At 44.3% G+C, this 69288-nt stretch overlaps 3 protein-coding genes across 4 annotated transcripts; 2 read left to right on the top strand and 1 right to left on the bottom strand.

Moving 5' to 3' along the window:
* Positions 1 to 9222: 9222 nt before the first annotated feature.
* On the bottom strand, positions 9223 to 36907 carry LOC136520592 (uncharacterized). 2 transcript variants are annotated; one of them, XM_066514147.1, is made up of 2 exons: positions 36430 to 36907; positions 9223 to 9846 (listed from the first exon to the last, which is right to left on the bottom strand). In XM_066514147.1, exons 1-2 carry the CDS (start codon positions 36886 to 36888, stop codon positions 9223 to 9225), a joined length of 1083 nt encoding a protein of 360 aa, XP_066370244.1. In that variant the 5' UTR covers positions 36889 to 36907. The 2 variants fall into 2 exon arrangements, 1 of the variants encoding a protein (XP_066370244.1); XR_010775301.1 differs by lacking the exon at positions 9223 to 9846 and adding an exon at positions 35436 to 36278 and having other exon boundaries at positions 36430 to 36566.
* Positions 31966 to 35238, top strand: LOC136520583 (G-type lectin S-receptor-like serine/threonine-protein kinase SD2-5). Its single transcript, XM_066514136.1, has 2 exons — positions 31966 to 32203; positions 32302 to 35238. The coding sequence occupies exon 2, from the start codon at positions 32348 to 32350 to the stop codon at positions 34862 to 34864; it is 2517 nt and encodes an 838-aa protein (XP_066370233.1). The 5' UTR covers positions 31966 to 32203; positions 32302 to 32347; the 3' UTR covers positions 34865 to 35238.
* Positions 36908 to 56525: 19618 nt separating the features above from the next.
* LOC136538308 (F-box/LRR-repeat protein At3g48880-like) lies at positions 56526 to 57648 on the top strand. Its single transcript, XM_066530295.1, has 2 exons — positions 56526 to 56950; positions 57051 to 57648. The coding sequence occupies exons 1-2, from the start codon at positions 56622 to 56624 to the stop codon at positions 57550 to 57552; spliced, it is 831 nt and encodes a 276-aa protein (XP_066386392.1). The 5' UTR covers positions 56526 to 56621; the 3' UTR covers positions 57553 to 57648.
* Positions 57649 to 69288: the final 11640 nt, after the last annotated feature.

Genomic DNA, 69288 nt, shown 5'->3' with positions numbered 1-69288 from the left:
GCTTTCTGCCATTCTCAGAACAACAGCATACACGTCAGCTTCAAGTCTGGACACTATTATCTTCGAACGAGGCATCATATAAGGGCTCAACTTGTATTTGCTTGGGATCACGATCCTCTTAGGACGATGAACAGCCAGCTTTGCACTAGAAGAGTACCAAGGACCTTGATTTGAAAACAACTTAGAGTCGTCTGATAAACCATTGCTTCCCATACTTTTTATAGAAACAGAACTCCCACCGCGATGGGATGGAAGAGGTGTAGGTGCCTGCAAAATCAAGAAAAAACATAAAGTTGTTCGAAAATCATAAAGTAAAATTGAAATAACAGGGCTCATACTATTTCATTCTATTCTCCAACTACCTAACAAACAAACATGGCTGAGAGGTATAAGAAGGGGCAGCAGAAATGATTCCATTGCCTTTATTCTCAATATATACAGCACTAGTACTGCTAAGGTACACTAGAGTATGGACAGTACTACAACTACTTGTACTAGCTATTTCATGGCTGAGAGTAGCCCCCAACTACTAACAATTGTCCTTCCACTATCATGGCTGTAGCAAAAGCAAATCAGTCGATTATCTCACAAGACAATTGTTCCAAAATGATTAAACTAGAAATGCCAATTTACAATGTCATAGTGTTCTCTAGAAGGGATGATTGCAGCTAGAGGAACAGGAGCAGTTGAATCTTCAGCAGTCTCAGAATAATCAATAAAAGGTAAAGACTCCATATGAAAAAGGTCCTAATAAAAAATACTACCATATTAGTTATAGAAAAGAGAGAAAAGAGAACACAAGATATGTCACAATACAAAATTGATCCAATCTAATAAATAAGCTTACAGTTTCAACATTGTCATTTCTTTCGATCTCAACAGTTTCCTGATTGCTCACATTACCGCCTCCACCAAATGGATTAGACCTCATCCGGTCAACAAATGTCCAACCCTCTAATGCAGGGCAAAATTGGAAGTAGAAGCTGCTCTCAGATTGAACCTATCAAAAAGTGAAAGTAAATCAGGTGCTAGTACAATGAATAAGACAAACATATTGGAACCACAATTTTACAAAGAATAAGTTACAAACATATATTAGCAAGTAAATCAGGCGCAAACATATAAAAAAGTAAATTAGGTGCACTTAAGGTCAAACATACATTTACATGGACACCTCCATGGCATATATTAGCACCATGATTCTGATCTGAAGTAGAAGTTACTTTCAGCTGCAACAACACATACTAAATAAGTACAAAAATGTATATACACACAATATGATGATTTAGCAAGGGAAGAATAAACCATTGCTTTCCCTGCTTAATTAAATATTAAATTAGTAAAGAAAGTTGAAACTTACAGGTGACAAGAACAGATATTGCACATGTCAAATATCATAATTGAGTATTTCCAATGTGCAATTTACTGCTAATAAATGTACAATCTAAAAATAGGCACTAACCTATATGATCCAAAGCAGGAGCTGTATTTTTAGCCAGTTGAGTTTCTTTTGAATGGCATAGAATAGTTTTTGGCTCTGAAACATGCAAATTAGGACTAGAAGTAGTTTGGACATTCTTCACTGCACAAAGACCATGATCACTCTGCTTCAGAGAACCAATAGGATTCCTTCTACTAGATGCTTCTCTTGCACGGAGACCATGCTCAAACATGTGTCTTGTTTGTATCATAGATTTGTTAAACATTGTTTCATGAGCAGGACAAACATGGAGCCTTCTCAACCATAACCGTCGAGTGTCCAGCAGCTCCACTAGTTCTTTCACCTACCTGAATAATGACAAATAGATGGAATAAGTTGCATGGGCAAAATAAAAAAGGGGGACTATTGTTCATAAGTGCACGGGCAAAAAGCACAATATAAAAACAATATGAGTCTGCTCCAAAACATAGATTGGAATGAAGGATCATGGTAATAACAAAAAACAATGCAAGTATGTTACCTTTGTTGAATCAAGAGGTATGTCCACTGTCACACCACGATCATTGTAGAAGCCAGTTGGTTCATGAGGAAGAGGTGGCATCCGAGAATTAGAAGCAGCAAGTACACTTCCTTCCTATAGAATAGGTAGCAATAGGAAGATCGGTCAAATAATAGTTAAAGAAAACAGGTGGAAGATTAGAACTAGCTAGAAGCTTGGTTTGCATTTGCTAAAAGATAACAAAAAACTATGGCCCTAAAGCTCTGAATTGACAGTACTGTAAGTGTTAGATGGAGCACATCAAGGGCCAATAGAGTCGCAAACTCATGATACAAGAGCACAAGCAGCACATGCCAATTTCCCAAGGAGAAAGAACTTTGGCAAAGACCTAATGCTACAAACAGCCCTCAATTCCCTTGTGCCATTAATAACTCACCACCAAAAACAATATGCAGTCAGCCCTCAATTCCCTTGTGCCATTAGCGTATTGTATCTTATGAAATATTGATGCCAACAACCCTTTGTGTAAATTCCCCCATAAAATAAGTTTTCACACATGCACTACAATGAGTAGGTCCCTAATATAACCCCACAAATCTATTGCTGCCAACCACACACCCTTGAACCCAAGCATCAAATTCCATGTTTAAGCATCATTACTCCCTTGAAAATCTCAAAACAACAAATACACAGCCATGAGGAATTGGACTTGTCTAGCACTCAATAGCTAGCAGCTGACCCCTACTAGTCACTGGAATGGAGACTTTTACCATACTGATCATTGAAGAATAGACATTTAAAGATATCAAAAAAACACAAACCCAAAAAAACCCAATACCAAATGGCAGAAAAATGCTGCAACCTATGCCTATAAAGTATTTTGTAGCACTATCTACAAAAAGCAGTGAGGTGCAAACACAGGAAAAAAAGGAACAGGGAAACACATAAACTCACTTTTAGTTCAAGCTTCTGTCGTATACTTGCAGCATTAGAAATTATGACTGGGGCTTCTTCAACAACTACATGATTGTCCTTTGTACCTCCTGTTCCAGTATGATCCAGCACACTTGCCTAAAATACAAAAATACATTATTTAGGGAAATAATTTTAAACTGAAATCACTATTCTAAACACAATAACATAATCAACAAAAGAAAAAATTTGAATAGAGATGATCCATCAATTTAGAAAATACAAAACTAAAGGAAAATGAATAAGATGTAGGAACATTGACCTTAGCATCATCATCATTTCTGCAATTGAGAGGGGATTTTCCAAGACGTTGACATAGTCCATATCGAGTCCTAGAAGCTACACTATCAGGACTGGAAGTTTGTGATACATAGTTTTTCCTCTTCCTCTTCCTTCTACATGAATCTACAGCTGAATCTACACCTAAAAATATTCATAAGAGTATGAACAAGACAAACAAAGTTAACTCAATCCTGAAACAAAGGTACATATCACTTCATGTACCTTGAACTGATGAGTTATTGGAAGGAATAATTTTAGTTGGCTGAGAAACACCACAATTGTCACTACCAAAAATATTGTATGCACTATCTGAATCAACTTTTGTAGTCATAGAAACTTCTTCATCATTAATTTTAGTAGCAACAGCCATTATGGGATCCACATCTTCCACATTAACTGCAGTAGCAGTGGTATCGAAAACATCTTCCACAATGGTATGAGTTGAACCAGCAGGCATTGGGGCTTCATATTCATGAGCCATTGCATCATTATCTTTGTCACTAACATTGGCTAGAGAAGGGATTTCAGTAGCAGAATTCTCATGCAATGGATCATCATCAACTACATGACCATGATGCTTTTTCATGTACTGGAACATTGAGATGACAAGTTTGCCAGGGCTCCTGAAACCATGTGTTATGTGATGTTCTTGAAAAATGCCACACAAAGCTTCATTGTCCTATCATGTCAAATTAATAGTACCATATGAATCATATGAAGCATATTTTCTGATCATTGAACCTCTCCAACACAGAATTCTTGGCAAATTTGGGGGAATCTGGTGATGAGATCCGAAGTTCAGGAAGTCTAGATAGTAAGCCTACAAGAAATTACAAAGTGGTCAGTAAATACATTACATATAGATGACAAAAGGAATTGATAGGAAAACAAGCAATGGAAAAAAGACATGTTGCCTACCAACTTCTTGCCAAAGGTCTTGATGAGGGGTAAAGAAGTCTCGTTGATTTCTTTAACAAAATTGACCTTTGCAGACTCATCTTTCTGTTGCCTGATGTCTTCACCATCAATTGGAATCCCTAAGAATAGGTGAACTGATTTTACAGAAAAAGGGACTACTTTGCATCCAACAAGTATATCACAATAGTTGACATCGACTTGATCCACAATCCATTGGACAAAGTTTTTAGGCACTGAACATCCATCATACTCAAGCAAGATCCCAAATACATGATCCCTAATGATCTTTTTCTTACGCCCATCCAATTCTCTTATTTTTTGTCCAAAATACTTGTTATTGCACCTGCTTCCTGCTTTAGCAGATGAACTCTTACCAGTAGTTGATTTTTCTTTACCAGTGCCTTTAACATCTCTAGTATTCTAAAAAAATGATGAAAAAATAAGTTTCCAGTTATGAAACTAATCATCAGTTCACTAAACATGGTGTCAAAAAAAGCATATGCTACTGAATTTACCTTTGCAGCACGTTTCTGAACTCTAGAACGTCGTGATTTTCCTTTCTTATGAATAGACATAGAGAATTAAAAATACAATATCAATAGTTAGTTCATAAGAAACATAGTGGCATGGACTGATTCGAGTAACTTAACTGCTGAAGAATAAGAACAGAAAAGGTTGATATGTGCAAATGAGAGACAGACTAATGTCCAACTCCTATAACTATGACATAGTGAAGGTAATAGTCCAAAGAGATATACAAATATGCATAGTTCAGTAATAAAAGTTTCAGAACATACTCCAAAAAACACTCCTTTCAAATACTTGAAAGCCTAGACTGCTACAGCAGGATCAATATCATCATATAAGGAGTTTGGATCCTAAAAAGGAAACAAGATATATCATATTATATACATAGGTGTATAAACAAACAAAATCAAGTAAACTTACTACCTCGCCAATATTCAATAAATCAGAATTGTTGTCTTCTTCAGAGTTCATATCAAACTCATCATCACTCTCACCATTTACAGATTGAGCATCAAAACCAAATTCATCATCATCCATGGCTATATAACAAAAAAAAGTTTAATCAACTACTATTTTCTTAAAAAAATATGCATACCTATCCTTCAGAAACTCACGGAGGCTATCAATGTACTCAAAAAGAAGTATATAATCCAACAAGCACTTCAAAAGACATGACAACAGATAGATACTGGACCATGAACACAAGCAACCATTTTCAAAGATGTTGGATCATTGAGATGACTGCTAAACTTTATCTATATAACACCTAACCTGATCTATTGTTTTCCTAAACGGTAAACGGTCTTTACATGGTCGCCCTTCGTTTAGCGTTTAGGTTGTTTACACGGTGTTTAAACGAAGTTAAACGGTCTAAACGGTTTTGTACTTTTAAAAGAAATACATATAATTATATATGTGCATGTAAAAATCAAATATTCTAGCATTTATACATATTTATTCGAGTAAAAATCAATTATTTTGGTATGTATATATATTTATGCATGTGAAAAAGAACCAAATATAGATATTTATGCATGTAACATATCAAGTGTACACATTTATAAATATAATAAACTTAAGTATACAAATTTATCTATACAAAACTTAACTAGATTTACCTCGTATTCGCCTAAACAGCCATTTAAACAGCTGTTTAGCCCATTTAATACAGTTTATCTCCGTTCCATTTAGGCCGTTTTTCTTGTTTTTTTGACCGTTTAAACGGTCAACCGTTTAATTTTCGTTTACCCCCTAAACAAAATAGTTTATCACCATTTACCATTTAGTGGCCATTTAATCGACCGTTTAGGCCGTTTAGATGAACACTGACCTGATCACTACATCATTCAGATGCCTTTAACTATTTGAGGTATTGGAACACCATGGTACATCTAGTTGAGATACTACCAGATCATGAGAAGTACAGTATTTATTTTTTAGAAAAAACACAAATGAGCAGTTGGGCACTATTGTGTTAAGTTCTATGTGCTCAATACAACCCCAGATCAAATCAGCAAGCACTACTACAAACCTCAGCTAGTGTAAATGAGCAATGCAACAACAGTGGGTTTTTGTTGTTAAATGCTGGAATCACAAACTAATAGAGAGATTCAGACTAGAAAAGAACAAAACAAATTGATAGAGAGATTTCAACATATCTCTGACTCTTAATATTTGAGTTCTCTAGTTTCAGTTTCGGTTAAATGCTGGCAGGAGACAACAGTTAGGTTCTAGTATCAGTTCAATGCTGCTTGGAGACTACAGTCAGTAACCAGTTCACTCAACTCCTAACATGTTCAGACAACAGGCAGTGGCTAAAAGCATGAAACCTATAGCAGTAGCAACAGAAATATGCACAGTTTAGTCAAACTATGCAGCGGCCACCCCCGACCATGCAGCGGCCGCCTCGATAAGTTAGCGCCGCACCATCGCCACCCCCCTCTCCCCCTAGCCTCTGCCCCACCTCGACAACAAGGGGACTAAAAGTTGGTCATCTACGGCAGCACAAACACGCGCAATTGATGAGTTACTACAAACACAACAGCAGTACACACCACATCTCCGCGGCATCGACTTGCTTCCGGCAATGACCATTGCCAACCCTGCCCCATCTCAAGCAAATTAAAACACCACTGCCTATAAATGGAGTGACAAGCATCACCTAGCAATGGAGTGGCAAGATTCAGTTAAAAACAGAAAGCAAATTAAAAGAAAACTCAAGCAAACACAGCCAAAAATCTAAAAATTCAGAAACTAACATATATATGATAACAAAGATTCAGTTAAAAACACATGAGTTTCAGTTTAAAATAGACTAGCATCCTGAACGCCTAAGTTGACAAATGACGCACCGTAGCAGGGCTAAGGGTATACATTTATTGTGAAGAAAAGATAACAATCTTTCCTCCTTGTGGAATAGCACAAACTAAAGCGGCATTCCCCTATTCTCATTTGGGATCAGATCGAATAAATGGAAACAAAATGGGTAAATTATACAGAATCAGAGCTTGATTCATAAAATAATACAAGCAGAATTCAATCAACCCCTAGACGGCTACAACACAAACAGAGCAATCAGCCAGAGTCTTACAAAATGCATGAACTAATTTAACTTGGTAGATGGGCCTAAACATTGACATGGCATTCATGGCAATATAGGAGCATATAGTAATACTGATGGGCCGAGACTATACAAATGCATGAAGAAAACCCATCCTCGCACAAGCTTGCCGGCCACAGTCTAAATTCCCAATCTCAGTTTGTCTAGAATTTACTGTATTCAGGATCACCAAATTCCCTAAAATATTTTTGGACGGAAAAGTCAAAACAGAAAATCCAATTTTAGAGATACCAACAAGGATGCCCATTCCTGGGTTCTACTGGTTGCCTAAACACAACCATAAACGACGGAGTTGCCAGCTTGAGTTGAGGAAAGAAATGATCACCTCTACCTAAACTCATGTCTACTACTAGTGTCTGACAATGACACACTAGTAAACCACATACAGAGAACACGCAAGCCTGAACCTAAAGTCTGACCCATTCATTTTGAAACGAACCCTGTATGATCTACAGGCAAAACAATATGCAGATGGAACGGCAACGACATCCCAGAGCACAAGGTACAGCTCACAAAGCCGGACCTGTTGGCGGCGGAGCAAATACAAGAGGCAGTCGCCTGCCTCCCACGCGCGGCTGGAAACCGCGCTAGCCACCAACGCGCTGCCGCTGGGCCTCAGGAAACTGATGACAAGCAGAGATCTAAACAAAGAGGAGCGGCGGCCCCGGTCTCAACAACGCTCACATTAGCACCCGGTCGCTCATCGTCTCCTGTGGACGCGAAGAAGAGACAACACCCATGGCCTGTGCACGCGTGGCCGACGCGGACGAGGGTGCCGCGTCGTCGTCGTCGGTGCTGGTCCCCCCATCTTCTACCCAATCGAACCCCGCCGCCCGCTTACATTCCAAAATCCCCCACCCAAATCTCCATCCCTCTGAACTCAACAAAGTACTCCACACATTACGAAACGGGAATTGATTACACACCTTTGGCAGCACTCTGCGCTAGGGGAGCACGAGTTCATCGGACCAAATCGCCACAGCGCCAATGAAATCGCCTTGGGCGCGTGTCGCGGGGCAAAACGTCAAGGGGAAGGAAGACGAAGGGGAAATGAAACGCTAAAAAAAGGAGAGGCGCGATTCCCAATTTTTCAACAATACCGAAAAAGTGGGCCCTCCAAATCAGAGAAAGAAGCGGCGGTGGCAAGGACACACGATGCCCATCCAACGAACAGAAAAAACATGTGCCAACACAACCAAAAACACTTGAGTCTGATATAGCATTTCTGTATTTTTTGTTTTTGTTTCGTGAATTGACAACAAAGTGTTGTTATGAGTTTCAAGAAAAAAACAAAGTGTTGTTATGTGCTCGGATAGAAGATGCTTTAGCTTCCAAAAAAGTGTATTTAATTTACGTTGCATATATATACTAATTATTAGCTCATCAAACACCTCGCTCGTAATTAAAACCACAGCTTAATTTTTATTTTTTGAGGAAACCACAGGCTTAATTTGAAAGAAAGAAAGAAAGAAATAGCTGGGGGCCCGAGGCAGAGCATGTTGGGCTGGACCATTGTTAAATCTTGACAGGCCCTGATGGCCGCTACGAATAGAAATGGGCCGGACCACCCGGCCATGTTTAGACAAACTAGCAAGCGACGTGCTCACCAAAATAATTTTTTCTTTTGTATATAGTAAGTATCCTCTCCTTTATTTTTGAGAAAAAATCAGATATTATGGTTGTGCTTTTTATAACCAGGTCTGTTTGCCGTTACCATGGCTACAATCGAATGGAAGTATTTTTATCTTTCATTCACAGTTCCAAATTTCATTCCAATCAAATGAAATGATCCGTAGCGGCATATAATATAATTCTGTATTTGCTATCTGTAACAATTTTTAAGTTACTGTTGCAAAACATGTACTGTATATATTTTTCTTTATAACTGAAAATCTCTGCATCGCCCACCCAGTGTCTTTTTCTACATCAGTTGCCATTGTTTCCCCAATAGGTCTGGCCGACTCACGCGCCGTCGGCTACCGAGTCATCCACCTCCGCCCCTTCAACCGCGTTGGCCGGCTCGTCGTCGGCCACCTCGCCACCAGCTCCCGGCGCCGACATCCAGCCCGTGGCCGCGCTCCCTTTCCCCTTGGGGTTGAGCAGCGACGCCCACATCGCGAGCTGCTCCTGCCTGGTGGTCGTCGTCGACCCGTCGCCCTCGTACGACGGCCGCTGGCGGCGTTCCCGCTCCGGCCGCTCCCGCACGACCTCCTCCCCCTCGCTGCCCTCCACGGCGCCTGCGCCGCCCGCAAGGTCGCCGGCCCCGACCCACGGCACCGGCCTGTGCGTCCAGTACGCCGCCGCCGCCGGCAGGTGGTGGTGCACGCCCGCGAACGGCAGCCACTTCCCGGCCCTGGTGGCCGCCGCCGCCGCTGCCCCGCGCCGCTGATGATCTCGATGCCCAGCCGGCGCCAGCGCCAGCGCCGACGTCGTCGTCCCGGACGATGCCGCCGAGGCCTGCCATCCCATCGGCCGCGCGGCGGAGGCGCCGTGGAGCACGGCGAGGAGGTGGAACGCCGTCGCGACGGCGATTGCGGCGAAGGGGCGAGGCATGTTTGGTGCAAATCGCAGTGGTGGAGCGGAGCACTGACCAAATGACGGAGCTTTATAAGGATTTTATACTTGAGATGGTTGGATCCAAATGGTGAAAGCTTGGGAACAAGTGAAACAGGTCGTGCACAAGGTAGGAGAAGGTGGTGGAAATGCATGTGTTATAATTGCCTCCCAGCTACTACCGTCTTACCCATACCGGCGTTGACTGCCTGCCGCGCATGCTGCCGGAGAGGAACGTGGTTAGGTTGGTCATGTAATGCGTCCATTTTGTGATTTTTTTTTATCTGTTGCTCTGTTCGTTGTAAATTATAAGTTACTTTAATTTTTATACTAAGTCAAACAATTTCCTATAACCAAGCTAAAAATGCACTGGCATCAAAACACCACTTCACTTTAAAACATGCTTATAGAAAAAATATACACAAATATCAAAACACCACTCTAGAGCGAGACTTTTATAACAAGAGCATGTTAGACACAACTTCTTGCGGCTCCGGCTCCTCCAATAATTACAGCAGCACTGTTCACAGAAGCTTTTTGTTTCTCTCCCAACAACATGAACGTGGAGCGAACGGGCCTCTACTTGAGTTGGTTAGATGGCTCTAGTAGCACCACTTATGTCCTAGGTTCGACTCCGTGTGAAAACGAATTTCATGCTAGGATTGATTATACTGAGGAGCTCTGCTCCATGATCTTTCTTTCAAAACAACATGAACATGGAGCCGCTAGAAGCCACGATTTGTGGTTCCTTCGATTTCGGCTTCTCCAGTACTGTAATGAGGAGCCACACCACCAGTTTACACCTATATATCTACACCAGAAGGTTCCACTACAATAAATGTAACCTTCTACAGTGAATATACAACAGAGCTATTTATTATTAAATCATTCGGTTTGACAAATTTTGTAGGAACTAGTTTAGGTTAATGACGAAAATATATCATGCACCAATGATGTCAACCCAAAATCATCATAACCTACTTAGTTGTGATATTTATCATGACTTTTACGTATTTATCCATCATAATTGTATCATCTAAAATATACACTCCCTCTGTCCACAAAAGAATGTAATTCTGTTTTTTGAGGAGTCAAAGAGTTTAAACTTTGACTAAATTTATATAAAAAAATACTAACATTCATAATACAAAATACATACCATTAGAGTAGTTATATAATATATTTTCATAATAAATTTATTTGGAGACATAAATGCTAATACTATTTACTATAAATTATGATGGATCCCACAATTACATTCTTTTATAGTCGGAGGGAGTACTTTGGTATTGTGAGATGTGTCCTAATGTATTCTATATTCACAAATGTCACACCTCATTATTTCTATCTCGATGCGTGCTCTAACACTACTAGAGTAATAGATTATCATTTTTATAATTTTCTCACTATATTTTATGTATTCATGTGTCACATCTCAAAATCTTTAATTTTTATGTGAATAGATGACATAAATAAACCATTGTATTTTTCTCAAGTATTTAACAATTTTGTTCAAGATTTGGTTAAAGAAATGAATTTTATTTGATAAAATGTTATTCTATAGTTTAGATGTAACGACACAAAACAAAAAAAATTTGAAAAATCAAGTCATTATTTATATAAATGTTATAAAGACCTTTTTTTGCCCTTCTCGTGTTGATGCATACAAGCTTCTATGAGCATATAATAAAATGTTCCAAAACCCAAAATGTTTATAAATAAGTCCCTAAATCTCACATCCAAGTTTCTCGGGCATCAATATATTTTAGTAAATTTTCTAGAATTTGTAGATTAAGATTGTATATAGTTTGACTAATTTTGAACTCCCTAAAAGTTAAATTTTTTAACTCATCGTAGCCATTGGGCCGAATCTTCTCACCTTGCTTTCGTAGGTCTACTCGGCTGCAAGCCGCCCCCTCTCCCTCTCTATTTCACATGCGAAAATAGCGATTAACGCAAACCATTTGAACGAGGAAAATCTCTTTTGACCGCCTGCAAAAGAACTGTGTAGTGGTGATTTATCCAATTTATTTTTTCCAACGAACCTTTCCAAAATTGTATCTCATCCATTTAAATTTTGATTGACCCGATTCTTCTTTGTAAATTCAGATAATTTTTTTGGGCCGGGTTGCGTACTTAAATATATTATTAGAGACCTAAATCGGACTAGGTGGGAATTTTACGGATCACCTACGTACTGTAATTATGAGCTGCTGTTAGATTGATCTCTAACCTAACTGGACCCAACGGCCTAGTTGGGCCTTTGATTTGCGTCCTGATCGGGGGCGCCCAGCCCACCATGACTGGAGGGCCCCTGTCACCCTGCGCTATAAAAAGAGGTGGGGATCGGTGGCTCTAATCACGAGGTTGACCTGAGACGACCTCCCCACCGACAAACCCTAAACCCGATCTAAGTGAGGGGCGCAGCCAATGACGGGAAGTACCTCCACCGCTGCACTGCGCTGCCGTCAATCTTCACCGCTGGCATCGCATCTCCGACCCGTCTTCCCCGACCGTCGCTGCCCGTGCGTAGACTACATCAACGAACCCGATGGCGGCCTCCGAACCCTCCCCCTCTGCCGTGTCAGGTTCGGTACCTTCCCCCTTCCCTCTCTGTCTCTTTAGTTTTACAAGCACTAGGATGTACAACGTCTATTTTATCCCGAATAGAATCAGTCTATGGCTAGATCTATGATCCTAGTGTTCCTACGGTTCTAACATTGGTACCAGAGCCTCGTTTAAGTATAGATCTAGCTTATCAGTTTAGATCCTTTCGGATCTAAGAAAAGAAGGGGTCTCGGAAGAAAGCCGAACTCTAACCCTAACTGGGTTAAAGAAATGAGGGTTTCGGTTGAACCCTAACCCTAACTGGGGATTAAAAGAAGAGGGTTTCGGCCTTAAGAATGTAAGAGCCGAACCCTAAACCCGTAAAAGTCTTCAACGGGGAAGAAAAACAGTAAAACCCTAACCCTAACTTTGATCCCTAATCCCCAAATCGGTTGAATCCGAACAAATGAAGAAAATCCGAAGGGGGAAGAAGGGGAAAAGGGTGGCCTACCTCATCGCTGTGCAGCACTGCTATCACGTTGGCGCGCGGGGAAAAGAAGACCGAGCCGGGGGCGCAGCTCGCCGGATTCCGGCCAAAGGGGCGCCGCAGCCAGGCTGCTCGACGGCAGCACGCTCACATGCTAGGGAGCGCGCACGCCGACGAGGGGACCGGCGACGGCGCCAGCGCTCCACCGATTCGTCGCTTGAGTCACTCGGTGGTTGATGTTGCTTCGCTGAGGAAAGAAAGAAGAGAGAGTGGCGAAGAGAGAGAGAGAGCAAAGAGCAGAATGAACGCTAGGGTTTCAAGGCACCACTGCGGTCGGCGTTTTGATCCTGCGATGCGCACAGACGGCCGTCAGATCGGCGTGAACGGCCGAGATGGATCAGGCCATTTCGCGGCCCAGGTGGACGCGCGCGGAAGCATGGCTTTGGTGGCCCAGGCCCAGGTTGCGGCCTGGGTGCGGCCGAGCGTCGCGTAGAGGTGGTGGGCCAGGCTGTTTTACCGGTCGGGCCGAATGGTCAGTGTTGTTTGAGTCAATTTTATTTTTTCCTTTTCCAGTAATTTTTTTTTATTTCCTAGAAAATGGAAATTGGCTCAAAAGAAAATAGAAAAGGAGGATTTTCCTGTGGGTAAAATTCAAGAAAATGAGTTCATTTTTTCCGCTGCGTATTTAAAGATGTTATTTTCATTATTAAATTTGAACCAACGGGAGAATTTAATTTTGAAAAAATTGACATGTTTTAATTGATCATAATATTGTTATTATTCTGACCAACATTGATTAATGGCAATATTATGATGTTTTGTCTTGCATCAATTCTATTTTCTGCCCAATGGTGATGTAGAATTAATGTAGAGAACAATTGTATGTTTTAATTTTGATCAACATTGGAAATAAGGCATGCAATTGTTATTTCTATTATTTATGTTCTCACTATATATATATGAATTGTGTTTTCAGGAGGATATAACTTGATGAGTTGTATCAAAGAAATCCCCACTCTCAAAGGTGATAAATACATTGAGTGCAAGAAAAAGATCGACCTAGCCTTCATCTTGGCTGAGGTGGACTGGGTAGTCACCACACCGTGTCCCACAGAGCCTGTGGCACCGGTGTGGGAGACAAACGAGGCTGATGCCGCCTGGGTAACCAGAGAGAGGGATTTTGCATCCCAAAGAATGTCCTATGATCTTGAGCATAGGAAGTGGGTCACTGCCAATAAGAAGTGTTTGGCTGTGATAAAGAACACGATTAAGCCTGCAATTATGGGCTCAAACCCAGAGTGTGACACCGTCACCGAGTACCTTGAAAGAATAAAGAGTCAGTTCATTGGCTCTTCAAAAACATATGATACCCAGCTGATAAAGTAGCTGGTGACAGAGAGGTACTCTGGTAATGGTGGCATTAGAGAGCACATACTGAGGATGAGCAACTTGGCATCCAAACTAAAACCAATGGATCTGGCTCTCAAGGATGAGTTCCTTATCCATCTGATTTTTGCTTCCTTGCCAAAAGAGTTTGACACTTTTATTGTCAACTACAACATATAACCCGAGAAATAGGACATAGAGAGGTTCATGGCTATGTGTGTGTAAGAGGAGGAGAGAATGAAAGCTGCCAATGATGGCTCTATTAATTATCTAAAAGATAATAAGAAAAAGAATCATAATACTAACTTCTCCTCAAAGTCAAAGGGAAAGGGCCCCATGTTGCATCAGCCTCAGCAAAATAAGTTCACAGTAGAGAAAGATCAATATCTCCACTGCAAGAAGATGGGACATTATAAGAAAGATTGTCCCAATTACCTAAAGATGATCATGGCAAAGAAAGGTGAGAATATTATTACGTTCATAAATAAATCCCTGTATGTACAGTATTCGAAATCTACTTAGTGGACTGACTCAGATGCAACTGTTCATGTTGCTAATTCTTTACAGGGATTCCGTTCGACGAGGACTACGCAAAGAAGCGAAAGACACGTTAAAGTCGCAAATGGAGTCCAAGCAGAAGTTGAAGCCATTGGCGATCTTTCTCTAGAGCTTGCTGATGGTTTCAAACTTATACTTAGAGATGTTCTTTATGTTCCCTTGTTATAGAGGAACTTGATTAGTGTTTCATGTTTGGACAACGATGGTTATGATTGCCATTTTGAAAATGGCAAATGTAAGATAACATTTAATGATGCATGTGTTGGTCTTGCTATCTTACAAAATGAGCTTTATTTGTTATCACTACGTGATGATGAGAATGTTGTATGCGATGATGGCAACGTTGCGTGTGACAATGTGAATGTATCCTCGTCTGTAGATGTAAACAGAAAACGAAAGAGAGCTCACGATGCATTGTCAAAATTATGGCACTATCGTTTAGGCCATATTTCGAGGGGGAGAATAGAAAGACTAGGTAAGAATGATATTCTTCCTCCATTAGAGCTCTCAGATTTAGAACAATGCAGAGATTGCATAAAAGGAAAGTATGTAAAGAAAATTAAGAAAGATGTCAAACGAAGCACGGGAATTCTACAGATTATTCACACAGACATTTGTGGTCCTTTTCCTATAAAGAGTGTTGTTGATGCAAAAGTGGATCTGCAAACACAAAGGGCTAATACCCGAATCGATATCCAAAGCGTGCCAGTCGATTTGACCTGCTAATCGACAAGGATGAAGATACGAACACTTTGGTCCTGACAACAGCGATACGCCCGGAAGTCACGGCCAAGAGGTGCTCACGCGGAACTCGAGAATCGCCGAAGGTCGCACTGAAACGATGCAGCTCGCCGAATCAATGAGAACTCGTAAAAAAGGAAAAAAATATGCAAATTGACGAAGTCACCGAAAAGTAAGTAGATGCAAATAGGAGTAAAAATTGGTTTTGATATTGATTGATATATCTATTATATTGCCCCTTACTCCATATTTATACCCTGATCTAAACAGACACAACCAAACACAACTAGGACACCAATCCCATATCTAAGGAAACACGTGACTCTTACATGAATCATACCCTAACAAATATAGAAAAGGAAATCAACTCCTATCTATTTCCCTGTCCGCCTCAATTACGATGGAAATCTCACCGTCCTCCTTCCCATCGGCATACTCCCTATTTCATCGGCAGTAGTCTTCAAGTCTTCCTTCATCGGCATACTCCCTGTTTCATCGGCAGTAGTCTTCAAGCCTCCCTTCATCGGCATACTCCATGTTTCATCGGCAGTAGTCCTCAAGCCTCCCTTCATCGGCATCGACAATAACACCTCCAACCTCATCGGCAACGCCCGAGTCCAAATCAACCTTTCCATCGACCATCACCAGCTATCGGCAACCATCTTTACAAACTGGCTTTCATCGGCTATCAAAGTATTCAATAACTTTCCCCTTGCCGATTAGTCCACTCCGATTATTTTGACACGTGCAAAAAACGGTGTCAACACATGCCCCCCAATTTCGGAGTATAAAACCATTAATGCTCCGAAATTTACTCCAGATAACGCTTGCCTTTGCCCGATTACCGTAACTCATTCTCCAAGCCAAAACTTGATTTGTTATCAAATCCAATCAAATCTAATCTTGATTCACGCACTTCAGTAAATATCGCACAATCGCCAACCACTCTTGCCTTGATTATGGTTAAGATACCGAAACAATAACCCATCGGCAAGATCTTAACATGATAATGCTGCCATTTTCAGAATTAAAATATCATGTATCGATATCCCCTCCAAGTCATGATTACTTGTCATCAACTCATCTGTACAATCCCCTGATTATCGCGCGAACAGTTACCATATCCCTCTGAACCGCCTTGACCTATATGCACGCGACATAGAGATAAGTCCAAAATACCCTTATTCTGGGTGGCTTATAAATAGATTTCTTTGGAACCCTCATTTTCTACCTTCAGCCTCCAATCCTTGGCATTCTCTCTCTCCGGCGGCGACTCCGACGAACAACCGCGCGACCTCAACCAACAAGAACCCTTCTCCGGCGCTAACTTCAAGTTTCCGGCTCGTACCTCCACCTTCTTCAAGACAATGGCCATCAACTTCGACGTCCCCGCGGTTCGCTCCACTTCCATTACCTTTTACTTTGATCTTTTTGCAAATTCATTCAGTTGGTGATTTTTCCTTTCTTCTGTCTTCTGGATTCCATAACCTTAGGAACTGCGCAACAAATTAGTTATCCCAACCGATCAGCCGCACGTCCAATGCCTTGGACAAATGGGCAACCCAGATCCAACCGATCTGATCAATGCAGAGGTTAACAGAATCCCCTTTAGAGCCCAAAATTTCTCTCTGAATTTGTGGAAAGACACATTCCGATCTTGGCCCAAAACCACCAAAGGGTGGAAAGATTGGTACTTGAGGGTTAATAGATCGATGCAAGTATACTGGGCAGAACGAAGGTTAGACCAATGCATTAGGCTCTCTATTGCCGATATGCAGAAAAATGAATCAATGATCATTGCAGCTGCTTATTTCTGGTCAGACACGACCAATACTTTTATGTTTGGACATGGCCCAGCTACTCCTACCCTTGCCGATATCCACATGCTTACTGGCTTGGACATCTCAACTGCCGATGAAGGCTCCATCTATGGTAGAAAGTCTGAATATAGGGTGAATACCCGCAACATCGGCGGTTGGACAGGATATATTCAAGAATACCAGAAAACCGGGACACTTAGCCAGAGGGAACATGCCACATTCCTGAATATGTGGTTAGAAAAATTTATCTTCTGTGGTCGATCAGTAGGACCAACCAACGCCTTCCTCCCTGCAGCTGAACTTTTGGCTAATGGCGTAAGGTTTCCTCTTGGCCGATACCTTCTGAGCTCCACTTATCATCTTCTTCATCAAGTGTCTCAGAAACTTTTGCTTGGCGAACCCATCGGCAACCTGGGAGGCCCGTGGTGGTTTATCAACATGTGGCTGAATGCCCATATGCACAAACGTTTGCAATGGGACTTTTTTGCTCAACAATTCCCACGAGAAATTGCTGAAGACTATGTGCTTGGGGATGATGAATCGGCAACACGCTCACCCCTCAATTTTGGTGAAGCCATAATTGTTCTTCCTGGAACAGAAGCCAACGAAGACCAAATCGGCAGATTCTTTCAAAGCTTCTACAATGGTCTTTCTCGTGATCATAGGGCCTGGGTGCCTTATATTGACGAAGAAAACAGATTCCCCCTTCTTTTCAACTTTGCCGATGACACTCTGAATCAAGATAATGAGCTCATGATGGCTATCATCACTCCCAGGGCAATTCCAGTAAACACATTCGGCAGCGGGAAAAACACCAACATTACATATGAATTTTACAACCCATCGGCAGTATCCCGCCAATTGGCTTTTGGGCAACTGCCAATCAAACTCTGCTTTGCCGATGTGATCAAACCCAGGGAAACAATCACCTGCGGAACAGATTGGAACAAGGTAGTACAACTCTCCCCCGATGCCGATACTACAGATGTTGATATATCCACCTGGACACCAATATCTTTCATCACCGAGTCATATAAGCAATGGTGGCAAGAGTGGAAAGAACAACTGTTCGCAACTTCTGCTCACACATATCGGCACATGATCGACCCTGAATATGCCATCCCTGACGACGCGGTAAGTTTCCTTTAACTCCCTTCTGCTTTTCCCTTCATATATCAGTAACTGATTCTCTTGTAACAGGTTAACAACCCAGCACCATCGGTGAGCAAAAGTGGGAAACCCTTCAATCTCCGGCCTGTTTCCCCAACATCGCCGATCGGCTACAACGCTCCCACCTTAGCCGCTTTGACCCACCAGAAGATTCGTACCAAGACCATCACTTCTAAGTCCAAATTGGCTACATCCAGGGCTACTCCATCGGCCGCTGCTACAACCTTGGTCAAAGCATTTAAGGTAACAACCTTGTTTATTTTCACTTATGCCGATCACAAACTGTATTAACCTTAATCATTAGGGGGTAAGAGCTGCTACTGGATCGTCATCGGCAATTCCGCCGATATCAAGCACCACTTCTTTCGATGAACCTTCAGAGGTAGCTTCTTGACTTTACATTTTATCTGTTAAATATCATATCTTACACTTGTTTTGCAGCAACAATTGGGTACATCGGCAAACGTACCAGATGTCCAAGCTTCACAACCAACAAGTGTCGATGCCCCCCAGCCAATCGTTGCCGAAGCCCAAGCAAAGCGCAAAGCTTTAACAGATACTGAAGCACAGCCAAAACGACAAAGGTCTATGCCGATCCCTACATCTGCCCCAATGTCATCGGTCATCATACCTCAAGAGCCCACCACCGATGAAGTCACAGAGGATATCCCATCGGCAAACTCAGCCGATCCCCCACACGACATACTCCAGGTTGCTTCCTCCAGTCAAGCACAGGAAATTGCCTTGAAACAGGTAAACCGATCAACCTAGCTGATTTTACAATACTCATACTTACCCCTAACTGATCTCCTTTTCTCTCTCTCAGGAACAAGATTCCCCGAACAGCCTATTTTCCTTTGCCATTGACATTTCTGACGACGATGGAGAGGAAACAAGTTCTTCCCTTGCACTGGGAACAATATCGGCAGAGACTAAATCCAAGTTGGAAACCCTCCTGAACTTGCTACAGCAAGGTACCGCCCAACTGGTAGATGACTCGGACCCCGCAAAGGCAATTTTCAAAACAATTCGTGGCCAGGTCCCTGCCGATGTTGAAGAAGTACTCTTCCCAGCAGCTCACTTAGAAAGCCGCCAACTGCAATATCAACGGGCTGCTCAGCGCATTGCCGATAGAGCAGCTCAAGCCCAACTCAAAGAAGAGATGCTACAACTGAAACAAATCGCTGATGAGAAGCACAAGGGCATCGTCAACTTGCAGACTTCGGGTGCTGCACTTAAGCAGAAAATCTTGGATCTATCAGCAAGGAAGATAGCTCTATTGGCTGAATTGAAAGAAATCGATGCAGCCTTAACTCATGCTCAACAAGAAGAAAGCCAGCTACCCAATGCCGTCAAAGCCCTTCAGCAAGAAAGAGATATCCAAGCTCGCAAAGCTTTAGCCATGAAGAAAAAACTCAAGCCTGTGGAGGGTGCTGCCGATGACGATATCAAAGAAATGGAGGAAGCCGACCAGATTCGCCTGCGTGCGATATTAGCTATCCAATCCTTGTTGAACGTGTAATCTTATTTATTGTATCGGCACTTTATGAGACATTGACATCCTTGCATAATTCTAGCCGATAGTACTGTTATCGGCACTTATACTTTTATGCATCTATCCAGATACTAGGGTAATATTTCTTTAAATATTTTCCATTTAACGCTCTGGGAAACACAACCCCTTCGAGGGTTTCTAAAATATATGCATTACCAGGAACAGACTGATTTATCCGATATGGACCTTCCCAATTAGGAGACCACTTTCCAAACTTTGAACTTTTAGTCCCAATCGGTAAAATCAATTTCCAGACCAGATCTCCATCGGCAAACTCTTTTACTTTCACCTTCTTGTCATACCATCTAGCTACTCTTTTCTTATTTTCTTCGATACTAACTAAAGCCCTTAACCGATGACCCGCCACATCTTCCAACTCATCCTTCATAAGAGTATTATAATCATCGGCTGTCAGCTGATTTTGAGAACGTATTCGTCTAGAGCCAACCTTAATTTCCCAAGGCAATACTGCATCGTGTCCATATACTAACTGATAAGGCGTTACTTTGGTTGCACCATGACATGACATCCGATATGACCACAAGGCTTCATTTAATACTGTATGCCACCTCCTAGGATTTTCTTCAATTTTGCGCTTAATGAGTTTGATGATCCCTTTGTTAGAAGCCTCAGCTTGACCATTAGCTTGAGCATAATATGGAGAAGAATTTAAAATTTTAATTCCCATACCTACTGCAAACTCATCAAATTCTCCTGATGTAAACATAGTGCCCTGATCGGTAGTGATAGTCTGAGGAATACCAAATCGGTAAACAATATGCTCTTTCACAAAATCAATCATATTGACCGATGTCACCTTTTTTAAAGGAATTGCCTCAACCCACTTTGTGAAATAATCGGTAGCAACCAGAATAAATTTATGTCCTTTACTCGATGGCGGATAAATCTGACCAATGAGATCAATAGCCCATCCCCGGAACGGCCATGGTTTGATTATAGGATTCATAGCCGATGCAGGCGCTCTTTAAATATTACCAAACTTTTGACACCCCTGGCATCCCTTAAAATATTTAAAACAATCTTCAAGAATAGTCGGCCAATAGTACCCATTCCTTCTGATCATCCATTTCATCTTGAAAGCCGATTGATGTGCCCCACATACTCCTTCATGAATTTCACCCATCAAGCTTTTCGATTCATCATTGCTAACACATCTAAGTAAAACTCCATCTATAGTTCGATAATATAATTCATCATCGAGGAGCACATATTTGGTAGCTTGGAACCTTATACGTCTCTCAACCTTTCTATATGGATCCTTTAAATAATCGACAATCTCTTTCCTCCAGTCATCGGTATCAACTGCCGATGTTAGCACTTCCTGAATAGGCTGATACCCTGAAGCATGCTGAGCTAGTCGATTAGCTTCCTCATTATGCAATCGAGAGATATGTTCAAGACGAAAATCTCTAAATCCTTTCAACAATTGCAAACATCTTTCATAATACGAAATCAAAGCTTCACTTCGGCATTCATAAATTCCAGCCAATTGATTTATAACTAGCATAGAATCACCAAAGATTTCAACAACATCGGCACGTATCTCCTTTAGCAATTCTAACCCTTTTATCAAGGCTTGGTATTCAGCTTGATTGTTTGTCGCTGTAGCAACAACCGGCAATGAAAACTCATACTTCCTTCCTTGAGGTGAAATTAACACAATGCCGATACCTGCTCCTTCACCACATGTGGACCCATCGAAGAAAAGTGTCCAGGGAGCAATCCCCAGAGAGTCCACTGTATTACAATGCTGAGTGACAAAATCAGCCATCACTTGCCCTTTAACTGCCTTAGTTGATTTGTAGCGTAGTTCAAATTCTGATAATGCTAAAATCCATTTGCCGATTCTACCACTTAATATCGGCATCGACAGCATATACTTGACCACATCGTCTTTGCATATGACCGTACATTCGGCAGATAACAAATAATGCCTTAATTTGACACAAGAAAAGTATAAACACAGACACAATTTTTCGATGGCCGAATACCTCGTCTCAGCATCCACTAATCTTCTGCTCAAATAATAAATAACACGTTCTTTCCCTTCAAATTCTTGAATAAGAGCTGAACCGATAACTGTATCATCAGCTGACAAATATAACCTGAAAGGCTTCCCATGTTGAGGTGGAACTAGCACTGGAGGATTTGATAAATATTTCTTAATTTCATCAAGGGCTAATTGCTGTTCAACTCCCCATACAAATTCCTGATCAGCTTTCAATTTAAGTAGTGGGCTGAAAGCCTTGATCTTACCCGACATATTAGATATGAATCTTCTAATGAAATTAATCTTACCGATCAAAGATTGCAATTCAGTCTTATTGGCAGGAGCAATCACCTTGTTAATTGCATTAATAGACTTCCTACTGATTTCAATGCCCCGCTGATGCACCATAAAACCCAAGAATTGTCCTGCCGATACACCGAATGCACATTTATTAGGATTCATCTTCAATCCATGCTTCCTTGTGCACTCCAGTATCTTTCGCAGATCGGCTAAATGTGCTGTGATATCTCCAGACTTAATCACTACATCATCAATGTAGATCTCCACTAATGTGCCGATGTACTCATGAAAAATAAAGTTCATAGCCCTTTGATAAGTAGCACCGGCATTTTTCAAACCAAACGTCATGACTATCCACTCGAACAACCCCACATGACCTGGACATCTGAAAGCAGTCTTGGGAATATCTTCCTCAGCCATGAATATTTGATTGTAACCTGCATTACCATCCATGAAGCTGATAATTTGATGTCCAGCCGCAGCATCAATCAACAAATCAGCAATCGGCATTGGATAGCCATCCATCGGTGTGGCTTTGTTGAGATTCCTGAAATCAATACAGACACGAAGTTTTCCATTTTTCTTATAAACAGGAACCACATTAGAGATCCACTCTGCGTATCGACATTGCCGAATAAACTTTGCTTCAATTAATTTAGTTATTTCGGCCTTAATGTCAGGAAGTACATTAGGGTTGCATCGGCGCGCTGGCTGCTGATGTGGCCGAAATCCAGATTTGATAGGTAACCGATGTTCAACTATCGATCGGTCTAATCCAGGCATCTCAGTATAATCCCAGGCAAAACAATCTTTATACTCTTTTAACAAATCTGTTATTCGCTGCTTACACTTGGAATCTAACTTAGCACTAATAAAAGTAGGTCTTGACCTATCACCATCACCGATATCTACTTCTACTAAATCATCTGCCGATGTGAACCCTTGACCTAATTTTCCATCATCGGCAAACCTATCCATTAAAACTCCTCTTCAGAACCGACTGCTTGGATCGGTGGAATTTCATAATCAGCAACTCTAAGGAACTCTTTTTCCTAAGCTTCTCCTGATATGCATTTAGTTCGCTCATAAGTATCTGATTCTGCCGATGCGATGATATAAGAAGAATCACCAGGGACGACCTCAATCTTATCCCCAATCCACTGTACGAGGCATTGATGCATTGTAGAAGGAACACAACCATTAGCATGAATCCAATCCCTCCCTAGAAGCAGATTATATGCACCCTTGCCGTTGATAACAAAGAATGTCGTTGGCAAGGTTTTGCTGCCGATGGTCAATTCAACGCACACTGCCCCTTTAGCCGGTGACACATTGCCTTCAAAATCTTTCAACATCATATCGGTTTTGGTCAAGTCTTGATCTCCCTTACCAAGTTTCCGATACATCACGTAAGGCATAATATTAATCGCAGCCCCTCCATCAATAAGTACCTTAGACACAGGCTGCCCATCAACTCTGCCCTTCACAAATAAAGCCTTAAGATGCTGTCTCTCGTCATCGGTAGGTTTCTCAAAAACAGCCATCATTGGATCTAGTGTTAACTGAGCTACTTGATCAGAGAGAACAACTTCTTCCTCATTATCAGATAGTGCCAAAAACTCCATCGGCAACATGAATACCATATTAACATCTGCCGATGGACCCTTATTTTTGTGTTTTACCTGCCACTGCTGATGACCAGGCCTTTCATTGGAGGAATTTTCCTCTTGGTATAAATCCTCCTGACGCTCACGTTGCATCCTCCTCCTCTACGTCTTTGTCAGACCCTCTGGGCACCATCGAGGAAACTTGGTTTTCCAAACCGGCTGATAACAAGTCCTAGTTGGTTCTACACGACGTATATTAGGGTCCCTGTAGAATATTTCCTCATCGGGAACTCTTGCGTTTGCCATCTCCTCAAGCTCCTCTTGATTCCTTGGAAAATATCCAGCGCGTTTACCAAGCCTCTCATGTACACTAAGTCTGCCCCCCAGCCGATCATGCACTGATGCTCTGCCTCTGATCGGCTCATTGATAGACAAACCCTGATTACCAAGTTGAAACCTCCTTTCTGAGCGATTGACTCCGTAATAACCATTACACTCAGGGCAATTTTCAACAGTTGGCAATTTAATACCTTCTTCCCAGCAATGGATGAAAAACGGACATCTCCAATGATCTTTATGTCGATTCCATTCTTCCTGACGTCTCATTTCTTGCTGTTGTCGATATCGGTCATTACGTTGACGCCAACCCTCCTGCTGCCTTCGATGAGTAATCACAATGCCAGGTCGAGGAGGATTTTTGGAACTACTGCTTTCTCCTAGCAAACCCTTACTCTTTGCATCATCGGTAGTTATCCGATGTTGGGGGTCCACTGACGCGTTTTTCTCAGCAGCCTCTGACGTCAATACCTTGGTCTTTCCTTTGGCATCCAACATATTTGCTGGAAAAGGGTGTTGATCAATTTTCATCGGCTTCTGGGCCTTGGAAGTACCAAACTTAATTCTCCCAGATTCAATAGCCGATTGTAACTGTTGCCTGAATACCTTGCACTCATTTGTACTGTGTGAAGTTGCATTGTGCCATTTGCAGTACAAAATCTTCTTCAACTCTTCTACCGATGGGATCACATGATTAGGTGACAGCTTAATTTGGCCCTCTTGAAGCAGAAGATCAAATATTTTATCGGCCTTGGTGATATCAAAGGTAAACTTTTCTGGCTCTTTTTGACCAAAGGGACATGATATCGGCTTTTTATTCTTAACCCACTCAGCTAAGCCGATAACTGGTTCTTCATCAGAGTCAGAATCTCCTACTTCTTCAACAAATGATACCTTTTTACTCCAGTTCTTTTTAGGTTCAAAAACCCTAGTATCTTGATCAGAGATCCTTTGCACAAGATGACTGAGGCTTTCAAACTCCTGAGAAGCATATCTGTCTTTAAGATGTGGCAATAACCCTTGGAAAGCCAGATCGGCAAGCTGCCGATCATCCAGCACCAGGCTGTAGCACTTATTTTTTACATCTCGTAGCCTTTGTACAAAGCTCTCTACCGATTCATCATTACGCTGTCTCAATTTTACTAAATCGGTAAGCTTCTTTTCATGGATTCCAGCAAAGAAATACTTATGGAATTGTTTTTCTAGATCAACCCAAGTAATAATAGAATTTGGTGGTAATGAAATGAACCATGTAAATGCTGATCCAGACAAAGATGATGAAAATAATCGAACTCTTAATTCATCTCTGTTAGCTGCCTCTCCACATTGAATAATGAAGCGATTGACATGTTCCATTGTTGATGTATCATCTTGCCCAGAGAATTTAGTGAAATCCGGTACCTTGTACCGATTTGGGAGAGGAATTAAATCATATGCAGGAGGGTATGGAGTCCGATAAGAATAAGTATTGACCTTGGGCTTTATCCCAAACTGATCCTTCACAATTTCTGCTATCTTATCGGCCCAAAAAGCATCAGCCTCCTGCTGATGAACTGGTTGAATTTCTACAGGAGGTGCCTGCTGACATCCCTCCACATATCTTTGTAGCCCACGATCTCCAGCAATCGGCATATTTGCCGTTACTTGTGGCCCATTAGCCTGTTGGAAAGGATTCATCGGCTGGGCTGCCGATGCTTGATTCTGGAAACCAGCTTGCATATGACCTTGTTGAATCCCTGCAACCTGCTGATTTCGCTGAACTGTATGTTGAATAGGTAACTGTCCTGACCAATCATTATTAGAACTCATCGGTACAAAACTTACCGATGGCTGGTAATTTGCTGATATTGTTGGATAATTATAACTGGTTTGAGGCATGAACTGAACCCCAGTTTGACTCATAGCAGGGGCTTTCTGCTGCATCGGCAGTAAGCTCACCGATGGACTTGAATTGAATGTTTGAACCATAGGCATCTGGAAACCTCCTGGAGTTGGTTGCACAGAAGTAGTTGCGGCATATTGAGGCACTTGAGCCATCGGCGAAACGGCCGATGGTATAGGCGCTCTTCCTACTGCATCAAACACTTGAGGTAATCTAGGATTGAAAGCAGATGACTCTGGAGGCATGCCATATCCCCACCAATTAGTAGGAATCTGGCTATTCTGAGACACAGGGCCTGACATAGCTGATGCCGATAGATCTGTATTAAGCTGAACTCGCCCTCCTGGTAGTACCTGATCTGATTGTATCGGTGTAGATTGAATATTAGGTGAGCCTACCAATACTGGAGGGGAAGTAACTTCTGTACCCACAACGGCCGAAGGAGCCGATGGAGTTTTGACAGATGTCGGCTCTGGTTGATGATAGGCAGGCCCAACGTAATGTGGTGCCGCTTGTCCTTCTTTGAGAGTTCGAACCACAGCATTATGAACAGTATTGGACAGCACATTGGAATGATTAATCAAAGCATGATTTACTGCAGAATTAACCATCTCTTGAAGTTTACCAGGATTGGAGTCAAAGGTAACCTGCCGAGGCAACGGCAAATCTTGCTTCTGGATGACTTGTCCACTCTTGTTCAAGCTAAACGATCTCAGACAAAGCTGCTTGTATTCTTCTACAGCCTTTTCCATAGCCTGCCTCTGTTCTTCCTTGAGATCTTCTTCTGATACTGCGATAATGTTCCCTGAATCGATCTCGGGATTGAACATATTGATTGATTGGTCCCACCGGGCATGCCAAAAGATGTGTTGATGCAAAAGTGGATCTGCAAACACAAAGGGCTAATACCCGAATCGATATCCAAAGCGTGCCAGTCGATTTGACCTGCTAATCGACAAGGATGAAGATACGAACACTTTGGTCCTGACAACAGCGATACGCCCGGAAGTCACGGCCAAGAGGTGCTCACGCGGAACTCGAGAATCGCCGAAGGTCGCACTGAAACGATGCAGCTCGCCGAATCAATGAGAACTCGTAAAAAAGGAAAAAAATATGCAAATTGACGAAGTCGCCGAAAAGTAAGTAGATGCAAATAGGAGTAAAAATTGGTTTTGATATTGATTGATATATCTATTACATTGCCCCTTACTCCATATTTATACCCTGATCTAAACAGACACAACCAAACACAACTAGGACACCAATCCCATATCTAAGGAAACACGTGACTCTTACATGAATCATACCCTAACAAATATAGAAAAGGAAATCAACTCCTATCTATTTCCCTGTCCGCCTCAATTACGATGGAAATCTCACCGTCCTCCTTCCCATCGGCATACTCCCTATTTCATCGGCAGTAGTCTTCAAGTCTTCCTTCATCGGCATACTCCCTGTTTCATCGACAGTAGTCTTCAAGCCTCCCTTCATCGGCATACTCCATGTTTCATCGGCAGTAGTCCTCAAGCCTCCCTTCATCGGCATCGACAATAACACCTCCAACCTCATCGGCAACGCCCGAGTCCAAATCAACCTTTCCATCGACCATCACCAGCTATCGGCAACCATCTTTACAAACTGGCTTTCATCGGCTATCAAAGTATTCAATAACTTTCCCCTTGCCGATTAGTCCACTCCGATTATTTTGACACGTGCAAAAAACGGTGTCAACAAGTGTGAATGGTTATGATTCATTTATAACATTCACAGATGATTACTCCCGTTATGGCTATATTTATCCAATCAAAGAAAGAACAGAAGCATTGGATAAATTTAAGATATTTAAGGCAGAAGTTAAAAACCAACGCAACTTAAAGATTAAGATAGTCAGGTCCGACCGTGAAGGGGAGTACTATGGTCAGTATATCCCATATGGCCAAGTTCCTAGACCTTTTGCAAGGTTTTTATAGGAGAATGGCATAGTTGCCTAGTATTCAACATCGGGCGAACCTCAACAGAATAGAGTAGCTGAAAGACGCAATCGTATCCTGATGGATATGATGTGTAGTATGATAAGTTACTCCACCTTACCTTTGAGTCTATGGATGGAGGCGTTAAAAACCACCATTCATATTCTCAATAGAGTACCAAGTAAGTCGGTGCCCAAAACACCATATGAGTTGTGAACAGGAAGAGTACCCTTACTAAACCACTTGCGTGTGTGGGGGAGCCCTGCTGAGGCTAAAGTATTTAACCCAAATATTAGGAAGCTAGATCCCAAAATAGTAAGTTGCCATTTCATTGGCTACCTAGAAAAGTCAAAAGGTTTTCGTTTCTAGTGTCCAGATAGACATATAAAGTTTGTGGAAACGAGACACGCTGTCTTCCTAGAGGATGAAATGATGAGGGGGAGCATGATAGCTCGAGAAATTGACCTTGAAGAGAAGCGGGTGTATGCACCCACTCCGATGATTCATGAGCCATTTTTCTCACTACCTGATGTTGCTGCACTGATAGTGCAAGACACTGTGGTGTCAGCACCTGTTGTTATCCCGCCTGTGGCAACAATGAATGATGATGAGGAACCTGTTCTTCAGGATCCTATAGAACCTATTGCCACAAATGAGGGAGAGCAACAACAGCCTTAAATAGAAGATGTGCCAAATGTGGAGGCCCCTAGAAGGTCTCAAAGAGTTAGAAAATCAGCTATTTCTACTGATTATGAAGTGTACAACACTAAGGAATTTCAAATGGAGGATGATCCCACCTCATTTGAAGAAGCCATGAGAAGTGATCATTTATCAAAGTGGCATGAGGCTATGGAAGATGAAATAAAATCAATGAATGCCAATAAAGTTTGGGATTTAGAGATAATTCCTAAAGGAGCCAAAGCAGTAGGCTGTAAATGGGTCTACAAGACAAAGCTTGACTCTCAAGGGAATATAGAGAGATATAAAGCCCGACTTGTGGCAAAAGGCTTTACGCAAAGAGAAGGGATTGATTACAATGAGACATTTTCTCCAGTCTCATGTAAGGATTCCTTCAGAATCATAATGGCATTAGTGGCACATTACGATCTACAATTACATCAGATGGATGTAAAGACGGCATTTCTCAATGGAGACTTGAAGGAAAATGTTTACATGGCACAACCGAATGGTTTTGTCATAGAAGGAAAAGAACGAATGGGATGCCGCCTAAAGAAATCCATTTATGGATTAAAACAAGCTTCAAGACAGTGGTACTTGAAGTTTGATCAGACAATAAAGAATTTTGAGTTTAAAGAAAATGTAGAGGACAATTGTGTCTATACAAAGTTTAAGAATGGGAAGTTCATCTTCCTTGTCCTATATGTAGATGATATCTTACTTGCTAGTAGTGATGTCAGTCTACTACGGGAGACAAAGAAGTTTTTGTCCTCAAAATTTGATATGAAAGATCTTGGTGAAGCTTCGTTCGTTCTAAGGATCGAGATTCACCGAGATAGAAGTAAAGGGGTATTAGGACTGTCACAAAAGGCATACATAGAAAAGATCTTAAAGAAATTCAGTATGCACAAATGTAGTCCCTCACCTACACCTATAGTCAAGGGTGATAGATATGGGGATTTTCAATGCCCCAGGAACCAATATAAGATCGATCAAATGAAAGTGGTTTCATATGCTTCAGCTGTCGGAAGCTTGTAATATGCTTAAGTATGTACGCGCCCTGACTTGGCATTTGTTACCGGGTTACTTGGCAGATTCCAGAGCAATCCTGGAATAGAACACTGGAAATTGGTAAAGAAAGTCTTGCGTTATTTGCAAGGAATAAAAGGCCTCATGATGACGTATAGAAGATCTGATTCACTCCATATAGTGAGGTATTCAGATTCTGATTATGCGGGAGATGATAGAAAATCCACGTCTGGATATGTATTCACTCTCGCAGGGGGGGCTATTTCATAGAAAAGCTCAAAACAAACTATCACTACATCGTCTACAATGTATGCCGAGTTTATAGCGTGTTATGAGGCAATGGGGCAGGTGAACTGGCTAAAGAAGTTCATACCCGGTTTGAAGGTGGTTGACGACATCTATAGACCACTAAAGTTATACTACGATAATAATCCGGCAGTACAGTATGCTCACAACAATAAGTCAAGTGGTGCTGTCAAACACATTGATATAAAGTATTATGTTGTGAAAGATAAAGTCTGGGATCAAGTCATAAGTCTTGAGCATATAAGTACAGTAAAGATGCTCGCAGATCTGCTTACAAAAGGCTTACCACCCAACGTGTTCAGAGAACATGTAGCCGGCATGGGTTTAAGGGAAAGCCTATAATTCCTGGACAAAAGAAGGCCCAAAGATAAGTATTTATTTCAGAACAGAGTAGTATGTTGTAGCTATTAAATCTATCGGCAATGGACCGTGACGATGAGACATGCTCTATGCGCTAATCTGTAATGGAATGAACAAAAGTAAAGAATATAAAAGTGAAAGATGAAAAGAGATCAAGGGGGAGATTGTTAGATTGATCTCTAACCTAACTGGACCCAACGGCCCAGTTGGGCCTTTGATTTGTGCCCTGATCGGGGGCGCCTAGCCCACCATGGCTGGAGGGCCCCTGTCACCCTGCGCTATAAAAAGAGGTGGGGGCCCGGCGGCTCTAATCACGAGGTTGACCTGAGACGACCTCCCCACCGACAAACCCTAAACCCGATCTAAGTGAGGGACGCAGCCAGTGACGGGAAGTACCTCCACCGCTGCACTGCGCCGCCGTCGATCTTCACCGCCGGCACCGCATCTCTGACCCGTCTTCCCCGACCGTCGCTGCCCATGCGCAGACTACATCAACGAACCCGATGGCGGCCTTCGAACCCTCCCACTCTGCCGTGTCAGGTTCGGTACCTTCCCCCTTCCCTCTCTGTCTCTTTAGTTTTACAAGCACTAGGATGTACAGCGTCTATTTTATCCCGAATAGAATCAGTCTATGGCTAGATCTATGATCCTAGTGTTCCTACGGTTCTAACAGCTGCATGTCAATTTGTCATGTCAACTGTGCTATGACATAGTTGCTTTGGACCAGGATTAAGATTAAGAAACTTAATTATATATATAAGGTTTAGAGATCTAGATAGTTCACTTTCATAGTTTGAGACCTAAACAAAATGATGTAGTAATTATTAGTAGTTTAAAGACCAACTTTCTAATTGTTAATCTGATAGAATAGAACCCACACACGAGACGCCAGCTAGGATCGGAGGGGCGGGCAAACCTTGGCCTGCGCGCACGTTTCACAAATCAGAATTGCATTCCTTAAAAAAAATTCACAACTGCATCTGCTCACCGCCAGTCAGTGTCCGGCATGGCAGCATCATCGCCTGTCCACTGTTCCCTGACTAGCACGGCACCTTTTTGCATCCGCAATATTCACCCTGGTCGTGTGTTGGTTTCAGCCAGTCTAAATCCAGCCAATCGTATTTTTCTCTCACAACAAACTAGCACCAGTCAGCCCAAACCAGCTTCGAAACCGACCAACAACTGGCCAATTGTGTCCCGTTGGTCCTTGAGGTTGAGGCTGAGGTGGAGATACGTCTGGCATAACAGGTGAACAATGCCGCATCGCCGAGTAGAGAGCTCATCGGCCGTGTCAAAGGAGTCCTGAAAAGTAGTCGAAGACTAAGGAGTCAACAGATTGGACTTTCGAACAAAGGGCCGGCCGGACGCCACACATCCAAAAGCAATAATTGATCTGATGCAGTTTATTGCTATTGGAATTGAAAACACGCAGAAAACGATGCCCATGAATCCGATATATATAGCTCTGGGATTTTCTTCAGTTTCTCCTATAAACTGCTCTTCGTCCAAATAAAGCGTGTCCACATAACCAACTATTAGACTGCTTAGATCACCAAGCAACCACTCTACCCGTCTGGTCATGTCTCAAAAAGCATCAATATTTCTTTGAGGACTTCAATTAGGAGAGAAGTATTGATCTTCAACATGGTACACGCATATCTCCTTCTACCGATGTTGTTTCATGGCTTTCCCCTAATTTCTTCCCCTTGCATGCTTCTTATACCTTTCCAAATTCTGCTGTTCAGTTATCCTATATGGTAAGGATTACTTTGGTGCCCGGACTGTGATTCTATGCAAATAACTCAGACAGAAAAGGGCAAGGCTGGGACAAAATGGAATCATCTCTCCAGCAGGCAGCAAAGGTTCCTCTTCCTTCGTCTTCATCGTAACCGTAAGTATAAAAAGGTCACCATGCAACATCTTCACACGTCGATAGCCATTCTTATATTGCTTGGCTTCCTTTTCCACCTCAACGCTGTTGCCGGGCTCTCTACTGTGTCTTCCCCAATCTCTTGGAAAGTTTCAAATATGACAAGCGAAATAGTCATGGACAACGGATCTTTTATCCTTCCTGTTCTTGAACATAGCATCATGTCATATACAACTTATTTTGGCTTCTACAGCATAGATGGTAAATCCTTCATTCTCTCTATTGTGATTGATGGACCCCAAGCTCCAGTGATCTGGTCTGCCAACCCTGACGATGCTGTAAACAGTGGCGCCATCTTAAACTTCACCAGAGAAGGGAGCTTGCTCCTTCAGAATGACGATGGTACCACGGTGTGGTCCACCGCCACAAACAGCAAGTCAGTTGCAGGTATGGTCCTCGACGTGTACGGGAACCTAGTGATCTTCGATCAGGATAACACCTCTGTCTGGCAGTCGTTTGACCACCCAACTGACACCTTGGTAATCGGGCAGTCACTTTGCATGGGAATGAACCTCAGTATCAGAACCTCATACACAAAATGGTCATCTGCCAGGATTTATTTTTCTGCAGAGTGGAATGGGCTGCAGTACTCTTTCAAACCAGCAGCCTTTACAAAGTTGTTTGAATCTGGTACTACACAATCAACTTGTTATGCATTTGCCAATGGTAGCTTTGGGTTTCCAGATGATATATTCTTCCTACCCTCTGCAAGATCATTACAATTCATGAGGTTGGAGTCTGATGGGCATTTAAGGCTCTACGAAATGCAAGGAATCGTCCAAGACCCTCTAATGCTACTTGATGTATTAAGCACAAAAATGAAGTTTTGTGATTATCCAATGGCATGCGGGGATTATGGTGTTTGCAGCAAGGGACAATGTTCCTGTCCTAATTTGAATGATTTTAGGTTCCAAAATGAACGGCTGCCAAGTGCTGGATGCATACCCTTAAGAAGCCCCTCCTGCGACCATGTGCAAGGCAACAGGCTAATACTACTCAACAATGTTTCGTACTTCAGTAACAGCATGTTCTTGTCATTTGCCACTTCAACTTCTCAAGATGTGTGCAGACAATCTTGCTTAATTGATTGCTCTTGCAAAGCAGTTCTTTTCCAAACTAACAACAATTTCAGTGATTTCCTTCCAAAAAACAACAATGTCAGTGATAGTGGTTACTGCTTGTTGTTATCAGAGCAAATGTTAATTTTGTTTGCAGAGGATTCATCAAATCATTTTTCAGCATTTCTCAAGATAGAAGGCAATCGGTCAGATAAAAGGAGGATCAGTATTGTTGTGGGCTCAATTGCAGGATTTTGTCTAATATCTATCTTAGTTTGTGCAGTGGTATGGAAAAACTGCAAGAAAGACGAGGAACCACTCTTTGATGGCATACCCGGGATACCAAAACGTTTCTCCTTTGATGAGTTAAAAGTTGCTACTAGCCACTTCTCTATAAAGCTTGGTGCTGGTGGCTTTGGGTCTGTATTCAAAGGTAAGATAGGAAAGGAAACTATCGCTGTCAAACGCTTGGAGGGTGTCGAGCAAGGAATGGAAGAGTTCTTAGCAGAGGTCAAAACAATTGGTCGAATCCATCACTTCAATCTCGTAAGGTTGGTGGGCTTCTGTGCTGAAAAATCACATAGGCTTCTTGTGTATGAGTACTTATCCAATGGCTCTCTGGACAAATGGATCTTTCAACAAAGTCCAGTCTTCACTCTTTCTTGGAAAACTAGACGCCATATCATTTTGGCTATTGCTAGGGGTTTGTCTTATCTCCATGAGGAATGTGAGGAAAAGATTGCCCATTTGGACATCAAGCCACAGAACATTCTTTTGGATGACACATTCAATGCAAAGGTCTCAGACTTTGGACTTTCGAAAATGATAAACAGGGACCAGAGCAAAGTCATGACTCGAATGCGAGGAACACGTGGATACCTAGCACCTGAATGGCTGGGCTCAAAAATCACAGAGAAAGCTGACATTTACAGCTTCGGGATTGTGATGATCGAAATAATTTGTGGCCGAGAAAATTTGGACGAATCACAGCCCGATGAGAGCATCCATTTGATAAGCCTGCTTCAAGAGAAGGCAAGGTCTGGTCAGTTGTCTGATTTGGTGGACAGTAGCAGCAATGACATGAAATTCCATTTGGAGGAGGTCATGGAAGCGATGAAGGTTGCAATGTGGTGCTTGCAGGTTGATAGCAGCAGAAGGCCCTTGCTGTCAACAGTGGCCAAGGTGTTAGAAGGAGTGATGAGCATGGAAACCACACCTGACTGCACTTTTGTCCCTAGTTTTGCATCAAACAAAACCAATCTGGCGGGATCAACTTCTTCCTATGTGCCATCTGAGTCACATTTATCCGGGCCTAGGTGATACAATGTCTGGTTACCATTGTCTCGGCTGGTCAGTTTATGCATATCTTAATGTACATCTCAAGAAATTAAGAACTGATCATATATGGATATGGCACTACTATCTACATTATTCTCTTTCATACCCATAGTATCAGGTGAGACTTCATGCTTCGCCAAGAGGTCAATGGTTTCATCAGTATAATATGTACCCTTGTTGTAATGACTAATCTGTGCTACTGCACGAGCTCTGTTTAGGCAGAGGCATGAAGCTGCAATGCCACACCTAGCACCTAGATGTTTTGTTTACCATAATTTTACATAGAGATGTTTTGAGCCCGATATATGTATAAAAGTCAGGCAAATTAGACAAGGATAAAGATGAACTATGATCATATATATTACTCGTGAATGCATGATAATATAATTTATTCTTATATGCTGAAATTTCTTTTATTTAACATGATATTACTCTCAGCAACCACAGAAAGCACAAACACCTAGCAAGATCTAGGTATCGCCTAGGCACCTCTAGGCGCACCAGAGTCCGTCTGCCTGCCTAGCGCCTAATGCTTTTTGAAAAACTGCACACTTTGCAACTTTAAGAGATAATAAGTATTAAAAATTTATGTATAAATTTGGACCAGCGACAAATCAAGATTCCTTACCTTTGCTGCTTTCTCTCATGTGCTCGTATTCTAACCCAATACTCAGATAGATACTTTCTTATGTATCAAATTGTGATAGACTTACCAATTATCCAATACTTTTCCATCCCAATTAATAGTTGTTCATTTTGCACTTTCATGTGTGCTAGGCATAGTAGTTAAAACTCCCTCTCATGTGATCACATTCTAACACAATACTGATAAATACTTTCTTTTTTTCCTTACAATGTTGTGATAGGCTTTACTTACAATTATTTATCTACTTTTTTTTTATCCTCGTTCACATTTTTACCCATTCGTATCGCATTTACGCGCGTGTTTAACTTTGTATTCAGGTAATACTCTCTTTTGTGTTTGTGCTCTAATAAAATATTCATATAGATATTTCCTTATATTTATCCTCTTATGATAGACTTTATCTACCAATTAAGTTATATAGTTATCCATCACATTCATATTCCACATTATCATCGCATCTTCATGTGTAATTGGTGTGTTATAGATGAGACCTTGGATTTAGGTATGTATTCAGCTTGGAAATCAACATGCTCATCTTTATGCAGCATATATAGTCTGCATTGAGTCCAATTAGTTGCTTGCATTACAATTGCGTTGCATTAGGGGTTATATTTATGTAGCATACCGTTAATCTGAACAAGGCTATGCAATTTGCTGGTGTTTGGTTCGCAACGTATACTATTATGCATGTGACTGGTTGTTTGGATAGCGAGCTGTAAACTGTTATCCATATGATTGTTTGCCCCCAACCTGCAATTGATAGTTTGATCAGAGAACGCAGTTGCCGCAGTTGATAATTTTGGAAGCCATTGGCACATAGGATCAGAGAATTCAGTTGTTGTAAGTTGTAACTGATGATTTAGTCAAAACAATACTACAAGGGATCAAGTTTCTGATATACCTGCGCTGGGGCAGAGCAACTTGAGGATCTCGATGCTCTCGTTGCAGTTGCAGACCACTTCGCGGCATTCGGCGTCCCACAGCATTGGCACCGAGGCCCTGTCCTCAAACCCGCCGCTCCGCAGCGCGAACACCTCCCGGATTCCCGGGGCTTCCAGTCGCCGTAGAGCCGGTCAGGCCTGTCGGGCGTGAAGAAGCTGCTATGCCGAAGAAGCAGGAAGGGGCACAGAAGGCGCCCGTCGCGGGGTCGGACATCGACGGCTGCCGCATTAGGAGCTCTGCTATGCCGCGGCCCAGCCGTGGCGCATGGCGAGGATGAGCTATGCGAGGAGCAGCGTGAGCCCCCACAGCAACCGGGAGACGGCCGCGGTGACCGGTGAGGGGTCCTGTGAGGCCGTGATGCAGCGGGCGAGGAAGGGAGGAGGTGGCGGCCGGCGGCGTCGTAGGAGATGTGGCCCATGTCCAATGACTTCGGCACGGGCGTGCAGCGTGGGTGCGGGTGCGGGTGCGGGTGCGGGTGGATGGGGACATTTTAAGTAGGAACAAGTTTATATAAATTTGCAACATATATTTTTATAACAGTAATAAAGCTAAATTTTGCTTGAGTGTTTAGTTTTTTTTAGCAAAAGCTTGTGTGTTTAGTGGCCAAACATAACGACACGGCTTGGGCCCGGTCAAAGCACGGCCTGTTAAGGTCGGGCCAGGCACGATACGTCGTGCTGCTAGGCCGGGCCGTGCCTGATAGGGTCACGGGCCTAAGCAATGGCCTAGGGTTCAGGCACAGTGCTATGGGCCGTGCTGGCGGGAAAGCACGACACGACCAACGTGCCAGGTCAACCCGAGGTCCACTAAATGTCACCAGAGACTAAAGAAAAGGAGGGAATTAATGGGGAGGCAGCGTGAGTTGTTGGAGATGGTAACCGAAATCTGAGACAATCAAAACGAAGCCTCAAAGGCATAATTCCAATGTGGCCACAAAAGTTTTCTAATAGAGGCGTGCCGAGATGACACACAACTTGGAGTTCTAGCACTAGTGTTGCTTTTGGTGTTAACCTAGAGTTTATTGGTGAGGTTTGCTCACCTCTTTGCTACTGGTGTTTGCACGCGCGAAGCTTGTATATTTTGAGGCTTGTAAGTCTTGCAAGATCTCTCCAACCAAGTTTGTGGAGTGACCGCTGGTGGTGTACGAGGAAGAAGAGGCCCTCGACATTTTGACTGAAGCTCTGTACCAAGTGAATATGGCAGATAGCAGTTCGAGAGAGGTTTTGGTGGGACTCACTTGTACGCGGAAAAGTCACCTTAACTATTTGTCCACGGAATTACCTGATTGAAAACTTGGTCATGTCAGCAAGACCTAGTCGAAGGCGCAAGCTTTCCCATACCTCGATAAAAAAACTTCACTTTAAAATTAGCAGTAATCGGCTCCCTGTTGAATTCCCTTGAATCAACGCCACTGGTTCGAGCTTGGAGCACAGATGTGGTGCTCGACGGCACCTAGTTGTACCAACCAACAGAGCATGCAAGGCAGCAACAGCTAGCAAGCTAAGCGCTCGGTACATGCATGTTCTCTACGTCTTGGGCCTGTGTCTTTGCTTCTTCCCCCGCCATGAGAGTCGATGCACCATTCTCCTTAAGGGCTCGTTCGTTTAGGGCTATTCCTGGCATGAATCAATCCTGGTGAGAGTTAGCTATATAATTTGCTGAAGCATTCCTGGCAGGATTGGTTCCAGGGGGTGATTCCCTGGGAACCGAACAGGGCCTAAGGCCTTTTCGTTTGCGGAGGATCCAATCCAGGAGCAAACTCATTCTGGGCTAGGAATGAGTGAATGCGTCACTGTCACTCATTCCAGCTCAGGATTAATTCCAGAGGGTCGGAGGTCCGGTTTCGTTCCGGGTCACGTAGACAAGAAAAAGAGAAGCAAGTTTTTGTTCTGGGTCCGTTTTCATTCCGGGTCGGCATAAAACGAACGCACATTTTAATTCTCATCCGGATTAAAAATAGGCCGCAACAATCCACCCGGAATGTGCCAATCCGATGAAAACGAACAAGGCCTAAGGGTCCCTTCGGTTTTCTTGAAATGGACCAGGAACAATTCTATCTTCTCAAGATTAGTACAAATTTGTGCAACAATTCAACCAGGAATTATTCCATGACCCTATTCCTGAACCGAACAAGCCCTAACACAACGAGACACACAAGAGGATATATGGAGCAAGAACTTAACACCGACTCCTTCAGAAGAAGACGAACTAAACACAGGAACGCTACCCTTTCAGAACGCTACGGCACAGCAAAGCTGAAAGAAAACTGCCCGTCTTCCCGTGTACCGCGAAAAAAGTGATGCATGCGACTAGCAGAGCCTGATGTCATCATCGCATCCGCATCGGCCAACGGCCAACCATTATTTCCCGCATTTCCTCCCCGTCCAAAAAAAAAAAAGTGGGAGCACATCATTTTACCTTTGGCTCCAAGTGACACTGTGTGACAGCTTACTACTCATCCCGCCATTAATATTATTATCCGTCCACACAACTAGTAACACTAATGCCAAACAAATTAAAGAAGCTTTATTTGCTGGAGACGACGAAGCAAATCGATTCTGTCCAGTCTCGAACGACGACAGAGAGGGAGGGGGAGAACATAGGAAGAATCACGTTGAGCTGCCTGATATCCGACGATGAAGATTTGATGGCAACAGGCTGATCTCCCGCTTTTGATTCGCTAATAAGCACGCAATGCAGATCAGTGTCGCCACACGTCTCACTCTTCTTTTGCACTACAAAGCTAGCTACTCATGGAACGGTGGATCTGCGTCTCTCTCTCTCCGATCCAAAAGATATATATATATACTTCTTTTTTATTCATTTTCAAGAGGCCGTTGTTTCGGGTTTCAATTCTCAGTTGATGATGACGACATTTATAGCACGCCTTCATTTTACAGTAGCCACCAACTCTACCAAGTAGCATAATACACCTTTCTCATACGCAGGGGCGGAGCCTGGAATTGATTACAGGGGGGCATGTATTTGAGTAGAAACCGCACCATGGTTGTAGTCACGTATATAATGGAATATGTTTCACAAATCCTAACAAAAAAAATTACATATCTATTAATGCATCTGAATATCTGATCCAACTTTGTGTGAGGTGTCGCCTGCCCTAAGCACGGTTTGTGTGAGGTGAATATTCTAGCCAATTTGGACTGTTGATTAAATGATTAGATAAGAGAATACTACTGGATGATTAGGGATTACCTGCTGCTGCTAGTGGCCTGCAGACAATTTGGACGAGAAACGACGGTGACGCCGGCGGCGGCGCGGCGTGGCGTCTCACATCCGGCCTCCCAATTCGGTTGTACCGGCGTCCGGCGAACTGGCAAAGCAGAAGAGAGAAGACGAACAGACTAGAACAGTATATAGCCAACGCTACACGAGGAAAAGGAAGACTTGGATGCTTCGTATTCACAACCTAATGCAGATAGCAGCCGGATAAGCTTAAATGGCCGGGCTGCTTCTTATTGGGCCTCTAAGACACTTCACGTTTGTGCTGAATGGAAGGGGCTAAGCAGCTAGTATTATACATGTATATACTAACTATATACAGTATATACTAAGGGATTAGTAGCACGTCAGGGGCGATCATACGGTCATACTGATAGTGATATACGCACTGAGAACTCGAAAAGGAGTATGGCTCGGGTGATCCGCTTGATCAGCCTTCAATGGACAAGATGAGTTCAAATCACCGCGGTGCCATGCACCCCCGCTAGGGTTTGGATGGTAGGCAATGGCAAACGTTTCAAACAGAGAATCCGGTCCATAAGCGAGGGACTCAGCTCATCCTCGCCCTAGCCGATTCGAATTCTCCCCTGTATGCCGTGTCTCCACTCGTCACCCTCTAGCAGCCATGTGTCCAGGGTCATTGGGTCGTTTTTATCCACACTACATCATACCATGCAGGTTTGTCTTCCCTCGGATGTCGTTCTCGACCGAGGTTGTGCTTGTTAGGATTCCAGATTCTCTTCAAAAATGTTTCTCTGATAAATCAGAATTACTTTGTGGAACTGTTTGACTAGCTTGTGCCTTGGAACAAGAGCCACAAACAGAAGAAACCATTTTTAGGTGTTTTCTCTAGACCGGTACAAAAACGAGAATCGGTTCCAAGTAATTCTTCCTGAAATGTTTCTCTTTTTGTGGCGTTTGGCGTGATTATGGTGGTTCTACTGAGATATACAACTTTGATGTAAAGTTTGTCTTCATCCTACTTCGTTTGAAAATTTATGAATTTTACTATGCTACATCTATTTTCAGATATGGCTCTAAATCTAGTCGTCTCTATAAATTGATTTCTAGAGACGACTCTAGATCTAGCCGCCTCTAGAAATCTATTTCTACAGGTTTGTTTCGGAAATCATTTATGGACACGGTTTTATATTGAGCTATCTCTATTTTAAAAAAGGAGACACCTTTATAAAATGGTTTTTGTAGTAGTGTTGGCTAGTTCATGGTACTTGGCTACTCGCCGGTGCATGTCATAACTATAGAAATGAAGAGAGCATATTGACGGGGCTTACTAGCGCCCGGACCTCCGGAGTAGATGAGCATGTCCTGACACCTCGCTCATGCTGTTGCCCCTGTCCGCCTGCTCGCACACGTTTGTCCCCCCCCCCCCCCGGTCCGCCTCGCCCCGCCCCACACGCACACTCCGGCTGCGCTAGCCACTCCTTCCTCATGACCCCCTCCTCTCTCTCTCTCACTCCGCGCGGGCCCAGTCCGGATGAGGACGAGCAAGCCCAGTCCACAAAACCCGAGGCGCGCCATGCGCCCCATCTGCTGGCCCCTGGCTTGCCGCGCCCCTTCCCCCAGCGCCCTAGCCATGCCCCCATGACTCTATGAACATACCTTCGAAACACGAAACACTTGCAACATGAAACACTTGAACGCAACATAAGTCTGAAGCAGATGAAATATTTGGAACATACACTTGCAACATATGTGTGAAACATATGCAACATCTAGATAAAACACTTGCAACATGAAAACACTTACTGCAACATAAGAATGAAACAGTTGAAACATACTTTTGTAACATATGTGTGAAACATATGCAACATCAGAAAAAAAAAACTTGCAACATACGTCTAAAACAGATGAAACACTTTGAACAAACACTTGCAATATGCCTCTAAAACACTTGCAGCATATGCAACATCCCAATCTACTTTTGCAACATCCATATGAAACACTTGAAATATACCTCTAAAACATCTGACGTACGTTTGCAACATGTGCTTTCAGCGCAACATCTCTTGTTGCTTGGGAATGGAGGTTCGTCGACACATGGAGTTCATCGGTGTAGAGCTCGTCAGTGGCGCGGACTCGCTGCTCCGGTGGAGAAGACCGCCCCAGGTCCTGTGGAGAAGGTTGCGGCGGATCCGCGCGCTAGAGGTCGCAGCGGGCAGAAGGCGCAGTGGAGAAGAAGGAAGACATGCTTCCATGCTCTTGCGCAGAGGCGGAGATGCCGGCCGGCGGAGCGGAGGCACGATGGAGAGGGAGGCGTGGTGGAGAGGAAAGCGCGGTGGAGAGCGTGGTTGCCGAGGCGGCACAGCGGAGCACAGTGGAGAGCGCGGTTGTGGTGAGCTGTCATGGCCCTGCGGTGAGGTGTTTTTTCTTTTTTTTAGAACAGTTGGGGGCGAGGATGAGTGGATGAGCAGTCGTTGGGCTGCGTCACAGCCGACCATCGGCACCGTCCGGGCGGACGGACGCCCTATACTCAACATTACCGTAGCTTAATTGATGTGGTATCACACACACTTATATGCTTGTTCATCAATCAATAATCATTCAATCAAAACCAAAAATAGTGTCCATCAACTCTACTCAGCTAAAGTAGCCGCCCAAGAGCCCTAAAAAGCCCATGCGCATAGGCAATAGCCACTCGACACGGCTCAATGCATGTGGAAATTGGATTGTCTTCTATATATCCTCACAACTGTTATACATAATAGCCACGTCACGTACTTAAGTTTAAGTGGATTTAAGCTTACGAGATTAATAATCTTTTATTCGACCTACGGAGTAATATTTATTAAAGTGGTCTATCGACTGAGCATGAAAATAATCTAGGCCCAGTTATTGCAATTGGAGTCCAAATCCAAATTGGAGAGAAGTAGAAACCGCTAACCCATGTCGCTGCTGCCACGCATAGCTTGAGTTTTTGTCTTCGCCCATGATTTACAAGCTGCATTCGCCGCGGCTGCCGTCGTCACGAGGTTCGTCTATTTTTTTTTATCCTTAGGTTCGTCTATTGCCGCTGCTATTAATTAGCACGTCGCTAGGAAGGTTTTTTTTGGGGGTAAAAACTCGTCAGTACGAGGCGTGAAGTCGTTCTTGTTGGTTGCTCCTCCCGGGCTCTGCTGCCCTTATTATTCCTGTTTTTGAGGCAAGCAGGACACGGGGTACCCTACAAAAGGTTAAGAAACAAAAACACAGTAAGAAATAACGATGAGCTAGAAAATTTTAGTATCTTCAATTAACCTTGTATAGAGTGTTTATTGAACACTGGTTTTGGTTGAACAAATCAGCTATGGAATTCGAAATTGTGCGACAGATAAGTTAGCCCTACGTGCAAATAAGCTGTACGTACGTCCCCGTTTCTAGTAAATATCTAATCTGTTGGACGGTATGACGTTGACTCAACATCTCAGCCTGTCTTGGCCGAATTTTTTACAATTTAATCTTTTTTTAATAAAATTTACGCTTGGCCCTATGAGAAACCTAAACTCATCTTTGGACCCTGTAAGTCGGCGCCAGGACTCATGACGCCGAGGTAACACATCTCGGCGCCACAGATCTTAGCTCCGAGGTGCCTGGCCGAGTACAGTAGGACATCATAGGTGGCGTTGACGTGACCGGTACTTCGGCACTAGGATACATGGCGCCGAGCTCGACCCCACAAATCATCTTGGCGCCGAGCATTGATAACCGCGTGTGGCCGCCGCAGCTCTCTCTGGCGCTCTATCTCTCCCTCTCTCTCTCACGCTCTGTGACATGAAGGCCCGGTAGGAACTCCTAAAATTCCTATCACATCGAATGTTTAAACATATGCATGGAGTATTAAATATAGACTAATTATGAAACTAATTGCATAATTTGCGACTAATTTATGAGACGAATCTTTTAAGTCTAATTAGTTCATGATTTGACAACATGATGCTACAGTAACATGTGCTAATGATAGATTAATTAGGCTTAAAAATTTCGTCTCGGAAATTAGCCTCCATCTATGTAATTGATTTTGTAATTAATCTATATTTAATGCTCCTTATTAGTATCTAAATATTCGATATAATATAAATTTTAGGAGCGACTAAAGAACCAAACACCACCTAATACTCCTCTGCTCACTGCAAAGCGATGCCGTCGCTCTACTGCCCACTGCCCGTGCTCACTGCAAAGAGAAAGTCATCTTCCACGCCTCCCACGTCTTTCAATGCAAACTAGACACTGACTGCTGCACTGTGCCGCTGCACCGCGCACAACTCCTGCCTCACTGCATCTGGTCACGCCTGCCTCTGCCTGCTGGCCTTAATGGGGGCGGAGCTCGGTTGGTTTCGTGTTCTCGTGCTCGGCTTTGCGCACTTGCGCCGCTGGCTCAGTGACAGCGAGTAGCTGTATGGCTGGGCGATAGAGTGGCAGGGCAGGGGCTATGGGCTATGGAGGAGTAGCTTCCTACTAGTAAGGCTGGTTTGGAGTTTTAAGAGAGAAAGAGAATGGCTGTTTACGCTAGAGAGTGGTTTCTTGTGATGAGAATGGTTTCTCTCTCTATCTGGTTGGCCTAGAGCAGTAGAACTCGAGTAACAGATCGAGGAGCATGGAACATCTGACATGTGGGGCCTGCGGGTTTGGAATGGGTTAATGCTGACTGCCTCCGTCCATAAACATGTTTTTGTTCTTTGTAAACTTATTTTTTTTGTTCTTATTTGAGAGATGGAACAGCTGACATGTGGTACTATTCTACGCTTGTAAAGGTACGAGCATATTTCTCTTACATTAAAGAAATTAATAAACAAATTAGTGAAGTGCGTGGCAAAGTACATGGGCAAAGACCAAAACAGATAGCTACACATACGAGTGGCGTTACACAGGGACCACCTAGAGCATGGGTCTAATTACTGGAATCACGAGCGGTGGTTGTACGCCAATAACCTCCGGCTACATTTTTTTTAATTTCATACAGATATGATTGAAGACAAGGTAGCAGGGAGGATTTGTGATTAGAAGTTAGAACTACTGCAGATTTTATTTGGCTTCGTTGCGCCATGGTGCATATAGATAGGTCAACAACTTCTTTTAGTTTGATGTGTCATTGTTTTGTCCTCCCGCCACGATTGCACAAACTGAAATGGATTCACAAAGCTGACGGTTCAGTCTGGTTTAGAAAACAAAGGCAGCACTTTCACATCGCCTGTCATAGTGTCATGTAAAATATCCAAACTCGATTTAACAATTCACCAATGGCCGGCCCTCCACGGGTCATTCAAATTTCTTGTTACATCTCTTCTTATCAAAGTAGGGGACTTTGGCCGCCTCTCACAGCATCCACGTCACCCCGATTGTTCTCAGCCGTCGGATCATCAACCCAACGCCCCAGATCGTTTGGAGCCGATTCTGGTTCGAAGCAGCTTCTCGCCGTTCTTTCTGGTTTCTTCTGTTTTTCCTCGTTTGTCTATGGCTTCTCCGGCTTCTCGTCCGAATCCAGAGGAACCAATATATACTCAGCTTCCGCTTCTCCTTCCAGATTATTCTTCTCTCCCCCTCCCCTCTCTCTCTCCCCATCCGTCTCTCCCTCCATCCCGACGCGGACACGGCGATGGCGGCGCGGCCGGCCGCTTCGACTGCGGCCACCTTCCTCGTCCTCCTCCTCCGCCCTCCCTCACCTTCCTCTCACCTCCGTTTCTCCCTCCCCTTCCTCTCTTTCTCGCCTTCCCTCCCAAGGCAGCGGTGGGCGCGAGGCGGCGGCAACCGCAAGGCGATGGCGCCCCCTGCCGCCGGTGCGGTGCGCCGGCGCAGGTGGGGCTCGGCGGCCGCTCTCTCCCCCCCCCCCCCATCCTCCGTGCGGGCTCCTCAACACCACCTCCCGCTGGGGAGCTTGTGCTCCTCTGCTCGAGAAACCCTAGGTACCTGTGCGGCGGCGGCGGAGAAACTCGGCGGCTAGATCTCACTGTGACTCATCCTCTTCTTCTCCTCCTTTGTCCCATGAGCTCCTCCCCAGATCCTCTCTTCCTCGTGTTTTTTTGGATCAGCAGATCCTCACAAAAATTTCTATGGCAGTTGAGAGCTGCTGTCTCTAATGCTTTTCCTAGTTTGTATTTGTATAAATATATTGCAGGGACAGATACAAGCTATGTTCCTACCGGTCTACATCTTACTGATTTTATTCCCTTTAATATTGTATTTTCTATTACCCCTTACAGATTGGTTGGAATGCATCATGTTGACTATAACACGATGAATTTGCTATGAAAAAGACAGTTGCTGCTACCTGGTTTACGACTCTGATGCCAGGGCTTATTGCTGACAAATAATTATAAAAAGAGGACTACTATTATTTATTCTTTGTCATCTCCTTGGATTGGATTGTGTTTATTGATTGAAAGAGCAGCAAGGTCAGTGTTTTTAATGCCATTTTTTTCCTTGTGTGATTTATGGCGGTGATTAGTTAGTGCATATCTAGAACCCTTGAAGAATTTGCTTACAAAAGACTATTGCTGGTACCTGTTTACGACTCTTATGCGAGGCCTTCTTTAGGTTTCTAATTCCTATGTGACTATACAGAAAAAATATTAATACTCAGGATTGATGGTCAGTGTGAAAAAAAAACTACAATATTGCTCATGTAATGTCAAGACCTCAAATAATTCATTACATTTGCTTCTATGTTTATGCTAGGAAACGTCATCTATAAGTTATGACATTAAACATTTGATCTTTAGAATTCTGAATACTTTTCCCGTCTTAGATGATGGCAGTATATTCTTGCCAGCAGATGCAGATGTACAATAAGTGATGCAATGAGGCCTCAAAATAGAATTACAGCAATCCATTGTTGAAGTAGCGAAGGTCCATTATGCTATGCTTATCATTATGGCAAACAACAGGATCTTCCGAAAGCTCCGCTCGGCTCACGCTGAAATCACCAACAAGTTCAGCCTGCAGCCCCTGCACCAGTACACACTGGTATGTTCTCTAAGCTGCAATAGATTGATTCTTCATTTGAAAAAAAAACAGGTACCTAATTGTACAATCCAAAACTATTTCAAATATCTACGAATTTATCTCTTTTTAATCTTTTGGGCACTGCAGTGCAATAATCCTAATTTATAGCTACATGATTTTCGTTGCTCTGCAACTCCTTGGCAATTGGTTGGAATGCATTGCGTTGAGTATACCACCTGGATTAGGACTCTGCTGCCAAACCTTCTTGCTGACAAATTAAAAAAAGGAATAGCATTATTTGAAAGAGCAGCAAGGTCAATGCTTTTTAATGTCTTTTTTTCCATGTGTGATTTGTAGCACCTATTAGTTAGTGCACATATTTTAATCTCTATCTGGACTGATGGACTACATTTTCTTTGTTACCAATCCATGGCGACCTTCCTCAGGACATATTTACTTGAGCATAGCAGTTCCATATGTTTAGGTGCTTACATATCCCCACGTGGTACTTTAGCAGCTTTATAGGCACATGTGGAAGGAACTGATGTAGCTATTTGTGTTTGATGCCTGCGACATCAGGTTGTGCTTAGGGATGAAATATACCTTGCAGATAGTATTTGAGAATGGACTGATGTAGCTATTTGTTGGCGACTGCTGTTCTGATTTTGGTTTTATTTTTCAGTGCCCCAACATGCAGCGACGGAGCACAGCCCGTCCATCATCGTACATTTTCATCCTACTCTTCTTTTTTAGTTATACATTTATTATACCTGCTCAGTTTTGGTGTAATAATTTTTCCCTCTTGCTTCCCTGCAGTGACTGCATTATATTTAGTGCTTATTTGGCCACCAACTGTGGTCCATAACTGATTTCCTACTTTTCTGTCTAGGTAAGGTCTTTGCTCCCTTCTTTTTTTAGCTCTCATTTTTTATTGTGTATTCCTCTTATGTTTGATACTGTCGCCTCATAATCAATGGTTATGTTTCTGGACTGCTTTTTATATATTTATTCTGCCTGTTTTCTTTACTGCAACCTAAATTCATTTCCAAATTCTTATGCAGTGTCTAGGTAGTATCTTGTGGAGATTTCATGCCCCACATATCTCCTCCTTCCCTTGCCTCTTCAGCTCGGCTCACGATGCTTATGTTTCAGATTCTCCTGCAGTCACTGGGTCCTGTTTTTGGCTGATTTAGAAGCACATTTCAGGTCAGCAGAGCCTGCTTATCTTGCACATTCTCCTGCAGTCACTAGGTCCTATTTTCTGCATCTTTAGAAACTAGCACCAGCTGTTGCTATATTTGTCCATTGAGTACTGAAGTTAGGATCTCTTTTCCCTCTTTTTCCTTTTCGTTCCTATTATTTCTGTAGTTGGTCAGTTAATTGCCTATTTTTATGGTTCCTACATTCTGGCTGTATTTATATTCATATACTGTTTCTGCAGTCCTTGGGTGATACTTTATGCTGGTTTTCGAACCATCATCGATTCTTCAGCTATCTGCTTAGTTGTTGTCCAGGTTCTAATCCTTTTTCCCTGTTTTTACTTTTCCCTCTCATTCTTGTACTGTATAAAAACCAGCTTTTATTTGCTCATTCAGGACTTTGTGTAATTTTTCAATAGGCTGTATAGTATGGCATGCCAAGAAATATAACATTCGGTACAAGAATTGATGCTAGTTTTGTAAGTTAGCCTTCCTGACTCATAATGTCAGGACAGTGATCAGGTTATTGGGAAGTACCTTCTGCTCTATAGCAACATGAAAAAAGGTTAGCGCTAGGATTATTTTGGTAGATGATATCATTACGTATATGTTATATAAGTGCCTCCAAAAGGAAACAAATTTGATTCTTACCGATGGTTCTATTTCCATGGCTCTGACAAGCATTTTTAATCAGGTTAATTCCTTTGCGTTAAAAAAATAGGCTGATTTGTGCATATAGCCTCATGGTTGTCTGCTACTTTTGTTTACTGTACATTGACATCCTTAGTATCAGTTTCTCTGTTTTCATTTGACATACAATTGTTTCTCACCCCATAAAAATGAAATTAGCAAGTGCCATGATCTTAACACGTGTCTAAAATACATAGTAGTTATCTGCTATAGAATACTTAGCTACGGATAGACTGCAGTTTGAGACAATAGAAGTACCAAAAATAGATCCTTCAAATATTTTGGAGCTTACAAAACAAACTTCAATTTTACGTGATTATCTAGACATCTGCAATGCAACACTGCGACCACAACTCACTATCCTTAAACATGACACTTAATTCGTGCTTCAGGTGTCAAGCCATCATATTCAGAACTTTGATATAGTGTGTTGTCTTAATTGTGCCAATTTTGTGATAGAACTGAGATTTTGTTATTTCAGGAACACTTGATACAACCTAGAGCGCAGGAACCAACAATGGTCCAGTGGTCTAACTGAAATTTATCCAACAGAGAATATTGCACACTCTCTTTTATTTGTCCAAGTCTGAAACTTTATCTGTAATGCTCACTCTAGATTTCTACTCAGTTTATAGGTTTGTTGATGAACATTTATTAATCATGCCACTTTGTTTCATACTTCTATCGCAAAATAAAATAAAATAAGATGGTTCATGTCCCTATTCATGTGACTGTTGCTGAGCCCAGTGACTATGATGTATAAATATAGCATCAATTTCATTGATTCGAACACAGTAAACATACCTTTTGCCGCAGCTATGTTTATGTTGTCCTTGCTTCCTCCTGCCTTCATATTCTAAAAATCTTTGACAGATTTATTTTCTTAGTTCCTAAACTGATGCTCCAATTTGTGTGCACATTTTCTATAGGTTTCAGTATGCCATGAGGCTTTTAGCTTAGCTTCGTAACATTGAAATGATTTCAGGTATGTTACGGCTGTCAGGTTTTTAGTAGTGTGGAAGTTCTTAATCACCAATGTTAGCTTACAGTGCTTTGTGTGGCCTTGAGGTTTTATGACCCTTCTAAAATTTGCGTTGTAAATTCGTGATTACCACACATAGAAAATGCCATGATTTTAAAAGTATGCAGAGTATATGTGTCCTACACCATATAAAAAATCCTAATATTGTGTCCTGCTCTAATCTTTTAGTTTTTGTGCATGACATATCTACATTAAACTTCTAATATTGTTTTCATGCAAAGATTAAACATGTTTTTTACCTGCGCCTTAGCCAGGTGATTTGCCGGCGCGCGAGGGTGCGCGTAATGGACTAGTGCGGCATTATTACTGTAGACTTGTGCAGCTATCTAGCAAGAAAGTGTGATCAAGTACATATCGAAGAAGCTTTGTCAGAGTGTACATCACCAGTAATTTGATAGATGAGAAAAAGATGCAGCAGCAGCCTTTTTTTTCTATAGCCGATCACAACATCCTTCCAACGGGGCACGCAACTTGTTGGGTCATGCGCCAATCCACCCACGCTAGCTTTTGAATTAAAAGCAGACAAAGTGGCAGACGCCGCAGACGACGAGAAGTTCCCGTTGGTTATCCATGCTCGGCACCAGAGTGAGTGGCGCCGAGGTCGGATCTTGGCACCATATATTCTGGCGCTGAGGTACCGGCCACGTTAACACCACATAGGATCTCGGTCAGGCACCTCAGAGTCAAGGTCTGTGGCGCCGAGACGTGTTATCTCGGCGCCATGAGTCCTGACGCCGACCCACAGAATTCAAAGATGAGTTTAAGTCTCCCAGGGGATCAAATGTAAATTTTGTTAAAAAAACAAATTGTAAAAAAATTCGGCCGTCCTAGCTAGTCAATTCTTGAAATGTCTTATCGCCGTTTGGAAATTCATATCCCTCCATTGAGAAATACAAGGTGGGTGTATCGTGTTTATAAAGGTCAAACTTTGTACACTTCGATTTTGATCTAACAGTTTATAAGTAAACTGGCCGGAATAGTATACATAAGGCAGTAGTATTTCTGAGTTTTCACACTAGACTGGCAATATATGCAGCTAGTTATAAGTTGCCCTGTTCGTTTCGCTGAAGTTTGGCTTATGCTGATTTGTCGTAAAAGGAAAACATTGTTCGTTTACTAAAAAGTACCGTGGAAGTCAAGTGAACAGTATAAAAATTAGTTTTTATATCCTAAATTAAGACCACTTAATTACCTGTCTTGTATTTTTGTACGGAGGGAATAGAATAGGTACGCATGTGTTGTGTACAACTTACGATCCTTCCGTCGTTTCCATAGATTTTGTCAGGGGCTCTGTAGCTCTCTTTTTTTACGTTGAAGGGGGCTCTGTAGCTTGTGATGGCGATTGGCGACTGGTGAAGTTTTGCACGTATCGTCAGTTTTGGTACGAAAAAGGGGGCCGGCAGCAAAAAAGAAAAAAAAGAAAAAAAAAGAAGGATCGCCAACCCCGCAAGGAACCATGGAATTTGTCACTTTATTAAACTTCACAATGCAAGAATAGGTACTCTAGTCTAGAAGGAAAATAACGTTGCATTGGATGCATCGTCACACTAGCTCCTAACAAACAAGACACCAAAGCTTCTAGAAGATGTGCGCGACCTGGAGACCACATCGATATCTGGCCCTGTCGTCCTCGTTGTCCATACAGACAGACAGGTCCGCAAAGGTGTTTCTCACTGGGATTAGAGAAAATGACAGATCCAGCTTTATGTGTACTCTCTATATATATGTACAACAAAAACAACACCACTACTTATTAATTAACATTATTATTACGGATTACCGGAGAATTCGGCAACAATTAATTTATCTGCTTGGCAAATGCGCGGGTTCGCCGCCGTTGGGGGAGAATTTGACGAATTGGTTGTTCTTACGTGTTCACGGGAGAGATCGTTGTGGCGAGATGATGTTGATCTCCCTTTTGATCCGGTAGGAACATACATGCACAGGAGAAACATGCATCGTCATGTATTTCGTAGGTCCTCTTTTTTTTCACTAGTCTAGCAAAACAGGGAAACAACCTACCCTAGCTACCCACATACCTTCTAGAAGTGTGGTGCGTGTTTCTTCTCGTTCAATTATTAGGTCTCGTGTGCAATAATATGTCCAAATGGTCAAGAAACATTGACCTCAGCTAGCTAGCACACAAACAAAGTGACATTTTGTACACAGAATATAATCTTGACAAGTCGAAAATTAAATTAACAATTCTATCAACCCATGCTCCTATACGAGCTAGTAATTTTAAGAGAACTAAGTGTTAACAATTTGAAGATAAATTTGGAACCCACAAATAATCAAAATTGCTTACCTTTGCCCTCTCTTAAGCTGTTCATATTCTAATAGAACATTGTTTTATATACTTTCTTATCTTTGTCTGATTGAATAGGCTTTAGTTACCGATTATTATTCTATATATTTTTCATCCGCACTACACCTCAATTTGTGTCTTTGTCGGTGTTTTTGTCGTCAGCAACGATAATGGGGTTGTATATGTGAGCTTCGAGGCGCCTTAGGTAAGTGTTTTCGGTGGTTGATGACAGCTTTACTTTAGTGACTAATGTGTGTGTTTCGGAGAAACAAGATAATGTTAGGCCAGAAATCATGAAGACAAAGAAGTGTCCTCAAGCATTGATGAAGAAGCGAGTTGAGGACACCTTAGCATGTGTGGCTAGCATATGGTTTAGAACATCAAGTGTTAACGATGGGCCATGATGCTTGAAAAATGGAGACATCCCTAATGGTTGATGCCAAGAAGATCCAATAACTCAAGATTGAAGATGCAGGTCAATCAAGAAGTCAAGAGAATTAATCGAGGACTCAAGATCAAGCAGGTCATGGAGGAGTCGAGTATTGCAAGTGAAGACTTAATCATCGAAGACCTTTTCAAGAGTTAGGATCGCTAAGAAGGGGGAGTCAATGCAAGTATGGAAATGTTTGACAAAATGTTTTACTGTGCATCGTGATGCAATCTCAAAGTAGATTGTACCTATTTTGATTGACACTTGATTTGGGGGGGGGGGGGGGGGGGGGGTAACAAAGGATAAGAGTAGGATGTCAATGGGTACCCGCAATCCAAAATCTGATGGGTTTTAATCTGTTATGGCATGGGTATAGACTAATTACTTACCTATGAGTATGTTAATGGATACAAATTCTTACCTATTGAGTTCGTGGGTACGAATATAGTTCTGCACTACTCAAACCCATAAAGCCATGAGTACATATGCAACTACAATTTAAATTCACCCCCAATCTAATGTACTCCAAAATGTGGCCTAACTAGCACACGTAGTGTCATATAAGAAGGAGCCACATATATATAATTTCTCTGCTACATTTGTTACATATTTGTTGTTCTATTATTTGCTCACGTAGTCATAGTTTAATGCATATGTTATATTTTTTCTTAGGTACAAGCAACTCATGGGTATCCACTACTCGCATGAGCATGGTTATGGGAAGCAAGACATAGGTATGGGTTTCTTTGCGGATACAAAAATTTTTTTAATAGATATGGGTATGGGTGGGTGATAACAGTGTCCTAGTTTATCCCAAATATCTTATTTTTTGAGACAAGTTTTAAATGATGGGATCCAATAAATTTTGGGGCAGAGGAAGTATATTTGCCAGAATTCTGAGTGTTTAAACACAAAAGAGAACAACAAATAGTTTGATTTTTTAGCTCAGTTTCTCCTTTCAGTTGCTGGTCATTGATTTTGACATCTCGTACCTTATTAGGATAGTTGTCGCAGAAAGCAGAGTGGACCAGACAAGAAACAGCAACTAGCCAATAGTAAATGTAGAGTAGCCGCTACAGAAGGAGAAATGTTTTCTGTGCCTAACCAAACAAAGACAGAGTTCTATGCGCAGTTGAGCGTCAATCAATCAGAAAAGCCTTTTTCTTTCAAGTTACATGTCACGTGAAATTTATTTTTATATCATCAGATAATGAGAGTGTGCACAACATTCTATAGCTGGGGAACTGCTACTCCCTCCCCCAAAAAGAACTTGTCTAGGATCTTGTGCAAGTTAAAATTTTGTTAGGTTTGACTAGATTGGTAGAAAATATATGAATAATTTGTATCTCTAAATAAATTAATTATAAAAATATTTTTACAATTAATCTAATGATGTTTATTATGTACTATAAATATTTGGTAAGTGAGAACGATACTCTTTGCATTATATATAGACCATATATACAATGTTCTCCCTTTTTAGCTTAGCTTAAAAAGGGTTCCCTTCTTGTTCGTACTCCAGGGACCGGCCGGACCGGACTTTGGTACGTGTACCGACCAATATTGGACCATTGCGACGTCCTTTGAGGGTCAGTCAAGCAATGAGAATTCAACGATGCGTGATGCATGCTAGCGTGGAACACCTGCTTATTGGCCTACCAGACTTGGACCTACCACTACCACTACCACTACCAGGCTACCGCTTACCAGGCTACCAGGCTACCGCTTACCACCAGGCGAGGCTATGAGTAAAAATAGACCGGAAGAATTAATAGAGAGCCATGGGTGCTTTGCGGGAAACGTGTACTCCTAAGGCCGTTCGTGTGCCTTTAAATCTGGTTTGATTCGTTTTTTTATTTAAAATAGTATTTTTCTCTTATAAATTTCTCCAAATTTTTTTTAGATTTCTCTAAAATTTCTCCAAATGAATGGAGTCTGAGAACGATCGCTCAACAATATGACGAGAGGGAAGGAAAGGGAAGGGAAGACAAATAAATAAACACGGGCCAATTCCTATTCCTCCTACTATTGGCGCCGTGCGGCCGGGCGTTTATGTAGACTGCTATCAGGAATTTAACAATATTTTACTTAATTACAGGCTGAAGAATAAGTCTTGTTTAATTTCCAAGCTAATAAACGACCCACCCTAATAGCCAGAACTAGATATTATTGATCTGCACTGCAGGCGTACGTACGTCGTCAGAATGTATTGCTAGCTGCTGGTTCGTTCTCCTTGAAGCATGCATGCATGGATGCCCTGTTGCTCTTTCTGGTTTTAAGCCGTATCATCATCATCATCTAGAATTCCTTGTGTCACTCCCTATATGGACTGCGACAGAATTTAACGAGGACGAGGGAACCGAGGTCGGCATGCAATCCACCAATCCAATCTGCCCCCACGCACTTTTGATCTGTCGCTAATAATTCTCGTTAGTGCGTCGTCGTGCTAGATGCATGTTTCATGTGTTCCCACTTCCAACGACGTGATGTAGCACTGATCGATGTGTGTAGATCACTTTGCACTCTGATGACAAAATAACAATTGGTAGCATGAACGTATCCACTGTGTTTGGGGCTGCCTTAGAGATTGATCGAAAGAGTACGTAGCAGCTAAATTTCAGGCCTAGCCTATCTAAACATGCAGACTAATGAACGAACAACTAGTAAAATTTTTTACTGTACTTGAGCCCCAACAACAGTAACAGTAGTAGTCCATTAATTAGTTATAGGTAAACTCATCTATATAGGAGTAAAAGGTAGTAGGAGGAGTACTAGTATTCATGAACTTTTAATTATTGGGTGATCCAAACAATGCAACACAAAAAAACAAAACTTTAGTTAACCAAATATTAGGTGACTGGTTTTTTATTTTGAAGAAACAACCAGCCGTTTGGCTGTGGCTTAGTCGTAAACGATCGTAAATTTCCAGCCAAAACAATATTTTTCTCTCACACAAATCAGTCAGCAGTACTTCTTCACGAACCAGCAACGATACGAACCAGCCAACCAAACAGGCTGAACACTAGTCCTAAACAAATCAATCAAGCAGGCCCTTAGCTAGTGCCACACAGCTAGGGATGAAAACGGATCGGATACAGACGGATATTACCGATATTACATTTGTTTTCATATTTATGTCCGGATTCGAATACAGATAGTGTCAACTATATCGGATAGGATACGATTGGATATCGACATCATAAATATGCGATTTGAGTATTTGGATATGAATACGGTATCGGATGTTGGATATCCGGACTCGAATACGGAGAGATCTCAACCCCTCTAAACGGATTCGGTTTCGAATACGGTCGAAAAATATCCGTACCGTTTTCATCCCTACACACAGCCACTAGCATGCTACTCCTATGTATATAGGGGGGAGGGGGGTTACGTGCATGCTGAATTATTTAAGTGGTGACGATGCACAGCACCAGACACGTTGAACACACACACATCAGGGACCCTTTGCATTTCTTTCTTTATCCCTGGCCTGCCCCCGGACAGATATACCATGCCCTGTTCGGCAGATCATAAACGATCGTATACAATCATAGATTATAAGCTAAAATATTATTTTTTTTATATCAAACCAGCTAAACCAGCCAGCAACCGTATCTCAGTCGCAGTGTCAATGACGACGGCATATCAACTGACTTTCGCTATCGATGACGACGTACACAGCGATTCAGCGAATGTCGTATCCCAGTCGCAGTGTCCACGACGACAGCGTATACCATACAGCTTGTTGGGCAGGCCGTAAACGATCGTAAATTATAAACTGAAACATTATTTTTCTCTTACATCAAACCGGTCAAACCAGCCCGCAGCCGTATCCCAGTCGCAGTGTCCATGACGACGGCGTATCAACTGACCTTCGCTATCGATGACGACGTACACAGCGATTCAGCGAACCAACTGATCGACTTTCGCTATCGATGACGACCACCACTGCCGTGTCGTGTCCATGACGACGGCGAATCGTATTGGTATACTGGGCTGACCGTCTGACGCCTGAGGCAACTGCCAAAAATCCCGATCGATGGTAATGAAGCGAAATGGACGAAACGGAAAGAAAAAAAAGAATGGTTCGCGAGACGTGGCACGTGCGCTGGCCCCACAAGCAGAAGCACAAGAAGCGACCACGGCAGCTTTATAAAGGCGGCCGGTTGCCTCTCTCTCTGTCTCTCTCTCGAGTGCTACCATTCGCCCAGTCTAATCGCCCATCGACTCCACCGCTGCGCTGCCTTGTCCGTCTCTCTGGTCCCAAATAGTCGGGACCCTCGCCTCCTCGACCGCACAACCCATGGAGACGGACTGCCTGGTGCACGTGTTCGCGCGCCTCGACCTCGAGGACCTGGCGGCGTCGGCCCCGCTCGTGTGCCGGGGCTGGCGCCGCGCCGCCGCCGACCCGTCCCTGTGGCGCGCGCTCGACCTGCGCCGGGACCACCTCGCGCGCTTCATGCCCTGGGGCCCCCTCGCCGCCGCCTTCGCGCGCCGCTACGCCGTCCACCGGTTCTCCCTCGCGGGCTTCCTCAGGCTCTGCGTCTCGCGAGCGCGCGGGTCCGCCGAGGACGTCGAGCTCCCGCCGCTCCTCGCCGACCCGGCCGACGAGATCGTCCACATTTCGCTCCAGTAAGCGCCTCTGCTTCGGTGTCCATCACACGAACACGCGTCTTGTCACCTCACACACGGACGCACGTCTCACATGCTTCGATGTCCATCCCACGTGCAGCTGCCCCCGGCTGCGGCGCCTGGCGCTCCCGCAGCTGACGGCGGGCGACGAGGCGCGCCTGCCGGACCTCATCCCGCGGTGGCCGCTGCTGGAGCACCTTGAGCTGGGCACCAAGCCGTCCTCCTTCCCGGCGCTCGCCGCGCAGCTCGCGCTGCACTGCCCGGGCTTCGCCAGCCTCAAGACCTCGGGGGCCGTCAAGCCCGAGGACGCCGCGGCGCTGGCGCGGTCCCTGCCCGCGCTCCGCTCCCTCTGCCTCGACCGCTCCTACCTGCCCAGGGAACAGCTGCTCGCAATCCTCGCCGGCTGCAGGGACCTGCGGGAGTTCTGCGCGCGGGGCTGCGTCGGCTTCGACGACAAGGACGAGGAGGTGCTCAGGCGCGGGGCCAGGATCCAGCGGTTCGACGTTGGTGGGTCCAAGCTGGTGGACGACCTGGAGGACGAGTTCGCCGCCGGTGGCGGCGGTTTCTGCGACTCGTCCGACGTTGACGTGATCGTGATGTGATCTCTGTCCTGGTGCTCGCCGTCGCGGCTGCAAAGTCACAGAGCCTGCACACAACACACATAACATAATTGATTAATTAATGCGCAGTTTGGCTTTGATTCTTGTTTAACACTGTTAATGACCACCACGAGTATTATTACTGTATTTGATGGGTTGCACAGGACTTTAAAGTGAGCCTGGTCTTTTGTTTTGGGACGCATTTTTGGTGTTCACATCTGGATGCATATATAGGGGCTCGCCTCATGTGACTTTTTTCTTTTTTTTTTTGATAATAAATTAATAATAAAAGGGCTGATGTGATATTTTGGTGCGCGTCTTCCTCACCACTTGCATATTTGCATAAAAGGTGTACACTAAAATCTGCAATCGCAAACACCCTGATCTATCAACCCGTGCTAAAAGATACTTCCTCCGTTCCAATTTATAAAATATTTTAGTTTTTTTTATTTTTACTATGCATTTAGATATACAATATATATAGATACGTACTATAACAATATATTTAGAAAAGCCAAAATAAAATATCTAATGATATGGAATGGAGCGAGTAATATATACAATAATATAATGATCGCTCACATTTATCAAGAGAATTTAAAAGCTACAGGTTTAATCAAAAAAGGAAGAAAATTCTATATCATTAGATTTTATGATGATCTAAGAAATAGATTAACCCAAAAAAACACGCTTAATATAATTGTATGATTATAACAACCCATGTCATTGATTTTTTTATTATCTAATGGCATATTAGATATAATTAAAGAGTCCATGCCTAATATAATTATGAGATTAACTCAAAAAATAGGAAAGAAGAAAAGACCCACACCCGCTAGATTTTACGATGATCTAAGATTAAATAAAGAAAAAAAGAATCTACATTGTTAGATGTTTTTGATAACTTAATGGCTTAGATTAACGAAACAATCCATCTCTAATACAATTAATAGACAGCAAATCCAAACTGATAAACGAATCAAGAAAAAATAATAATTTAATTTCCATATGAGTTGGAAATAAAAAAAACCTAAAAGCAAATTCCATACAAAACAAAATCTATAAAGGCATAGTTTTAATAAAAAGTATGACAAGTTGAAAAAAGTACTTACATAAATAGTCCATATACATTATAATTAGTAAATGGCTAAATTCAAAAGTATTTTTTTAAAAAAATAGTAATAACTAATTTTAGTATGTTGGGAACATGTCAATCATCATTTGATAAAGAACTTAGAGCATAAAGGCATCATAAACATAGTGGGCATATATAAAAACAGTGAGCATATAGAAAAAGACAGTAAGGGCGGCTGGTAATGATGCCAAGTTCCTCATAAGTTCTTGATCATCAGCTCATATTCCATATAATGTATGGACTTAGACAATTTCATCATCGGCAAAACAAAGGAGAGGAGAGGAGAGGGGTGATTTGGCAAAAAATAATAACAACAGTTGCTTAGCAAACATAGAGCACCAGTTGATGGCAAAAATAGCCAAAAAACAGAGGAGAGGGGAGCTTTTGACGAGCATCATCCTCACCTGATGAAAAGACATGTAAAATAGTTTCAGATACACAGAGAAACGCAACTTCATAAGCTTATTACCAAGAAGCTTGCAACATTCAAATGCAATCGAAGAATTGAGATAGCAGGCTCCGTTTGACAAGAATAAGATACCAAAGTGCAAGCCTGCTGCATTGCTTGGAACTAAGCAGGAATTGAAATTCATTCAAATTTCACAGGTTTATGTGAGCTGCTTGCCTTTACATTGCCTGCCGGTATACTACAACCTAATTATAGGCTCACTACTTTATCCCTGTGATTCTGGCCTCTAATTATAAAATTAACCTTGAGAAGCTTCCTCTCAGTGGTGCATTTGGGTCACAAGTAGCTTTTCCAGGCCATAAAAATGCATGGGCGCATGGCATACTCATTCAAGAGGCTTTGTTAATATATGCGGCATTCCTCCATGTAAACAAGACATATATGTTCCCTGCATATTTATTATAATACTTTCTAAGAATACCCCACCACTGTTGAGGTTACAAACTAAATTTTCTACTGCTGAGTTCTTAGCAGTGAGGATGTATTAGACTTGTTCCTTTTTGTTTCCAGTGTTATCAAGTCATCCAAATATTCACGATTAGCCATGATTAGTCGGGCTGATCGGTGCATTGGCGATCAGGTATGCACTACGATTAGTCACGATTAGTCCGCAAGCATGATTGACTATTATTATGTTTCATTCATTATTGCTGAATTCCCAATTTAGTTTATTGTATCTGTCTTAATCCTGAAAATTACTACTTTTCACTTTCATGCTTTTGTTGGTATCTCTTGCAAAGTTTATTCTACTTTTGTCTTTCTTTTATTATTTTTTAATTTTTTGTTGCTTCAGCAAGCTATATTGTAGTACTAATGTTTAGTTTTACCTTCTTTCATTGCTAGGCAAAGTAAGAAAGCCTATCTTCTTATCGACTTCTCTGACTATCTACAAATAAGTGTGTGAGTATTCCAACTCTTTGACCCTTCATCTAGTATAACTCAATGAAGGGGCTCACTTGGGTTTTTGTTTCAGTTATGTCCTAGGTGCTGTTTTTCTTCAGCTCTGCCAAGTTTTGCTACTTTCAGAGCATCCATTTATTCAGAAGCTTATAGATCCTAGCCTTTTCATCCATCGTTTTATAGAACGTAAGCTAATGACATATTCTGTTGCACTGTATGTTGAAACTAGACTGTTTTAATCTTGAAACTAGGATGTCAAGGTTCCAACCTGGGTCTATTTTTATAAATATTTGTTGAAATAGTCATTTCCGAAAAAAAATATTTATCTAGATAGTGGAATCCTATTGGTCCAAAAGTTAAATAAAATCAGTGCTTTAGGTTAAAATAAAATTGAACTGTTGGGTTACCTTGCTTAAGATGTTTTAAACTTTTGGACCGGTGACTGGTTTGCATTTCTTGTTTCCTACCTTCTTTATCATCAAACTTAACAGGCACCGGCTAAAGTACAGGTTAGAAGGTAACGCCCATGCCATCACTGGGTTACAACTAAAAATCAGGTTACAATTGCTGGTCAGAACACAATTTATATCAGAAGTAACGATCAACCACACCACCCACAAATTTCTGAAAATGGTAAAATTCAGACCATGGCTGTAGCTTAACGAATTTGTGTATTAAATGAAATACTGTGTGCCCTTAAAGTTTGGCTGCCTATCCAGACAGACAGGTGATGGAAGTGGAAAATGTCTCAACTTATCAATAGAAAGGCCAGAATTCAGCTTTGGTAAAAAAAATTGTCATAGATATTGCATGACAAGAGTAAACTGGAAGATCAATGCTTCATTGAATGCTAACAATATCACTTCAATCCCTATAAGTTCATTTTTCTCATTCCACTTTCCAATTGTTTGGATATCTCATTTCTTGCCTCCACCTGCTTGTTGTGGACTCAACTTGTCGGGTTCACAAACCCAGGGTCCCTCGGGGACCGGCTTCCGCACTAGGGCTCGGCCCATGAAAACAGCATGTTGTTCATAGGCCGGCCTGAGGGTCTAAAAATACGACGGGCCAGAAGGACAGTCCAGTCGCCGACCGGAAGGTCTGCCCGAAAGAACGAATGCCCGCTCATCAACTTCTTCAGCCCACCTCCGACCGGAGCGCTCGCCCTGGGCACCAGCCACCTCCGGGCAGCCTCTCCGATCGGAAGGCCCGGCCCAAAACGCTGCTTCCTACTCTGACCCCGCGACTCCGACCGGGGACCCATAGGAAGCCTACTTACCGCTCTTCTCCGACTGGCGCGGCTAGGACCGACTGGGGCCATCCAACCGGGGGCGCCCGCTCGGAAGGGACCAGGGGCGAACGGAAAAGGCAGCGCACAAAGTCAAACCATGATACCGGGACCATACCCTGCATGCCTGCAGGAACAGTGCTCCTCAACCGCCCTGACACAAACAGTATTGTAGGCGCCGACATTTGTGTCTACAGTATTGTAGGCGCCATTAGGCTCCCATAAGGCAAAAAGCCCCCCCGCATACCTCTGGGCATGGGCACCAGAATTCGCCATACCTGGTACCCGTGGTAGGGCTCCTCTCATACCGATGGTATTTTGCAGGTACCGACATCCTCCCTTCTTGAAGAAGCCAACGCAACCTCCCATGTGCACCTAACATTCCACAGTGACGTCAACAGTTTTGTGGGCGCCTACCATCGGCTGTCCTCATCAACATGGGCAACAAGTCTTAGTGACATCCGTACTCTCCCCCTCTCACCTGTAAGGCCATCCCCTTCATCTATAAAAGCGGGTGCGCTCCCTCCAACGAAGGAGATCGATTTCCCAGAGGTCCACTTCTTCAAGTTCAGACTCACTGGATTGATAGCTCACAAACCCCTCAAGCGCACGCTTGAACACCTAGCTCATAGCGGAGTTTCGGTTGCCCTCGGCCCTTCCGGTCGGACCCGACTGGGCCTCTCGTACACCCCTCCTTTCTCCTTCTCGTTTGTAACCCCACTATAGACTTCGAGCACCTAGGCTCAGGAATAAAGTCACCGACCGACCCACACTAGACTTAGGGCACGTTGCCTGAACCAGTCTAAATCCTGTGTCATCAAGTGCTAGGCCACCTTCGATCACAACATGCAGCAAAACTACAAATATTCACTAGTTGGTCACTTTCTGTACCGACAGTTGGCGCTGTCCGTGGGGAAGACGCTGTACGTTCAATACTTTTTTGGTAATCGGATGGCCCGTTTCTCCGCCACCCCCGCCGTGGTGGGTTCGGGCGATACGATTCACTTCGGCTCGATGAAATTTCCTGCACTCTCGCCCGCCGGGATGCGGGTTCCACCCATCTTCAAGCCTTCCTAGGCCTTCCGCTTCGGAAGCCTGGACTTCACCGTCGACCGGCTTGGCGTACTCCACCTCCGTGAGGAGACTCGCGACTCGACACCCGTCGGAGAGACGTCCTCCATCGACTCTGGGACGCGCGACTCCAACGGCTCAGCATCTGTGCTTCATTTCGAGCAAACTCTCTGCTCAAACCCCGCTGTGAGTAATAGGCATGCTGTTATGTACTTACTACGTTCTATCTTCCACCAAATACCTGGTGGGTTACCGTTGTCCCCGTCGCAGCCGCCATACGGCTAGTCCCCCTATGGCCTCGTGTCTCCCACGGACGCATACACTCGGAGGCTCTAGCGGATGCCGACGTCGCCCCCTCTCACGTTTGAACTCGTGGGGATGGCGGACTATGATCCTAGCTGTCTCGACTTCATGGACGACGATGTCAGGAGTGATGACTCTAGCATCGTCGACGTGGCACCAAGGCACCGTCCGTCCCGTGAGTGCGCTATGATGGACGCTTCGGAACAGCCGCCAGGGGTAACGGAGTCTGCACGGACTCACGCCCCTTTGGGGCCTCATGCGGAGACCCCGAGCTCACGCGTGAGCACGGGGAGGATCTACAACGACAGTGGCCACATCGGCCACCAACTGCACCAGCGCGCTCGGCGCCCCGCGCGCATAGACCGTCAAACGGCGCCTGGGGTCACGCCCATCGGGTCCAGCGCAACACCCCGAATAGGGGAACTAATCCCCCGCAGTTCGCTCGGGCTAGCCAGAACATTGCCACCGTGGCAATGCTCCTGCACAGCTTGTCCGAGCCGAACGACCCTCGCGAACAGGCGATCCACCGAAACCTTCAGGAACTAGTGGAGACCGCCACCGTTCAACAAGCGAAGAGCTTCGTATCGCAACGCCAAGTCACGACCTCGCTCCCCATCTAGGGAACAGAGATGCAGCAGATGGGGCACTACGCCCTATCATCGCCACAACCACCAAGTATGGCACAGGAAGCCGCAATGGCACCTTGTCTTGACTTAACAACCACTCCGTGCTGACTGCCCTTCTATGCACGCCTCGGACTGAACCGAGGCATGCACGGCGTTGATCGGAGTCCTAGCCCTGATAGCCCGGGGCCACCAACCTTCGCCCAACACCTCTAGCAAGCGCCGTTCCCACCGCGCTTCAACGGAGGCCACGGCAAAGGAAAGGCCAAGTGCCAGGATCAAAACGAGGCCCCCTCCACTCAGAGGGGAAAAAGAATAGAAAGAATCGCCGCCAACCGGCCAACTCCGCGTTGGTCGCCATGGCTGATTATGCGGGCACGCCGCCCCAGCAGGGCCCCTCCGGCCACTTCCATGAGCTCATGGAGAGTCCATGCACCAACCACAACTACCTTGTGAACCACCTCTATAAGGACTGCTAGCTCCTCAAGCGCCTGCTGAGGTAGACTGGTAGGCCAAGGAATGAAAAAGGCAATGAAGCAGCAACAGAAGAAGGCAGCACATCGGGCGAGGATCCAGATGACTGAAGCCTGAATTGATCCGATCGGATGCCTACTGACTGAAAGACAATGACGACTACGTTCTCTCCGAACGCTTGGAGCAGCTATGTTGTTTTTTTCCTTTCCCTAAGTTTTAGTCTTACCATTATTCACTAAACGTATGCTCCCATAAGAGCACCCCGACCCAAACACTTTTTGGCTCGAGGCGCTCAGGGGGCTCCACTAGGGGACAATACTACCTCTCTTTTTTTCACTATCGTATGGAGAAAACTCCTTCCCACCCGAACGGAAGGGTGATTCGTTCTTTTTTATTTGCCTTACATAGCTTTGCTTCAAAACTTTCTGACTGATCGCACCCCATCTTTACAAGCAGCCGAGCCTCGCGGGTCATGCCTTGGGCTCACAAGGTTGTAGCCTACAGGACAAACAGGCAGGTACGAGAAAGAAAGAAGTAAAAAACAAAATTATGCTGAGGGAGAACTAAGGAACGAAAGGGAACAAGCTTCCATGAACGGAGCAACTCCATCACAAAAACAAAAACCGATTGTAGTCATTAAACACACCACGAACGTCTTACACGGGCCTCCCCCACGAACTTAAAACTTTTTACGTTTACTAACTACTTATATTCTACAAGCTATTAAACCGACCTGGCGGCATCTGCTGGTGGCGCGACCGATGAAGGCGTAGGCTGCTCACCCCCTGGCGGCGCGATGTTCGGCTCGGCCAAGGCCGAGGCAACATTTCCCCCCGAACTAGGCTCCGGGCTATCCGTAGGATCGGAAGCATTCTCTCCACGCATGCTTCGGGCCATGTCTTGACGGCAAACGTCCATCACCCACTCGGCGGAGACTTGCTCTGACATCGACCGCGCGTGCGGCATCAAGCTCACCCTGATTGATTAGATGTCCTCCATGCTCAGGCCTTCAGCATACCCACTACAGATAGCGTCGAAGTCTAGGTTCGGGTGGTGCGTCGCCACCGAGGTCAGCACCCCCGACACTCCATAAAACAGCCCGCTCCTGACAAGGTCCTTGACCACGTCCGGGACCTCTGCCAGCTGGACCACGAGCGCGCTGGTACTTGGCGTTGACCCGAAGATTTCTAAGACGACGAGCCAGGCTACCTTATGAATCTGGTCGAGATCCCCTTCGAGAGCACGTCGCTCTTCACGGGACTTAGCTAGCTCCTTGGCGTTCCGGCTAAAGCCCGCCTTGGACGTCTCCAGGTCTCGCTCCAGCACCTTCACCTTTTCACCCAGCTCTTGAGGATGGGCGACAAACTCAGAAACAGGCTAAGGGAAAAATCAACACCACAAGAAAACAAAAGGTACGCATCGATGCGAGAGGCCTCAAGGGTGGAGAAATCCTCTGCCTGCCGAGCCACCTGCTCGCGTAGCCGGGTACTTGCATCCTCCATCCCCATCACCTGGCTTTAGAGCGCAAGCACTTCCTGATCCGCCTCCAACTGGGCCCTCTGCTCCACCTCCAGGGCCTTCTGTGCCCTCTCTAGGGCGGCCCGCTTCGGCTCAAGGGCCACCAAGGCCTCTTGAAGCGCCGCCTTAGTATTGGCCAGGGACGTCCGCAGCCCTACCTCGATCTCCTCATGGTGGGCCTTCGCCGCCTCGAGCCCTTGCTCAGAAGTAGTCGCCTGCTCCGCCGCACGCTACCCCTCCACCCGCGCTGCGGCCGCCTGAGCCGTCCGGACTTGGGACTCGCGGCAAGCGGACTCCACCCGGCGCTCTAGCTCAGCCGTCCGGGCATGTTCTGTCCGAAGGAAGTATGACTTGTGGGACGACACCTTCCTTATTTCCTATGAAGAACAAGCATGCTAAAAACAACCGACGAAAAGATTCAAAGGGCAAGGATAAGTACCAGAAACTCACCTCCGCGGCGAGCTATAGGTCGACCTCAATCAGCTGCTGGGCAAACTGAGCCTGCTTCTGGGTGCTCTCAAGCTTTGTGGACAGCTTAGTGAGCTCGGACATCATGGCATGCCCTTGCCCCCTAAAAATGTCCTAGAGCTGGCGCTCCCGGGAATCCCGGAGGATGAACCTCACCTTCGATGGGTCCTCAGGAAAGGACCACTCTAGGTCACCCTCTGATGAACCGCCGGAGGGCCCAACCTCCAATTGGACCACCACCGGCCCCCGCGGCGACACCATCAGCTCCTGTGGCGACACCGGCAGCCTCGCCACAAGATCTGCCTCATCGTCAGATGGGATCTCCCCCACCTCATTCGCATGGGATGCCACCGGGCGCCCCAACTTCGTCACGACCACACTTTCCTCTGGCGCCTTCGGCTCCGATGGCAAAGACAAGTTGTGCGTCCCTCCACCTAGCGAGATAGGGAGTTCGCTCTCCCTCGTCTCCTCCACCGCGACCGCTGAAGAAGGAGCCATGAGAGTCACCTCCGCCATCGGCACCGGGATCACTACCAACACGACGCCACCGCTGCTGCCTTATCAGCAGCCCCCCCAAGGGGCAACACCCCTAGGAGGGAAGGCCTTGCTGCCGCCACCCCACTGCCACCCTCACTAGTCGCCACACGCTGCAGTGTGGGCCTCCAAACCACCTGCACGGGGTCGGGGGCAATGCTCAACCCCGGCATCCCCTGGGCATTGACAAAAATCGCGGGTAAGCCACGCTCCAAAGAGACTCGATCGGCAAGAGTCGGAGAAGCAACAAAAGCAAACATATCGGGTGGCGAGCAGCATGACCCGAAAGGCAGACTCCGACGACCACGGACCTACGGGATGAGGACCGCTCCTAGGCGGTGACCTGCACCCCCTCACTTCAGACGAGGTCAAAGTCATCCCGATCAGCTCTTGCCCGGCATGCGGGTCGCTACGACCTCCGGCTCAGGACTCCTCGACCGGAGCGACAGGTGGGGCATCCTCTGACTACAAGTCACGTATCGATCGGGCGCCAGTCTACCCCTCAGACCACCCAGATTGCTCGATTGCAGCCGCGATGGGCAAGGCCTCCTCCGGCTACAAGTCCATCGTTGGCACCGGTTCCGTCGCCGCACGAGCGCCCGTCCGCTCCTCGGACCGCCCGGCTCGCTCAGCCACGCCCGCCACAGATGACGACGGGACCGGCACCGCCGCCAATGGGCGTAGTGACCGCGTTCGCTTCACCACTCGCTCACCAATGATGTCCGCACTCGCTGTGCGCTTCCTCGATGCAAGAACCACCGCACGCTGCGTGGCCTCCTTCTCACCACCAACAGACGTCGCCGTAGGGCCACAACGCTCTGCCGAGGTCACAACGACCTCCCGACTCTCCTCCTCGCCGGAGAAGACCATGTCGTCCAAATCTGTAGGAGGATCATCCGACACAAGTTCCGACTCGACGTCTCTCCTATGTTCCCCGACCCTCATGCGCCGGGCGACCTCCTTCTTCTTCTCTTCCTTCCACCAAACCTCCTTAGTTCTTTTCTTCTTCTGGGCGTCTACCGCCTCCTTTTGAGCGGCTTGCCGGGCCTAGCCCTCTGGTCCCTTGGGAAGGTGCGGCCAGGACTTGTACTTTTCGAGCCCCTACGAAACGTAGACCCCTAATCAAGAAATAGGAAAAGCAGAAAAAATGCACAGATTAGAGAAGGGAACAAACCAGGCGGGACACGATCGAAGAGTTGAAAGGTATGGGCCTCCCTTTGACCCTCTCCTTAGGCCTCAGCTATAGCACCCGGCCAATGCGACTCTAGACCTCGTTGTCTGGCAGATCCTCCGACGATGTATGGTCTAGGTCCGAAAGGCCGTCGTACATCCACATCGGTCGTACCCTCTCCGCCAACGGCATGACCTGGCGATGGTACAGGGTGTGAAACACCCGCACCCTATTGAGACCGCTCTTCATGAGCTTCTAGAGCTCTGCCTCGATGACTCCCACCTTGTGCTTCTCCTTTTTGGCGTAGCCCCACGACCAACTTTCTTTTTTCTCCGGCCTCCTACCGGTGAACATCGGGAATGGCGCCATCGCCGGATTCCTGATGTAGAACCACTCCCCATGCCACCCCCGATTGGAGTCGCAGGGGAGGTACCCAGGATACGAGTCTCCCACGCCCAGCTTCCTCTGCAGGGCAAATCCTCCCACCGACTTGATCTCAGCCGAGTTCCCTGCTGTCAAGGCTCTCAGGGAGAAGAGCTGCTGGAAGAAATCCACGTGCGGCTCCATCCCAAGAAAAGCCTCTCAGACACTAACGTAACCGGCGAGGTGCAGCACCCCTGTCGGATTGTGATGCTATAGCTCCAGGCCCCACTCATTGAGAAGCCCACGCAGGAACCAATGCGCGGGGTATCCCAAACCACGATCATGGAAGGTAAGGAATGAAACCACCTCGTCGGAACGAGGTTGCAGGAACTCCTCCCTTCCGGGGACCCTCTAGTGCACCACCTCCTACGATGACAGAAACCCCTTCTGGACGAAGGCCTCCAGCACCGACTTCCTTACGGTGGATGACTTCCAGTCCGACATCCTCACTCCGGATTGCAAAAAGGATCAATAAGTTCTTCTCCTCTCTCTCACCCTCTCCCTTCTCTTTCCTAGAGACCATCGCGGCTCTCAGGAACGCTCACGGCAAGAAAAGAAGGAGGGCAACAGCGAAAGAAGAATAGGCAAAAGAACGGAACAAAAACCTCTCCCTGCTCCTACTTAAAAGAAAAGGGACGGCGGTTAGGGAAGGACACGCTAATCGGGGAAGGCAGAACGGCGGAGCGAGAATTTCTCTCTTTCCCATTTAATGCAGATGAGACGCGCCCTGCTCGATGGAACGACTCCTGATTAGACAGGATGTGGCCTAGCCAGGGCCCACCACTACCACACAACGGGCACAGGAACCGAAGCGCCACCACACGTGGGTGGCTTCCCGCCTCCCCAGACTAGGCCTGAGGAGACCAAAAAATGAAATCTCCACCGGGAGACCAACCGATCTCCCGAGCCAATCGAATCGCTCAGGATAAACACGGAGACACAGGCAGGAAGCGAAGGGACGCCCCATGTGGGACATGCCGACTCCATCACGAACGGCAAGCATGGGTCCCAGTTGGACGTTTCTGACTGAAGCGCTCCGAGCCCCATCACTCCAGTCGTCAAGGTAAACATTACCAAAACCCCCTCTATTTCTTTATAAATCATTCAAACATCCATACCCGCATTCATCTCATATGCCAAAACCCCTCGGACGGTTAGGGCATGAACCGCCCAGGGGCTCAGGAACTAAGCATCGCACGTGCAGCGAAATGCACTAGAACGCTCTATGTTGCGTCACGAAGCGGCGGTTGCCCCATTCGACATAGGGCAACCAACAAAGACAGGGGAGAAAACCATAGATGAGCATCGTGCGGCCCTAGCCTAGTCCGGCAGACCGAGTCATCTCAACCTTCTCGTTTGATC

This window comes from Miscanthus floridulus, chromosome 2 (genome assembly GCF_019320115.1).
Source record: "Miscanthus floridulus cultivar M001 chromosome 2, ASM1932011v1, whole genome shotgun sequence".
NCBI lineage: Eukaryota > Viridiplantae > Streptophyta > Magnoliopsida > Poales > Poaceae > Miscanthus > Miscanthus floridulus.
This window is presented reverse-complemented; position numbering and strand designations above follow the sequence as displayed.

Excerpts from the sequence above, each read along its gene's own strand:
- LOC136520583 (XM_066514136.1), top strand. The coding sequence starts at position 32,348 with ATGCAAATAACTCAGACAGAAAAGGGCAAGGCTGGGACAAAATGGAAT.
- LOC136538308 (XM_066530295.1), top strand. The coding sequence starts at position 56,622 with ATGGAGACGGACTGCCTGGTGCACGTGTTCGCGCGCCTCGACCTCGAG. Across the intron at positions 56,951-57,050 it reads ATCGTCCACATTTCGCTCCA|CTGCCCCCGGCTGCGGCGCC; the intron begins GTAAGCGCCTCT and ends TCCCACGTGCAG.
- LOC136520592 (XM_066514147.1), bottom strand. The coding sequence starts at position 36,888 with ATGGGCCACATCTCCTACGACGCCGCCGGCCGCCACCTCCTCCCTTCC. Across the intron at positions 9,847-36,429 it reads GTTGCTCTGCCCCAGCGCAG|TGCTCCGCTCCACCACTGCG; the intron begins GTATATCAGAAA and ends TCATTTGGTCAG.